Source organism: Pleurodeles waltl, chromosome 7, assembly GCF_031143425.1.
Source record: "Pleurodeles waltl isolate 20211129_DDA chromosome 7, aPleWal1.hap1.20221129, whole genome shotgun sequence".
Classification (NCBI taxonomy): domain Eukaryota; kingdom Metazoa; phylum Chordata; class Amphibia; order Caudata; family Salamandridae; genus Pleurodeles; species Pleurodeles waltl.
In genome coordinates this window covers 296,182,037-296,254,125 of record NC_090446.1, presented here as the reverse complement: position 1 = coordinate 296,254,125, position 72,089 = coordinate 296,182,037, and the positions used below count along the sequence as shown (strand labels likewise).

Sequence of the window (72,089 nt, the reverse complement as noted above, 5' to 3'; positions counted from 1 at the left end):
AGCAATGCGTGGTAAAGACGCATCTGATGTAATGACCACATAGTAAGTGCAGCGCGTGGTTCGACCCTCGTGATAATGGCTGTTTCCCCCTTTTTTCATTTTCCCTCTTGCTCCATGCCTTCCCATTACTTTACCTCTTTCCACTCCTCTCACCATCGATCTCCATCTTAATTTCTTTCCTTTTTCCATTCTAGCCGCTTTATTCCACATTATTATTCCTTTGAGAGTAGCTATTTTAACTAAAAACCACCCAAATATTTCCTTCCAGGAGGGGCAATAGATAAGGCCGGAAGGTGGGTAATTGGGAAATTGGTGCCGCATGACTGCATTTATTCTGGTGGGTTATTATGGGCCTAACAAGGATGACACTTCTCCTTTGCTTGAGTTATTCCAGCATCTGTTGCAATTCCCTGATATGGATGGGGGATTTTAATGCTGTACTAAACTATGAATTAGATATATCCTCAGGTGGTAAATTAAGAATTAATGGGAAAATGCGACTTCAAGTGTTGTCTCTGATGTCCCAGTTAGGGTTGCATGATATATTGAGAGAAAGGATGGGGCCCAAAAGGGGATATACTTATAACAACAAAAAATATAGACATCAGTCTAGGATTGATTGTGCTTTAATAGATGGGGGCTTGAGGGAGAGCGTGGAGGAGATAATGCATGTCAGAGCTCACTTATCAGACCACTCGGCAATTAGCTTGAATATTCAGTTAATGGGGAATGTAGGACAGAGTAGCTGGACTCTAGATCGAACTCTAGTACAGGATGAGGATGCAATAGCAGAATTACAAGTAGATGTAGACCAACTTTTTAATCTCAATGCAGGGTCAACTTCACCAGCCTTAGTGAGGGATGCCTCTAAGGCTTTTTTAAGAGGGCGACTGATGAGGGTGGCCTCTTTCAAGAGGAAGGCATATAAGGAAGAGATCAGTAGGTTAGAAGAACTTCTGGATCTTGATGATGGTGAAATTGATCAACTGCGGAAGGTAGATCAGGAATTACGATATGAGCTTGTAGCAGTGATAGAGGGAAGAATTAAGAAGAGATGTGAAGCGAGCAGGGTGCTGCGCCTTGAATATGGGGAGAACTGTGGTAAATTGCTCACCTGGAAAATAAAATCAGACTTGCTTAAAAATAGGGTGACTGAAATACGTAGTAAGAATTCCGGGGGTATTAGTAGAAGTAGTGAGGAGATTGGGGAATCCTTTCAGAATTATATTCAGAAAGCTTAGCAATGTCACCAGAGAGTTAAAATATGGTTAAAAGATTTAGGTCTAACTACTTTGAGTGAGGAGGACAATAGAGTTTTGAATGAATAGATAGGGCAGGTGAAGTGGAGCAGGGTATACAGTCTGGTAAACTAGGTAAAGCATCAGGCCCAGACGGTTTGCCTATTGAAATTTATAAAGTCCTAGGAAATAGTATAACAAAATATCTGTCGGGTTTGTGTAAAAATATCTGAGAATCCGGGGGTATGACCCCCACCATCCTGGAAGGAAGCTATCATTACATCCATTTTAAAACCAGGGAAAGACCCTAGATGCTGCAAACTTGTATAGGCCGATATCCCTGTTAAATAGCGATTATAACATTTTTGCAAAAGTCTTGGTGGACAGATTCAGTGGAGTCTTAGGTAGGTTTATACATGATGACTCGAAAGGGTTCTTAAAAGGTAGATACATGAACGAATTGACAGAGGGTTTGATAGGCTCAGTAGACATAGCTAATACATGACGCTACAAAAGGGTTTGATAGGGTCAACTAGATATACTTGAACACTCTCTGTGAGGTCTTTCATTTGGGTGGGAACTTTGTGAGGGTATTACAAAACATATATCAAAATCCTGACACAGGAGTTTTGGTCAATGGCTCCCTAACACTCGCCCCTTTAAAATAAAAAAAGCCAGGGGTGCCCATTATCCCCACTGTTGTTTAATTTGTACATAGAGCCCCTCGCCTGGAAAATTAGAGGAGAGCAGAGGATAGACCTGTTCAGGTGTTGGAACTGATGTAGGAAAGTCTCTTTATGCATACACGATTTAATAGTGTAAACAGCCAACTTAAGGCAAACTATACCAGCCCTGGAAGAACGAATGACGGAGTTTGGGAAGATTGCTGGATTTACCCCCAATAATGAAAAAACAGAAGTTATGGCCTGGAATTTGCATACAGAGAGGGTTCCAATCAAGAAGGAGTTGAAATATCTGGGGATTATAATAACTGAAGATAAAAATAAAATAGCCTAAACTAACTTTATGAAGGCTATAAGAGAATCCTGCCGGCTACTGAAGAGTTCAGTTAATCTTCCCCTTACTATTTTAGGGAGGGTTCACCTAATTAAGATGGCGATTCTACCCAAACTCTCATTTATTTTTAATGCGGTGTCTCTGATGTAAAACAAAGAGTGGTTGAGTAAGCTTCAGGGAACAATTGGCAGTTTTATATGGGATGCTAATGGGGTGTGTATTGCCTGGAAGAAGATGAGAAGAAAGAAAGAAAAAGGGGGATTGGCTTTGACTGATCTGCAATATTATGTGTGGAACTTTTTCTTGAAAAATGCAAGAGGACTACTGAATGAATCAGGGGATTCTGATTTGGAGCATGGAGCATGGAGGTGGGTTTCTTATATAAATTCGGAGACCCAAAATTCTTTAAAAAGGTGAAATTTAAGATGATGCAGGACCTGGCAAAACTTTGGTGCGCTGTACGGAGAGCTACCAACTTATCGTATTACAATAAGCATGCTTCCGTTTGGGACTCTCCAGGATCGCCGGAATGGACCAAAGATGCTCTGGCTGTGCCATTGAAAGAAGCAGGGTTTTTGGAATGGGGGCAACTTTGCTTTAATGGGGATTTGATGTCATATGAGGACCTCAATATGGAGATAGGGGGAAGCTCTCTAAATGGAAATATCTTCAAATAATTAGCTGGGTGAGGAGTGTGAAAGATGAGGTGGGGGCTCTAATGAGCTGGAAGAGCTACTATATCAGAAGGCCCCCTTGAAGAAGGAAGTGACAAGATGGTATTGGCTGATTATGGACGTCGCGGATGGAGAATTTACCCTGCCAGAAGAAGTGTTGGGAGAGCACTTGCCTGGAATACAGATAAGAGAGTTATGGCAAGTATCTATTACTCTTTTGTATGCTACAGTTGAACCCACCTGTTTAAGTAGAAACCATTTGTTTTCAATCCATAGAGCCTTCTGGACCCTACAGAAACTATCCATAATGGCACAAGGTAACTTGGTTAGCTGTAAGAAATGCTGTTTGGATTCTGCTGACTATCTACATATGTTTCGGATGTTTCTGAAGTCATCTCAGCCTGTTTTGGAAAGAGGTCAGTGAAGCTATATTCTTTCAATAAATTGTCAGGTAAGCTTCCACCTAGTTGTTTTTTGAATGCCTGCAGGACCTAGCAAAGTCAAATAGAGACAGTGCCAAACTACGATTTTTTATTTGATATTATTGGCCAGGAGAGAGATGTGTAAAAAAATGGATCAGTGCCTTCCCTCCATTTTTCTGGGAGTGGAAAGATTTGCTTATTTATAATCTAAAACTTGATAAGAAGGAGAAGAATAGAAAATACAAGTTTTGGTGTCCATTAAAAAAATGGCTAGAAATGCAGTAATTATAACCATTAATTTGGCACTGTCCTATGATTACATTAATCGTTGGTCTTGAGACATGCTCTGAAGGTGGGCTGTAAAGTCTGTACTTATCAGAGATTCTGACCAATCCAGACAGGTGCCTCCTCACAGAGATTGGTAATGAGCTAAAAGGGTCCCCCCAACCTCCCTCGGCTATAAGCTGAGGAGACTACTCTATTTTTGGCTTTCGAATGAGGACAACAACAAAATTAATTATTATTATTCCTTTGCTACTTTATTCCAGTCCTCCCTTTCTACCCATCTTATTCTTTACATTGTCCACTGCCATTCCTTTGTCTTCTCTAATTTCCACTTTCACTCTTTAAAGCACCTTTACCAGCACATTCTTGATTTCTACATCATTCACCTTCCTATCACATCATATATCTTTTCTTTTTGTCTCTGATTCACCTTTCTACTATCTGATATTCTGTCTTATCGTCCTCGCTCCTTCTTCTCCCATCCCTTTCTTCTTCTCCTTTTGTTCTTATTCAATGCTCTCCTCTCCCTTTCTCTTCCTTCCTCAGTATCCCCTCACATTTCCCCCGTCCTGTGCTTTCCAATATGCTCCATTCCCAATTTCCCCTTCAACTGTATTACAACCCAGCCGTTGGTTTTTCTCTCTCCCTTCCACCTCCTCCAAACTCACCTGACAACTTTCCATTCTACGACTTGCTTTCACCTACCGCCCAGGGACTTTTCCTTTTCCCTCCTCATGTTTCACCCATCCTGACCTACTCTACTATTATCTTTTCTTGTCCTCTGTTCCCTTAACTAACTTATCCTCAAGTCCCAAACCTTCCAATGCCTTGTCATTTCCCTCCCCTTTGTACCCTTCTCTCCCAAACTTCCTGTCGCCTCTCCTATTTCCTTACCTTTCTCCAACACTCTGCCTCCCTTCATTCTCCAGCCTTCCCTGTCAGATTCTCAGCCCCTCTCTTCCCTCACATTTCTCTACCTCCATTGATCTCACTTTAGAACCCTCCTCTGTTCTTCTCTTGTCCCTCACTTTCTTTCCGTCACTTTAACCTCCTCTTTAATTATTTTCTCCCTCACTTTCCTCCCCTCACTTCAATTGACTGCACTATTTATCTGCTCACTGTCACTTTTCTTCCCTTCTTTTTCTCACTCCATGTTCTTGTTCTTCTCATTAACCTCACCCACTTCACTTCACAAAGTTTCCACCCACCACTTGATCCTTCCATGCCCTTAATTCTCCTCTGAGTACTTACTCTTAATTCCCCTCAGAGTCTTTCATTAGCCAACTACTCTCGACATCCACTGCTAATGTCTTACTCTCGTCACTTTTTTTCTCCCCTTCCTACCTCTCCCCTTTCCATCCTTGCACCTACGACCTTCACATTCCATTCTGTCCTTCCATATCTTTTTTGAATTCCGTACTCTTTCACCTCCATTCCCTTTCCCTTCACTCCACCCATCTCACACCTATTCTATTCTAATCGTTACCCCTCCCTTCTGCACGTCTTTCACCCCTCCTTGTACTTCTTTTTCCTTTACCCACTATTCCCTCCTACTTTCTCTTCACCTCACACCCTTCCACTTCTCTCTCCCGTATTCTTTTTATATTCACTCATTCCATTCACTCTCAGTCACTACCTTCCTTCCCATACAGCATCATTGTTTTATCTTCACGCCAATTCCCTTTCTCTCTTTCTATATTCTCATTCTTCCCTTCTTTTCCTCCTTACAACTCTTCCCTACCATTTCTCTTGGCCCGTTTCTTCCCTTCTCTCACCCCTTCCCCGTCTCCTCACTTCCAATTCGTCTGCCCATCTGCCTCTTCTTTTCCATGCTTTTATGCTAGCTCCTGCTTTTTCCTCTCCAATTCCATACCATGTATCCTGTGTCCCTCCCCTCAACCCATACTCCTTTCTATCCCTTCTCTTCCCCTCCATTCCTTCCACCTCGAACCCTAATTCTGCTTTCGCCAATAACCCTGCCAAAATCCATTCATCCTTTGTTCTCTTTTTGTTACTGCCCTCTTAGCATCTCTCTCCTATAAAATGCATTCTTTCCCTCCTCACTTTCATCTCTTTTTAATTTTCCTTGTTCCTCCTTTCCCACTGCATTGAACCCGTCCCATGGCCTGTACTTACTCCTTCACCCTTCTTCTGGATCTCTTCCATGTCCCCCTTCCTCCTCCCATCCTCCCATCCTCCTTCTGCATTATTTTCATTCTATTTCACACCAAACATCCTCAGCTCCCTTCTACTTGTCACCTTCCTTCCCCTTTTCCAGCTTTTCACCCCCACCACCCTTCATCTCTAGTCGCCATTTTATTTCCCCTCTGTCCCGAGGCCACCCAATCTCATCTCCCCATCCTCATTCCGACACTCTCACCTTCACCACCTCCCTTCCCTTTCACACTTTCCCCCGCTTCACCTTCCTTCCCTTCATTTCCCTTTGTAATCCTTTCATCCTTCCCGATTCTTCCTTTTTTTACTAATTCCTTCCTCTCCTACCTTTCCTAGATAAACAATCTGTAACCCTTCCGCTTGCTTCCCCACCTATTTTACACCTTTCATCCCTCTGTCTCATCATTTTTCTTCATCTTTCTTTTACCATCGTCATCATGGGTAAATCCTTCCCTCACCCTCCCTCACTTCACTCTTTCCTTTTGTCATACCCCTCTCTCTTTCCCTTCTTTCTTTCCCTCCTATACCCCCTACACCAATGGTTAATTTGTAAATAGGAACGTGCCGCGGCCCAAAGCTCTCCTCTTAAACACGTGGCTGCTGCAAATGAATGTGCGAGCACTGAATACTGAGGCAGCGTGATCCTGAAGCCATCTCGGGCCTCTTCAGTCCTTTTAAAGCCACTCCATGCCCCTTCAGCTCACTCTTGCAGCTTTCTCTCATTGTAGCACTTCTTTGTTTTTCTCTTCCTCCACCTTTCCCATATGTCTTTTCCTCGCAGTAAATGCTTGAGGCAGAAAAATAAGTGAGGGCCCTTAAAAATAAGTGCCAGAGCTCCACATCAGAAACAACAAGCACAAATTAATCAAGCACTGCTCTACCCCCCAATTGTCTTTCACCATATCCTTGATACCTACACATTCTCTTAACACCTAGCATTCCCTTTCCATGCTTTGCTTTGTCTGTAAAGACGTTTATTGTTAGTTAATGCTTTTGGAACTCCACAGGCCAGGCCTGTACTACTCCTCAGGATTTCTTGAGTCAGATGGGTCCTTGGGAACACCAAAGAATAGGATGTGGTCCTTTGCAGCACTGGATGTGACGGAACAATTTCACAGAAGCTCCTACTATTCTCCAAACCCGTTCCACAGCACAGACAAAGGCCCAGTCTTGGATCATCCCATGTCAGGGCAGATTTGAGCTTTTTGCTTATGGAAAAGGAACTAAGGGCCAGATGTAGCAAGCATTTTGCATGGTGCAAACTGCGAAAATCGCAGTTTGCGCCATGCAAAATGCTTATCGCGATGCACATTCACAATTGTGAATGCGACTCGCAAATAGGAAGGGGTGTGCCCTTCCTATTTGCGACTCGCATCGCGATGCTAAATTGCTTTGTGACCACGAATGCGGTCGGAAAGCAATTTGCAGTTATCACCAGTGTCACACCGGTGGTGACCCATTTGCAAAAGGGAAGGGGCCCCCATGGGACCCCTTCCCCTTTGTGAATGTTGCCCAAAATATTTTTCTGAAAAAAAGAAACCAAATGGTTTTGTTATTTTTTTTATTTTGCAACTCGTTTTCCTTTAAGGAAAACGGGCTGCAAAATAAAAATAAAAAGCTGCTTTATTGAAAAAGCAGTCACAGACATGGAGGTCTGCTGTCTTCAGCAGGCCACCATCCCTGTGAGTGCAGGGACTCGCTATGGGGTCACAAAATACGACCCACCTCATTAATATTAATAAGGTGCGTCTCTGCGACCCCATAGCGTATCGCAGATGGTGTCTGAGACACCGTTCTGCATCCGATTTTGCGAATCGGAAATTGCGAGTCGTACCGACTTGCAATTTCCGATTCGCAAAATCGGAACTACCTACATCTGGCCCCAAGTTCTACTTGCTTCCTATTTTCAATTGACTAAACTGGCATTACAGTGATAATCCAGAGATGAGAGGTAAGCGTGGTTTCTTTAGAACTGGGCTGCAATTCAATCCCAGGGGTCTTCCTCACAGGAACATTTTCCTACTCCATTTCTGGCACCTATGCCTTGAAGCCTACAGTGTGCCTCTGGAGGATGGGACCCCCATGGAATAGAAGTGTGCTTCACTTCTACCTTGAAAGCCAGCAGGCTTCCTCTCCCTGCATCCATTTTACGTTCCCAATCCATGCTGCACTGGACATCCATCTTGTAAACTGCCGGAAGAAACTGGATGATCTTTCATTAGATCTAATTTTAGTCAGGGATCCTCAAGGCCATACATTCTTGGGGGACATCTCTCAGTAGTAGTTCACCCATAAAAAATACATTTTCCTGTGAACATAAAACTAAAATATAAATAAGCAGATGTGTAAAAACGTTACTGACACCAAAACAGCGGTGCTGCAGTGAGTCCTGGCTTTCTATAAGAAAATACTTTTAACAGCTTCTTTCATCATTTTATCAGCCATTTATTCCCCCTGTCTTGACCTACAGTCAAAAAGCTTTAGTACAGTTGTATAAATGCACTCTGACCCAGAAGTACTAAAAGGTTTTCAGCACAATCAGCCTCCCTCCTTTTGCTTGCTTTTTTTAGGTCTCACCTGAGGAAGCGCATGCACTGTCACTTGATAGAGAATTTCTTACATACAGGGAACTTGAAGCCCACTCATTGCTTTATTATTCGTTGGCTTCATTGCCACTCTTTTTGCTCTCTCTCCGTTTCTCTCTTCTATGGTGCATGGACTGCTCATTTTGGTTTATGTCTCACCTGATGCAGCGCAAATGTGCTGTCTCTTCAAGACGAACTGCATTTTAGATTAATCTAAACAAGGGTTTGGAGCCCACCCATTACTAACAAATGGTTGGCAAATTTGGCAGTCTCACTTTTTTCTGTCTTCATTGGTGAGCAGCAGCTGGACTGGTTTCATTGTAGTAGTAGGTTTTGCTATAGAGGGCTTTGGGTTTCACTTGTTTAGATTCAAGAGTGAGTGTCTCTCTCTCTCTCTCTCTCTCTCTCTCTTCCACACCACAGTACACAACTCCACTCTAGGTTTCTCTATAATACTCTACATCACCCATCTAAACTATCCAGCACACTATGACACTCTAGTCCACTCTATGCAACTCCACTCTATGCCACTATATTCCACTTTATGCCTCTCCACTCTACACCCCTCTTTGTCATTCTACACCACTCCACTCTATGACACTCTACTCTGGTCTACACCACTCCACTCTGCGACACTCCACTTCATGACACAACACTGTGCTCCACTCTATGACACTCCTTTCTAGGTCTCTAGGTCACCCTAAGCACCACCACTCTAACAGCTTACCTCCATCCTACCCCTCCCACCACCGCCCTGCCACTCCAACACCATCCCACTCCACCACTCTAACCACCATAACACCAGCACCTTTACCAACTCTAGCCCACACTAACCACCCCACCTTAACCAGCTTAACCACCACTCTACCCCAACCACCCCCACCCTAACCACCGCCAATGGCCCAACTACCACCACCCCTTTAGCTACCCTCACCACCCTAACAAGCACCACCTCCATACTAACCACCTTCTCCTTAACCACCATCACTTTAAGCACAGCCTTAATCACCACCACCCACACTATCCTATCACCACCATTACTCTAACACACCACAACACCACTTAACCAACACAACCCTAAACATAACCTCCCTACCAACATCACTCTATCCACCACCCTACACTAACCACCATCACCGTTCTCACCATCCTTAACATAACCACAAGCTCACTAACCTCCACCATTCTAGCTTAACCAGCAACATCATAGACCACCCAACTAAACCACTATAACAACCACCCCCCTCACCAACATCCTAATCACCACCTTGACCATCACCACCTAACGATAGCATCATAGAATTACCACCACCGTACCCAAACCACCATGCTACTAACCAGCACCCTACCCTAACAACCACCTCCCTAATCAAATCACCCTGACCCTAACCACCTCCTCATAATCTTTACCTCCCAAACCACTACCCTACCACTACAACCCTAGGCACCACCACCCTACCACCACCACCACCCAAACCAGCCTACCACCAACCGACCACACCTTTTCCCTACCACCACCATCACCTAGTGAGCACTATTGCCCTAACACCCTAACCACCACAACCACTCCGCACTACCCACTGCTAACTCAACCATACCACCCTACCCAACACCATACCCTAACAACCACCACCCTATCACCTTAACCACCTTCATCACTGTGACCACCACTACCCGCTCCTCTCTATCACCCTAATACTACTCTAAACACCACCACCATCCTAACCACCCTAACCACAACCCTACCACCACTACTGAAGCAGGAGTCTTAATTAGAAATGTATTAATGAATGCTTATGTATTTTGAATAATGAATTATGTAGAAAATGAATAACGTAGAGAAAAATAATGCACACGTTTGAAATTGTGACCTCGGAGAATGGCCACCAGTGTTCACAAAATGTACTAATTGATGATTAATACTTATGAAATATTGAAAATGTATTAGATTAATGTTGTAATATGTCATATTAAGGGTTATGAAATACTCTAGCTATTAATTGTAGGCCTTAACTCAGCGAGTGTCTTGACCTAGTTTTGCCAGGCCTCATGCAGAAGTTGAATTTCTTAGCGGGTAATAGAAAATGCTGACAGAGTAAACTAACTGTGAAATGTTCATTATTTCATTAAAAATGCTTAGCAGAAGCTTTCTATGGGAACCGATGGACATGAGATGATGTCACTAGCAAATGTATCAAAATGTGTGTAATATGTGTGAGATGTACTTTCCCAGGATGTGAACAATGAAGACACTGACTAGAGATGAAGATGCAACAAATTTGTTACCTGACGAGCCGGATGATGAGGACATCGTGAGGCAGACCAATCAACTTCGTATGAGGAGCAAAATATTCAAATTCATAGATTTGGTATAGAAATATTATTGGATAAAGTATAAACGTATGATTAATTGACCAATAGGGAATTAGGGGACAGTTTAGGTGACTTTGATATAACAACACGACAGAGAAGAATTATTCAGACTTATGCAGATTTTGAGTGAAAAAGAGACTTTAGAAGAGACTCGAGATTCTGTCATTCGGCTCATACTCTCTGACTGAGAGCCTGATGCTTTGCTGATCGATTGATGACCTGAGGACAAAGACTGATTCTGTTTGCTGACCCATACAGTGGATAGGTAGATATGACTATGTGACTGAATTGCATTTAATGCCTTTCCTTTCTAGGTACCAACTGCGCTGTCTTGATAGTTTCCTTAGCTAGATGTTTTTCCTACATTTGTGTTCTAAATTGTTTTGCATGAAGCCCCACATGCTAATGTTAATCTGGGTTAGTTGAGGCTATTCACATGACAACTAACAATTTGCAGGGACAAATGTTTGACAAGCTATCTTGCAGAATTTTATGTATCATATAGCGCTATTGCAGCTGACTTTGCTTTTGATCTGCACCGTTGCCTTAGAATGTGGTGTTATTCAAGCTTTGATTAGATTGCGTTTCTTCCGACGCTTTGGTCAACTTGTATTGCATTTGTATGTGTTTCATTTGATTTTGAGATTTATCTACATGACTTTAGAATTGTTAATATAAGGGAAATAAACTTACTAAACTTTACTAAAGGTGTGGTTATTCATGGCTGAAAGGTCATGGTGTGTGAGAATTACTGACTTTATTGATTATTGATTACTGACTAATGGTTATTGATTATTGCATATTGATTATTGTTTCTGTTCTGGAGCTATGGTAAGAACATCTTAAACAAGTCAAAAGGTTCATCGACCTGTACGCGTCCCCTTGTAAGTTTACTTATTAAGGACTGATGTGCTAACACCACCCACCTAGCAACAGCTTGTCAACCACCATCATCATAACCTGACCCACCACCACCCTAAGTACCATCAACACCCTAACCACCAAACACATCCTAAACATCACCTTAACACTCATATCACCACCCTACCACCACTGCTACTCCTAGCACCACCATACTGACCACAAGCAACATCCTCACCACCACCCCATCACCCTATGACCTCTCTAACCACTACCCTACCACCAACCTAACTACCACAACTCCATCTCCAACATCCTATCCATCACTACCACTTGACCGTAACCACCACCACCCCAAACACAGCCACGCTAAACATCACCCTATCTGTACCACTACCAGAATACAGTGGTCCCTACTGCCCTAACACCATAACCACCAAAACCAGCTTAACCACACCCACCACCCTACCCAACACCTTATCCGAACCACCACCACCCTAATCACTCTATAACCTTATCCATCATCACCACCATCCTGACCACCACCTTATCACTAACCTACCAATATCACCACCCTACCACCACCATCCATCTACCATCATCCTACCCAACACCACCATAGCCACTAACCACTACTATCCTAACCTAACTACCACCAACATCCTAACCACTATCACCTTAACCACTTCAAATCACCACCCTACCACCACCACCCTCACCACAACCACTCCCTTCACCACCCTCACTCCATTCTAACCACCAAGACCACGACCACCACCTTGCCACCCTACAACTGCCCTACAACGACCCTAACCAGTACCCTACCAAGCCCACCTCCCTACTACCACCCTCCCACCAATTTAACTAACATCACCCCATCACCACCATCCTAACCACTACCACCACTCAACCCTAACCACCACCGCAAACATAATCATCTTAAACACCACCCTAACAAACACCACCCTAACAATCACTACAATGACCACCACCCTAACCACCACCAATACCCTAATCCACACCCCCCACCCTACCATCACCATGATCACCACCACCTTAACCAAAACCACTGCTTTAACCACCACCCTGTCACCACCAACTTAACAGCCTACCCCTATCAGAACCCCACTACCACCTCATCCACCACCCTAACCACAGCCACCACCACCCCATCCACAACCACCACTGCCCTACCTTAACCACCACACTGCCCTACCCATAATCAAAACCCTAACATTTCTACCCTAACCACCACCACCCTCCAACCACATCCCTCACCACCACAATTCTAACCATCACCATAATTACCATTACCATCACCCTCCCCATCTACACCCTGACCACCCTCCTCACACCCCTCAATACCATCACACCCTAAGCACACCACCACCTTCACATTCACAAACCCACCATTCTAACCTCCCTGTCCGAATCACTACCTTAATCACCACTTTCATCACTACCACCCTAACCTTTCTACCATAACCACCACCACCCTTTCACTCAACATGGCTCTCAATTCCTGCAGATCTTCAACTCAATACTTAATTGTTGTTTTCACAAAAAGTTCTGGCCTACGTTTATGTTTGTTTACTGTAGTGTAACTTGTACTTACTTGAAACTATGCCATTAAGTATCTTGTACACTTAATTCATATCAAAGATTAAGAAACACAAACATGTCTATAGCTAACATTCAACATGCTTGTCTTATCTATAGAAATCAATATCTGACCAATAAGCAGGAAATCCATGGTAGGATCTTGCTGTGAACTCTAGGGTGAGTGCTCGCTGGGCAGATTCATATTTGCATAAACTTCATATTTGATTGCTATGTACATTTTCCTTGCTTTGCAGTAGGAATAAGAAAATATAGTGTTCATCTCATTACATGGCTTGCTTCTAATAAAGCAATCTACAAACGCAGTCAATCTTGCTCCCAGATTGGTTGTGTGGGTTTTCATTTCTCTTCCTGTGTTTGTTTCGCCCCTGGAGCATGGCCTAATTTTTTGTATCCTTCCACTGCTTACTTTTCAGACAGTTTTTTCTTTTTTTGTTAACCACTCCATGAGAGTGCATGTGTTTTCCAGCTGTCTCTCTTGTGTACGTCTTTTCACCCCTACACAAATGCTCTATGTTGCTCTCTCCCGTGTGCTTCTTCGCCGCTCCCCTCGGCGTTGTGGTTGCTCTTCTTCCCTTCTCCCCAGCACTGTTTTATTACCCGTGTGCTTCCCCCCATTTCACGCTGTGCTCTCACTTGTGTGCTTCTGTTTCTTTGTGTTCCACATTGCTCTCTCATGGTCATGTTGAGTAGTCCTATCACTGCCCTTCATGTTGCTTCTGACCCCACCAACCAGATCCTTGCCCGCTTCCACGCCCTCCATGTTGCTTCCACTCCCATTCTCCTTGTTGCATGCCTCCCGCTGACCTTTTAAAAAAAAATGCTTTGGCACTACCTTTCTGTTCTTTTAGTACCAATCTAACTTGGTTTAGTAAATTAAAATAAAAGAAAGCCCCATTAATTTTGTAGGTGCGTCCATGTGTGCTTCACTTGCCAACAATTTGACGCAGTCACTGATGCCGTGTCATAGCAGCTTTTTTTATGTCCTCTCTAGCTACAGAACATCGCTAAAAACCATTAGTAAACCCAATAGTTCCCAAAAGCTAGACCAAGTGGCTTTGCCAATGCTTGTTAAAGTAGGCTGCACCTCATCCACCTTGTCCTGTCAATGAATCATCTGGCAGTTATGTAGGTTTGTGGTACTTGCATAGAGGATGCTTCCAATGCGCTCTAGTCCATCTTGCAGTGTCTGGTGGATGGAAGTACAGCAACAGGCTGCACCCAAATAAGTAAAGCACATTCACTCCTCACTGGGCCTTGAGAAGAGGTTTGGGATTGACACTAACAATCCTGGCGAGGGGGGGGGAGCGCAGTTCTAGCTATGGTATGAAGTAGCTGGCCTGTTCTCTTGCTTCCAAACCCTCCTTGCCAACCTACTGACTATGACATCCATACTTATAGGGGAATCACAGTAGTTGGCGGTGATGCATTTGAAGCCTATTTATTCCATCCATATGGTCATTCCCCCGAACTTCAACTCCCTGAACAGTTGAAAACCATGGTATCTGACAGATTGACATGAATAAATCCTTTCTAGGCTCTGGTCTTTCAAAGATGAGGAGAGCATACCCGCTCCTCCTGCCTGTTTATTTAGAGGATGAAGATCCATGATACATCCTCACCCCCACACATCCTCTCAAGTTATAGTTCTATTTATGGCTAGATCCTTGTTAAGAGGAAGGCCACACACCAGCATCATGTTGTGTACCAGCGATTTTGGTCACACACGGCAGATACCTCGCAGCCCCCAGGCAGTAAAGGACTGCTATAAGCTATAGGGATCAGAGGAAACTGAGAAGTGTGCTCGATGACAACTCCTTTATATACTGCTTCAAGAAGAATCTATTTTAGGACGGACAATCAACTCTGCCAAGAGACTGGGTACGTTGTTGATTAATTCCCCCGTAGCTCCTCCAGGCTACCTCTCTGGTTAGCAAACACTTGGAAACATAAGGACTGGTATCCTAAAGACTTTTATTGTACGCGATCTAGTACAAAAAAATAAATACCACAATAGTAATAAGAATCAAATATATATATATAAAGGCAATACCGAACATAAGGAATATATTCAGGAAAAAGTGGTCATTTTATTAGTTTTTGTATAATTTTACTAGGTAGCCTTTCCCGAATGATTTAATTAGGAAAGATGAGCTCCATAATCAGAATACCAGGAGCAAATACTGAGAGCAAACCAGCACACAATTGCACTAGTGCACTAAGTGCGAATGTGTGTTTGGCTGGCTGTCTGAGGCCGCCCAAACACACATGTGCACTTAAGTTTCTCCAGCCTGGCTGTATGCACATCTGGACTGATGAAACAGCACGGACCCCAGGCTTGTGTTTGGGTGGCACTCCAAGCCGCTCAGACCAATCCTGACGCTGCTTACAAGCACTGTTTAGCATGTATGCAGCGCCAGGATTGCCTGTGCTGGGGTCCCGATGAATGCTGGGACACCACAAGAAGACCAGAGGGGTAACTGGGCAAGAGACGGTGGCGGGAAAAAAGTATGTTTTTTTTTTTAATTATTATATTTTTTTATTTGTCCCCCATTCATCCCTCCACCCCTTGAGATTTGTGGCACCGCTTGGAAGCCAAAGATGATGGCTGCAGCCAGGACTAGCCCAGAGGCTCTAACCTGACGTCCTCTTCCTTCTACTCCCCCGGCAACGGGAGATGAGGCTCCTGCACAGCTGATTCAAGTCTCCTGCTACCCTTGAGGCACTCTGGAGGACGGACGTCAATGAGAAAACGACTGTGGCTGGGCCCGACAAGTGGAGCCTCTCCCGATTCTGTGATTTTCTGACAAGAGCGCAGTGGTGCCTGATTGGTGTCCCGGGAACTGGGGTGTTCCCGGTCCACGCTTAGAGCAATGGGGGCACAGCCAGTCAGAGCAGCCTTGTCTTGCTGCATCCCGCTCCATGGAGACGAGTGGGGATTGGAGTAGGACCTGTTCTAAATTGTTTTGCATGAAGCCCCACATGCTAATGTTAATCTGGGTTAGTTGAGGCTATTCACATGACAACTGAAAATTTGCAGGGACAAATGTTTGACGAGCTATCTTGCTGAATTTTATGTAGCATATAGCGCTATTGCATCTGACTTTGCTATTGATCTGCACCGTTGCCTTAGAATGTGGTGTGATTCAAGCTTTGATTAGACTGGGGTTTCTTCCACCGCTTTGGTCAATTTGTATTGTTTTTGTATGTGTTTCATTTGATTTTGAGAATTTTTGAGCTTTGGGCCCTCTGGGGGTAACGTACGCCTACCTTGCACACATCTGGGTCACTGAGGGGGAATGGGATGTCCAAAGGTGGTGGTGAGAATGAGGATAGGGGGGAACCCCGGCCTTTGTTATCCAGTGAGGCTGGCCCACCTGCTTGTTCTAGCGTGGCGAAGATCCACACGCTGTGATCTCCAGAAATCACTATGATCTTGGGAGCAAACAATCAATCTTGAGATGCCCTGAGGGGTAGACGTCCAAAAGTCCACTGAGGTTAACACTTTTACCTGTGGCATACCACTTACAATCTGCAGACATAGCCTGCTTTGATAGGGATAGGCAGAGACCGGAGGCCGCCAGTACCAGTTGAGCGCACTGAGCCCAGTGGGGCCCTGATGATAGCTGGGAGAGGTGCTGGAGACCACAGATTGCTCACGCCACTCTGTGGTTTTCTGTGAGGGCCTGACAGGTCAACCAGGATGTCTATCACTTCTGGACCTGATTGGGGGCCACTCCAACAAAGACCAACATCCGTAAGCCGGCCCCAGTGGCCAATCCTGCTAATTGGCAGCCCTCGAGCCACTGATGGAGAGGCCTGGGAGCTTGAGACCGCTGGTCCCTGTTGGAAGCACTTCAACCTACAGATTCTCAGAGATCATCAAAGGGGCCCTTAGACTTCTCATGCCTCTCTACATGACAGGCAGGACGGCTTGGAGGAGAGGATAGCCCTGTGCAGAGGGGTTCACACACCCTCAACCAAAACGTGTTGAAAGATAAGGTGGCCTCCCAGAGTAAACAGGGTAAACTTGACATATCTACTCAGGGTGCGACAAAGTCAGCCGATGCTGCATTTGAAGGAGATGGTGACATTTTCACTGCTAACCCAGACACCAGTATGATCTTGGTGGCGATCAATCAATCTTAAGATGCAAAGATAGGTGCTGTGGGCTCTGATGTAATATTTTTGTGCCAAGACCTGCTCAAGGCGGTGAGCAGAATTACTAAGGTGGAGACTACGGTTGCCAACATGGAAGATAGTCTCAGAAATGCAGAGCAGGCTTTGCAGCTATCCTCCATCTCTAAGGACCTGGCAGCAGGGGTGGACGATGTGGAGGGAGGGGCTCGCTAGAATAATCGTCGCTTTGAAAGATTCCCTCAGGGTTGTGAAGGCTTATCCCCTGAAGCATTTCTAGATTAATGACTATGCTCTATAACGCTGCCCACATCACTCTCCTCCTGCTTCGTAGCTGAGAGGGCACACAGAACCCTACATCAGAAGCTGCCCCCGCTTGACCTGTGATTGCATAAATACTCAGCTATCTAGACACGGATGCCATGCTCCGTCATTCTCGATCTCAGGACTTCCTTCAGTTCCAGTCCCACAACATAATTTTTCCAGACTAAACCAAACTGGTCCAAGAATGGTGCAGCTCATTTAGTGAAGCCAAGAAAAAGTTTCTTAGCCTTCACATCCGCTACATGCTATTGTTCTCCGCTAAACTCAAAATTATCTTATATTCCAAGACCTTCTTCGATAACCCAGAGGCCACATTACAGTGGGCTGGTTGGTTCCAGCTGCAGCCACATACCTGGCATCCCTTCAGGTGGCTGCCTTGGAGGGGATGACAGGCTGGTCCACTCTACAATGTACAAGGAACAGGGGGAGCAAAAGGAAGTACTTGCTCTCTATCTGGCTAAGGAGACCCAATGAACCAGCCACTACACATACTCCTCTGAGTAAGGTGACCGGGAGCAGACTCGATCCCCCCAACAGTGGAGTTGATACGAACTGCCTCACCTGATCTTCTATCGATGTAACTTTTTTGTGACAGACCTGCACCTGAAGCCTCTGCAAGTGGTAACATGCATGTCCATCTCCCTGCACTGACAGCAGCTGGGGCTGAGTGACTGTAGGTCCAATTTTTACTTGCCTGGGGGCTATGGGCTCTCTGCGGGAGTGGGGGCACCTTGGTGTACAGCCCCTCTCGCTGGACAGGGCCTGACCCCTGGAGCTGATTGATCAAAACTGATGATAGTTTGATATGGGTGGGATTCATTGGGACAGAATGGGTCTACCACCCTACCTGGTGTTGGAGGCTGTTCCTTAACAGGTATTTCATGTTCTCAGAGTATACAACTATAGTTACTGTTTTGGCTTTTGTTATGATACCCAGTTTTTCTCTCAATTATTGGTTTATTTGCAACACCCAAAAGAAACTGCCCCACAGACTGCCAAATGCGAAACAGTCCATGATTTAGAGTTGCACATTCAAACAGTGGAAGGCTGCTATTCCCTTCAACTCCAACCCAGGGCTGTTTATTGATAAACAATGCTGAATCGCAGTTGCAACACCTACTCCTTGATAAGGCCAAGACAGTCTGGCTTGCATCACAGTCCCCGATATATCAAAAGGGAGAGAAGGCTAGCAAACAATTGAACTCAATTTGCTCTAATATCAGGCATCATACGCTGATCCTATATTTGATAGACTCCACTGACTCATTAATTTCTGGGGATGACGCTATGGGGCAACAGTTTGCTCGCTCTATTTTGAGTTATACTCTGATCACAATCACTTACCGGACATTCATATTGTTCAATTTGGGTCAGACCTGCCACTGTAAACTGTATCAGAAGCTGACACAGTGATGCTGGATGAAGCCTTCACCTCAAGGAACTAAAGATAGTCCCGGGTGACTTACAGTCTGGGAAGATAATGGGCCCCAACGGGGCTCCATGTGAGTTCTTTAAACTATGTATGGACTAACTCTGAGACTCCTTAGAGGTGGTCCTGAGCGAAGTGGTTAAAGGGATGCAGCTTCTGTCTGATTTCCGAAAGGGAGGGATAGTAGTCCTCCCTAAACAGTGTAAACCCCCAGATCAATGCTCCTCCTACTGCTCGATCTCCCTTATAAATAAGGAGGTTAATATCTTGGCCAAAGCCATGGTGAATTGCCTACTTAAGGTTATACCCTCCCTAATCCACCCCACCCATGTGGGCTTTATGCCTTATTGCACCAGCAGATATAACAGCAGGTTGAAAAATGCACTTGCTCTAGCTAACTGCTTAGCTGGCCCAGAAGCAGTTTTGCTAGCGGACATACAAAAGAATTTGACTCAGTGGACTGGAGTTATTTATTCTCATTGCTCCACAAACTCCATGATGATCCAGAGTATATGAAATATGTCCAACTACTTTCAACACGTTTAACTGTTTTTGTTCCAATGAGAGCTGTGGTCGATAGGCCGTTCCCAATCCAGAAGGGCACATGTCAGGGATTGGTCTGTCCCCACTACTCTTCGTGCTAGCAATAGAGCCCCGGGCCGAGTGGCTTTGTATTGATGCACAGGTACAATGTTATGAGGGGTCCCTTGAATAGAATCTTGTTTTATGGGGATGATCCACTGATTTTCCTCACCGAACTAGATACCTTTGCTCCCCGACTACTTCAAGTTCTACACTTTTTTCAGGGAGACATCGGGCCTTTGGATCAACACACCGAAATCCACTCTCTTCCCAATTCCCCCTACCTTCAAATTCTGGAATGGGCCGCTGGCCTTGAGATAGTTACCTACACCTTTAAATACTTGGGAGTGCAGATTGCTTTAGACCCTTCTGTGGTTTGGGAACTGAATATTCAACCCCTCCTGGATGCACTTGCTGCGGATGTTAAGGCTAATCCGCCCTCTCCCTGTGCCTCATTGGGCACTCAGCCTTCTTCAAAATGATCTCCCTCCTACGATTCTTTATATCAGCTGCACAATTACCCATATCTTCTATGTTGTTCTTGTTTTTTTTAAACAAAGCATTCTATGCTTTGTGGCTTTTCGTCGACGCAAAGATCCCCCTGCATAGCCCTCTCTAATTGCTTCAAGTTCACATATGACAGAGGACATGCAGCAGCTTCCCATTCATTCATTATTAACAAATGGTGGTACCATACCCAATAAGACACTGCACATGCCTCAGAGAAATGGTCACTACATAGCACCCGGGATACCCAACGTTAGCTCTACAGGGGGTGTGCAGTCTCCTCTTCCAGAAACAAGGGCGGTGCTGTGGAGTTGGGAGGATACATTGGCAATGACTGGTTGGAAGCGAAAGATCATAGTGCATACCCCACTGTGAGGGGGAACTAGACTGGACCAGGTGGCGGCACTGAAAGATTTTTCTAAGTGGGATGCCATAGGTATCTCAGCCTTAAGAGACGTAATGGAGGGCTAAATGCCAAAATCATACTCCACCCTCCAGGAAGAATTTCACTTGCACTGCAGCCAATTTTATCAATACCTTCAATTATGCCACACCTTGACAGCACACACACAGGTACTAGAACTTCCAGAGTATAATCCTGTCAAGGATAAACTCTTCATGGTGGAATTATAAACACATTGGATCGCCCAGGTCTACCGGCCCATAACACACCATATGCCCAACTCCTTTGAAATACTGGGAGCGAGATGTGGGGACACTGACAGATAAGGACTGGATGGAGGGCAGAGCATCCAAGATACTCAGCAATTGCATCCCAACTGCGGCCCATACAACTGAAATATCTTCACAGAGTATACCTCACATGGCATAAGCTCTGGACCAAGAGAAACTTTAGCTCTCCTCCTGCCTTCGGTGTAGGGCATCACAGGGGTACCTTCCTACACACTGTATGGGATTGTTCTGTAATACAAACATACCAGAGACGGATCCTAACATGTCTGGGGCCCATACAGCAGGTTCCTAAATTGATCCTTTCACATATCTCAGCAGAGTTTGAGGGAGACAAATATGCAACCACTTTCCTACGGCTTGGTTGACAGTGGCTAAGAGAGACATTGCACGCCACTGGAAAGCTACCACCTCGCCCTCACTTGCAGAGTGCAAGACGGGCCTAGACTGGTGCCTAAATAGAGAAAAGTCAATATATGAGGCAAGAGGATGCCCCCCAAAACACACAAACCTGCCAAAACTGGGTAGACTACCGATGGATCACCATCACTCACCTGGACGGTCATAAGAATGCAATGAGGACCATCTTTCTTGAATGTATGCAGGCACTGAGGTGTGGGCAGGGAAGTTAGGGAAGCTTGGCGCCTTGCTTGTATGGTTATCGCATTGCAATACAATGTGCAGTTTCTTTATTGTCAAAACTATATAAAATGTGTTTTTTTTTTTTTTAAAGATAATGTTGGGCATCTTTTATATATAAATGCAGTTGAAAGCTAGATCACATTTTACCTATTGAAATTGTTGAAAGTAAAACATAAGCATAACTTGTGGCAATATACAAAACAAATGTCATTCAAAAATCGGGGTCAGAGGTGATATATGTCTTACACTACTTGTCCTAGCACGACCAGCCACATTCCATGCAGCAGAAATGTTCCACCTGTGCAGTAAGAAAGTACTTAAGAATTCTATTACAGCAGGTGCACCAGCATTATAGTAGGCATATTGTATTCTTAAATATTAGCCACACATAACTTGTTGTCTCCACAGCACAATTCACGGGTGCCCTAATTATGTTAGCAGCAGATTTCTGAAGTACCAAAAGAGTTTAATCGGATATGTGCTTGACAGAGCTTGTGCCTACGGCAGCTTAAGTGCGGAGCCACATGTTTAAAGGCGCTCATGAGAACTCACACTTCAGCTCATACGTGACATTTGACTGTTATGACACCATTGCATTTCCAGTGCTACTTTACCTGAAATCAGATATGCCATTTGGGGTTATCCAATTGCTCTCCGTCTGTACGGGTCAGAGCACAAGCACTGGGATAGGCTTAGTAGCCTCTGAGAAATAAACAAGCATATCCAGTCAAGAGAATGTTGGGGGGGGGGGAGGGGAGAGGGGCGCACAAACACGTTCGGAGACTACATGAGAGAGGATAACTAAACTCGCCCAGTTTACACAGAAATCTGCCCTTTAAGGTTGGACAACATATATCCTAATGCCTTTCAACATTCTTATTTTCCAGGGCTCTTGTTATTCTCTCCTCCTCCCTACTTTCTCCTTCATCTTCTTTCCATCCTCCTTTCTCCTAATACCGCATACCCTTCTCATAAACCTGGTGTAAAAATATGTGACTTCACCTATCTCACTCTTCAAAAGATAACTCACATCTAAGAGGGCCGCTCCTTCCAACCCAAAGTACTATACATTTATCAAAAAACAAGAAGAGGAAGAAAGACAAAGGTGTGCTATGTCAAAGAGGGGGAACAGGAATTAGGACGAGAGAAAAGGGGGAACAGAACTATATGAGGGAATGTGGAAGTGAGAGACTTCAACACGGATCCTGGATATCACAACACAGTTACACCATAGCCTGGTAACATCATCAATGGCAATGATTTAAAAATAAAACAAAAACAGTCCCATCTGTATTCAACTAACGATAGGTCATTGAAACTTCAGGTTTAGCAACCTGTGGATATGGGATTAACAATATTTAACCTTGGTGGGTAGAATAATGAAAACAATAATAATGAATTCTTCTGGCATTTCCTGCTGAAATTAAAAAACAATTATTTTAAATATTCAATCTGTAGCAATATCATTTGTTTGGAAATAGACCCCGGGAATGTCAGAGGCACATGCAAAAACCAATGTTGAAGGCGTGGTAGATGTGAAACCTGGTAACAGAAGATGGCTGAATGGATTATTCACAAGCTGCACACAACAGTGACACTACATCATAGCCATAAAAAAAGAAAGTTACATTTTCTTGTTAATAGAATGTATACTCTTGTTACAGATGATCCCATACTTGGAGGAACTATCTTACCCAAGAAGAGGCAGAGAAGGGTATCAGGACACGGCCTTTAAACTTCGCCTAGTGTGGCGTAATTCTTTAGTACAAGGTCATAGGCATAAAAATGTGAATGCGCTGCCCATTTTATCTTCACCACCAATGCAATGACATGAGTGGCCAAAAGAGAGAAGTCTGTATCACTCACTTAACCACATTTAATATAGAAAATATTTCAGAAAGTCTATCTAAAATTAGAAAGTAGGAATCTGTTGAAATAGATTATATTACATCCAATTAAGAGACGATTAGTATTTGCATACTTTTCCTGGGAGGAAGGCGGTAGAAAAGGCTTACCCGGTGATAAGGAGGATTCTACATTTGCAATTGTTTCGTTCTTTGTGGGACATTTCACATGCAATATTTCAAGATTTTTGGAGATCTAATTTACTTCAGTTGTAAGTTAATTTAAAAAAACCTTCACTTGAAGCGAAGAATAACTTACACATTCTGGTCTATTCTTTGTGGAAAACAGAAATCAGAGAGTAGAAGCATTTGAGGGTTGAATCAATAGAGTGCCACCTATCCAAATCGTACTATATAGAGTTACGGATTAGTTAGCAAAGATTCAAAGGCCATGTTTAGTTACTGAAAAGTTAAAGCCCTAAAAGTGGTATGGCATATTTACTTCACATATAAGGTCACTTAGATTTCTAGTTCCATGGGCAATTTGAAAGAAAAACTGGAATGAAAGAGGAGGATTGCCATCCTGTGCAAAACGTCCATTCTGTTATGTAAAGGATATAATTCTTCAGTTACTAAAACAAACTGTGGTTCCTCCATTTCTCCCTGAAGAAAATCTTCCCCTTCATATTACCAGATCAATACAGAGCACAAAAATCCAGTCCTTTTTAGCATTATGTATTGCATCGATTATACAGGATGGTTGAAACTTGACTTCTTAATTTTATGCCGAGCACATAGGAAAAAGGGTCAACAACTGCACTAATGGTATGTTGCTTGGTAACCACCTGTACAATCCAGTGTGGTGCGGGCATCCTATTTCTCAGTTTGAATTACATAAAACACCCCTCAAAGATTGTGGCCCCAAAATACATAATAGAAATGTTGAAAACGTAAAACAAGATGTTTTTACTAAAGCAATCAACAAATAAAATGTTTATTATTCATTATAGTAACATATTTAAGAGGGACATAGTGGGAGACCAATGGCGCTGAAAGCGCAGCAGAGCAGGTGTACGGATGCAGTCAATAATCTTTTAAGAACAAGACCATTCTTAGTATAGCTGTTGTAAGAATTTTGAGCATTAGTTGAGGAGGCTGAGAATTGACTTCAAATAATTATCATATCAACAGTGGCTCCTGTGTAATGGCCCAGGAGCGTTGCCTCACTGCTCAGCGCTAACAAATGAAAAATAAAATGATAATAAAACAAGCTTATTATAATTTTATTTTTTATTCCCTGACTGAGCCTTGCAAGTGTAGGGAAGGGCCAGGCCATGGCAGGCAGAAGGAGTGGTCGGCACTGTAAGTGCGCATGTTGATTTGGCCGTCCGTCTTAGGACAGCCAAACAGACATGCACATTTACACTCCAACCCAGCTGTGTTGTACAGCCGGATGGAGAAAAGGCACAGGCTTCCTGTCACTGAGCGACCATTAAAACAGCCCACTTAGAGCACTCCCGGTGCTGCTCTCATGCTAGGCAACAGCATGAGAGCAGCGTCCGCTTTGGGTGTGGAGTCTGGGAACCTGTGCTGTGTGGCCATCTGGAGCGCAGGAGCACCAGGGTGGCCAGCACAGGACCGGGAGCGGCAGGTAAGTGTTTTGGTTTTTTAAAAATTATTGTTCTCCCCCGTGCTGCCCCACCACTTTCTGTTACCAGCAGCCGCCACCGATCATAATATAGGTCAGTGTTAACTACTACAGTCACTAAATAAGCCTGTGCTTAGCCCTGGTGTACCTAGCAACAAAGCAGTCAGGGTTAAATTAGCGGAAATGTTCAAAATATATGCAGCACTCAAACAATAATAAAGTGAAAACACAACACAAGAAAAAATCCAAACAAATTAAAGAAAAATGGAGAATAATTTACTAAATAAAATGACAGTAAAGCAACAAAAATCCAATCAGATATTGAGACACGATTTTTTAAAGTTTATCTGTTGTTGCTAGACCGGTCAAAGGCAAAAATTAAGGCCGACCACACTGAACTGCCAGTCACATACAAGGACCAGGTTTGTGCCAGTGGAAATTTTACCTTCTGACTTACAAACATTTCTGGAGAAAAAATGGTCACCAACTATTCGAAGGGCAAGCTGGATCTGAACCGAGGCTCAATGACTGTGGCCTGCAGATGAGCGGGGTCCCAGTGAAGTCATCAACTAAGGCAGAAATGGTCAGAACTGGCGAAGTACATGACCAGGAAGGCTGCTATCAATTGTATGCCGTCTGTGTCTTTTCAGGAGGTCCGATCTCCTTCAGCGGGGCAAACTGACAAGTTAAGGTAGACCAGCGATTAGACATTGACGGTTGTGGTTTCAACAGCTGCGACTTAAAAAATTACCCCAGTCCCAGTCGGTTCTCAAGAAAGAAAGTTGTCCAAAGGTTTCAGAGACCCACTTGCAGTTTGAAAACTGTAGGAGTACACCCTTACACTACCCAATGGCTAAGGACCTGGGGGCACGACTTGGAGGTTAGGACTCACTCCAACAGAGGACAGAAGCACAGTCCTGTCAGGTCTGGTTGGAAATGGTCAGCTGAGGAGTTACAAGGAGAGAGGCCTTTAGAAGCTTGTTTTGTCCCTGTAGCTCAAACAGGAGGTTTGTACCCTGACACTTGGCGTATCTTCTGGGGTCCTGGGTTCAAGACAAGCAGGTCCAGTCTTCTTTAAGGTTCTTCAGACAGCAGTGCAGTCCTTCTTCTGGTTCTCTACTGGTCCAGGAGCATCCTGACAAGAGGTCTGTGCGGTCTACATTTATGTCCAGTGCCAGTGAGTGGAGGGGCAATCCTTTGTCCTCTCCCTTAAACCGGTTATGGTCAGTTCCTCTGGGTTTAGAGCCAGTCTGACTAGAGAGACCAAAGAGGCCGAAGTGTAAGCATTATGTGCCAGTGAGTGGGTAAGCATCCTTTGAAGCTCAAGAAAGGGTCGGGTACATACCTCAGGCCACCCCTCTAGGAGCAATACACATCTCACCACAGGAAAGCGTCAGGGGTCACTGGCAGAAAAGTCTATTAGTTCCAGGAGGAAAATGACAGTCTTCTAAAACTGTCCTTTCCAAATTAGTAATCAATTCTGACATGACCATTATTTTTTATTTTAAATTACTATAAAAATGAGTCCTTGGAATATTTTCTAGCTAATCACAAACTGAATGTGGCACTTATTAAATGTGATTGATTATGCTTAAAGTCTCTACCAGGGATCCTTTCTATCAACTATGAAAAGATTACAACAGTCTCAGAACTCTGCGGCCAGACTACTCCTACATGTAAAGCTACAAGCCCATCTCCCCTGCCTTGAACCATTATGGATTGAGTATCTAGATTTATTAAATACAACCGGTTCTGATGAAGCATAAACAGGCACATTATCTGTAACGAGGGCTGAGGATGTATTTGACCTGATATGTAACCATAAAAGAATGAGGTTTGTTAAATAATGACAGAAAGAAAGACTTCTACAAGAGGCATTGCAATACTGGAGGACCACCTGACTAATAAGGCATCCTGATAGGTAATGGAAAATTGAGACAAATTGCCTCTATCATATCACATGCCAAGAAGAACAAAGGCAGCAGGAGAACCAGGAAGGAGCATGAGTTTTGCTCGGCAGGACTTGACATGTAATATATGTAATGAAGCTTGAATCAGATTATTTATAGACTATAAATAAAATGCAGAGATTGTGGGAGGTCCATGTAATTAATGTGCATGTTATAACAATAATTAGTTCATTGTAAAGGGATTGTTCATTCCAATGCACACTAAACATTTTGCTTTTTCCTAAATAGATTCTGTAGTATAATCATGATTTGGAATATAATTAATTACTGAAACTCATTCCTGTGGATTCTTCAATCTTTATTCTGAAGTATGACACGACGTATCACATGATGGGTGCCACATTGTTCCGCATCCTCACCCCACAGGTTCATAAAGCAAACATTCTTCTGTGGAATTGGTGTTCTCTGCTCTATAGGTTATACCTGGTAACCTGGACAACAATTTAAGGTTGTGTGATCGTTGGTCCACAGGGAGTATGGACTGAATCTACAATAACAAAAACTCTTTCCAGCATCTGCCACCTCTCAACTCCACTTGGAGTAGGCCACATAGCAAACTTTTGGACAGTCCTAGACAAGGGTTGCACACCTGCCTGTCCAGCTAACTCCACTTTGGTGCAAACATCTATTTGCACAATTGAAAGGGATTTCAAGCAGTATTAATCCATGTACTAATCGGGCTCGTGCTATTTACCCATGTGCAAACTACATATCCTAGGCCATTTGATGAAATCTAGAGAGAATCTTCTTAGCAAATAGCACAAAATCTAAAGGGTATCATCTTTGAAAAATCCTTTGATGAATCTCTGCTCTTTGGGTTGATTGTTGACACCAGTCAAGTGGGACTTGAGCTATTCTTAGCCAGGATGTGAAGGATAGGGATCGTGTCATCACCTTTATGTCTCACAAGTTCAGGGCTTAATTTGTAAATAAAAACGTGTCGGTGCCTGTGGTGTATCCACATGGAACGGCAGCAATAAACAAGACGCATTCCAAAAAGGTTAGTTGCTCCACACCCCGGGGAAAACCTCCCTAGGATATTTATTACGTAACCAATTAAGACTAATTACACACTCATTACCCCAGTCACGGACTCAACCATCGGGAGGGGGAATTAACAACATTCCCCTTCCTTTCTTCCTCGGTGGCAGAGCCCTCTAAACATAACAGTGCCCAAAGCCCTTCTTTGAAACTAACAGCTGCTGCAATTAAATATGCGAGCACAGAATACTGAGGCAGCATAAACCTCAAGCCATCTCGCATTCATTTACAGCCACCCCCTGTCCCTTCAGCTCACTCCTGTAGCTTTCTGTTTTCTCCCTTTGCACTCTTTTTTAGTTTTTCTCTTCCTCCGTCTTTCCCATAGGTCTTTTGCTCTCAAGGAATGCTTGAGGCAGAGGAATAAGTGCCGGCCTTCACAAATGCGTGCCCAGCACCAGAAACCACTGGCACAAAATAAGCACTGCACAAGTTGAAGGGTTCCAAAACGAAGCACTCTGTCACATAATATGAGCTAATGGCATGTGTATGGGCTATGGCTAAATTTAAAAACTTCTTACGGGGTAGACTATTTCTCATGAGAACTGTTCAAAAACCACAAGTAAGTATATTAAGGAAGGGTGTTTCCAACAAGATGTCTGGTTGCGTTACCAAACTAGCATACAAGATGCAAAAGTGTGTGTTTGATATACAACATATTTAAGGCATATCCAAAGGGACTACTGACTATTTCTCTTAACACATCAGGTAGGGTCTTCTGATAAAGAACATGAAAGCGGAATGATGTGGATGTTGCATACTTGTGGGGAGAGCTCTCTTACAAGCATTCTTTGAGTAGAACGGAGTAGATGGCTGTGGTTACTGAGTATTCAAAAGCGTCTGCACTCATTGACAATGGATGGCCCAGGGATGTAAACCTTGAACCATATAAGGAAGTGAGGGATAAGTTAATGATTGAAGACTAAGTCACTGTCAAGAACCTCTAGAGACAGTAAAGGACAACAGCACCCAGTTCCTTACTGCTGAAATGTCTGAATTCCTTAGCTCATTCAATGTCACTCACCGGAAAGCATTCTTATACCAACTCGCCAACCAGCTCACAAAAAGACCATACAACTGGCTTTGAAAGGTAGCATACTGTCAACATCAGGGCAGTGTGCACTCTACGGGCGACTAGAATGCAAAAACCCTGAACTCTCAAGATAACGTAATTTATGCATTGTGCTGATATGCTGTTGTTTAACCTTTTTCATTGTAGAGTTTAATCCTGAAGACTTATGTTCAAGGTGCATATAAATACTGTTCATTTGCAATGTACTGCTGCATGCTTTCAGAGTGTGTTGGGGTGTGGTCCCTTTCCAGGGCCTTCTAGAAGCTTTCCCTGCAACATGCCTTGGTGTGGTTTGTGGGCTGGGCCCAGAGTCTATATAAGGGAGCCTGCCCAGCTCCACATGCTCACTATTCAGAGGTCCCGGTGCAGAGCAGCAGCAACTTCCTGAGCTCCTGTTCCGGAGGCCTACTTTTATCTTCCAGGCCTTGCCGTTTCACTTTGTTGGTGATTCTTGATCAGGGCGGTAACACGGAGGTCGGGTTGGGCCCCCAATCCCGTTCTCAAAGGCTTTCGAGTTCTTCGGCCTAATTTGCATGATGAAATATTTTGGTCCTTGTGCGTGTGAATGTGCGCTTGGTGTTTTAATGGCATTTACATGCTGAACGCTCAAATCGGCAACACGCGCGATTCATTTCTTGTGCCTCATTCATGTTATTCATTGTGCGCTACCATTTTCCTGACATTTGCATGGTGGCATTCGAATCGGCAAGACGCGCGATTTATTTCTTGTGCTTAATCATGTTATTCATTGTGCGCTACCATTTCCTGGCATTCACATGGTAGCATTCGAATCGGCAAGACGCGCAATTCATATCTTGTGCTTAATTCATGTTATTCATTGTGCGCTACCATTTCCTGGCATTCACATGGTAGTATTCGAATCGGCAAGACGCGCGATTCATATCTTGTGCTTAATTCATGTTATTCATTGAGCGCTACCATTTCATGCATTCACATGGTGGCATTCAAATCGGCAAAACGTGCAATTTATTTCTTGTGCGTAATCCAGGTTATTCATTGTACGCTACCATCTCATGGCATTCACACGGTGGCCTTTGAATCGGCAAGACGCGCAATTAATATCTTGTGTTTAATTCATGTTATTCATTGTGCGTAACCATTTCATGGCATTTACAAACTCTTGTGGAAATCTACAGTGTGCGTAATTCATGTTCCTGCATTCTAAGAAACTAAAGTGCTAGAATTCTACATGTTATATTGTGTGTGCATAATAAGTCCCCTAAATACATTTCCTATGGTGTTACAGGATTCATTCAGATTATTTTCTTGTCCTCATGCAAAACACTATGCTTGAATTTGAAAACGTAATTCTAGAAGGTTCTGATGTTTTCTAATCCATGTGTAACATTTCATTTGAGAGGTTCATTGAACAGTTGCATTAATCCTTCTTGATTCCTTCACAGGTAACCAGACATCTTGAGGCCTAGCTATTTAGTCCATGCTTAAGTTATCCATATTTCTAGTATGACAATGCTTAGAATCATAGTCTAGTAATGATTAATGTGATATAATCTTGATATTGTGTGTTTTAACCTTTTTGCTTCCTACAGGTGCTTCCCCGCTGTTCCCTACTTAATCCCCTTTTCCCCACTTGGACTCTCTTAGACTCTGTGACATTCTAATCAGAGTATTGAAGCTGTCTTGTGGTGGACGTGTTGGGAACGTGCGCAGACCCCGAGAATTTGGTGACTGACACCTACCTGTAGGGGGGTGATTTGAGAACTCGCCTCCAAACCATATCACACTACCCCTTTTGGCCTGAAAGGTAGAACCCTATATGAATTGCTGTGAAGCAAGCTTGCTTTCACCAAACTTCACCTCCTTCAGATATCTGTTGGGGATATAATCGAAATCAAACACCCAAAAAAAACAGATTAAGTGATGACAAATTTAGGACTCTCACAAGAGTAATTAAAACTTCTGGGTCTGGTATAATTTTCCATAAATGAGGATGGTGGAATATGTCACGTTGTGAGAGTATTTCCCGGTCATGAATATCTTCCACTTGCATCTGGGTACCCACAAGAAGCATATCTAGGTGAACTTTCTCACTGTCTAGTCCTATTACAAAAAGTCTATCACCACTTGGTATGACATTGTGGAACGACTGCTTGAGCAATCCACCCAGTACCATAGTGAAGGGCTCAAAGAGAGCAAGTTAACTATCTTCATGCAACGTGGGAATGCCTTTCATGTTCACGGCTTATTTATTAGACTGTTTTATTACAAAGGAGGGAGAAAATGTAATATTGGCAAATGAGCGTGTAGATATGTTATGTGGTTATATTATACTTTATTATAATATGTAGGTCTTTGCTTATGTTTGACTTCTGGTTGTGGTCTGTCTTTTTCCCCTAACCTTCTCCTCCTTTGTCCGTGCAAACAAACCCCACACACATTGCTTTAGAATGTTGGTAAGCTTTGGCGGTTGACGGGGGTCCGCGCGGGCATTCTACATGGAGAAGCAACATGAGCAATAACAAAACATGTTGTGTTCTTTACTTTTGGCCTAATGTCCTCATTACAGATATATTGGTTTCTTATGGCTTCTCTTCTAATGGTTCCCATTACAAGAACACATTCTGGCATCTTCAGTTACCACATTCAACCACAGGCCTCTCTTATAAATGAAAATGAAAGCCAAAGCTACTGCCCTTGCCCATCCTTGTAATCTGGTTTAGTCGGACCCCAGCTACACTTTTCCTGTATGCGCAGTACCTTAAGGATTGTGCTGGTGTATTTAAAAAATATGGAAAAGGACATCATTTGTCCACCATAAAGAAACAAGAATGCCTGCATGGAATGGTTTACTTGACCGAACAAGACTAATCCCAATAACTAAAAGCAATAAATAACACTGGGCTAAGCACTAACATTAGGATCCACAGTGGCGTGATGCCCAGTGTAAGCACCTTTGATGCCTCGTCAGAGGCAGTAAGCACTATATAATTGCAACTACAATTACAATAATGAACAAATTATAGAGAAGTAAGGAGTAGTCCTCTGAAGGAATTCTTAGAGATACTAGTCGCAGGGCATTAGGACAAATTAGTAAAATATGAATGAATTCCAAGAACACTTAAAAGGGGCATAAGCGGTTCTTCTACACAGAATCCCTGAGACACAAAGAGCTCAATGGTGCATTTTTAAGCACAATGTTCTAAGAACACTAGCAAAATCCGGGAAAATGAAATAAAAACACATTAAAAAAAGGTGTTGAAGTTCATTAGCAAGAACTTATTGGAAACCATATTGCCAACTGATGATCTTAAAACATTTCCAACTGCTAACAGAACAAGACTGGGTGAGATTACAAAATGAACGTTTACACTGATGATTCAATGGAATGATTACTCCTACTTCTAGATAGCTTTACTAAGCAGTATCATTTAAGCGTCTTTAGTAATGTAGCAGCCAACTGTTTTTGCCTTGTCACTGCTCTGCTCCTATTGAGACATCTCAAGTAAACAGCTGCAGACCAACAGATTCTTCACATCCCCTGAAGTGCTGTCTTCTTCAAAACTCCAGAAGTCTGTTTTTTATTTTACTGGATAGATTTGAATGGCAGAATGTGTGAATAGCTAGATCTCTCTCTTCAGCACTTTGTAGTCTTTTTAATTCCCTTCCTAGCTACAGGCGACTTCGTCTACTGATATGGGATTAGCAATTTGGGGAGAGAGTATTTTTGTGCTCTGCATACATTAGATACACTGTTCTGTCAGAAGAGTGGGAGAGAAACGAGATAAGGTCTACTGCGGTGGGGCATTCACCTTTGGACCTACCTTGTCACCAGTAAATGTCCGTGAACTTCGTGTTAATGGCGTCTGTGGCATATTGCTTGGCATCTACAAAAGTTTAGTCTAACGGGAGTACATCTGTATTCTGCGGAGGCTCTTGGCTTTTCTCGACCCCGCTTCTGAACTGCTGTGATCGTCTTCTGACGTCAAAATGAATGTCTGCTATACAACTCAAAAAAAGGAAATATATGATCTGAAGAGGCACAAACAGGACTCAATTTTTAATGGAGCAGGTCGCTCTACATGGGACCGCTGCATTTTTAATTCCTTTCTACCAGACGCATTGCTGCTGTTGTATTTTTTCTTGCCTTTTTGTATTTTTAACAGTAACTTCAGCCATTGATCATCAACAAAGCTGTTCACGTGGAACAGGCATTTCCTTTCTGCACAGATATGGTAATTTAGACCTTTAATGCCTACTAAATCTAAAAGAGATCCGTTTCCTAAAAACCTAAAATGCATGCTGCTATTTCACATAACAATTTTTGACTTTTAATGTACTGTGCGAGGACGGTGGTCATCTCTGTTAAAATAACATAATACATATCTCATTACCAAATACGTTATGTACAATTTAAATGGTGGATACAGGATCCAAAAACAGGATTTGGAGAGGGTATTTTTTAGCACCAGGTGAAAGTTTTGCTGAAACCGGTTTAAGCTCTGTAATTTGAAACATTTCACGCAGGCAAAATGACACCATTATGCCACAACGTGTAACTGAGATATCATTTGTGTAGAAATCACATCACGAGTGCACAGGAATGAAATTGAACAGAAAGTGAGTGCCTTATTCCCTTCGTGCACAATTTTGCACTTTTTTGTAAGTGAAATGGGTACTGATACCCAATATGGAATGGAGGATGCATTTCACACTAAAAAGTAGCGCAAAATGCTCGACCTTTGCGGAAATTACACATTCTCCCAGGCCTAGTAATTTCATACATTGAATACAGCTGCAAATTCGCACGGCTAATTATGCCTGTTATACACGTTCTACTATTCAAGTTAAAGGTTGTGTATGTGGCCAAAGATTGACAGTTATGATACAACATTTCAGTACACTAAAACTACACGCGAACTAAATTAAACACTTCACAGATCACTGGCCATGAAAATGTATTCAAACAAAGCCACAAGAGCCATAGTGGTGCCTTAAAGTCCCCCAAGCTCCAGAAGCGCTTGTGAGACCATGAACTGTTCTCACTGTGCAACCATTACACTTCCAGAACCTTAACATTTCCTGTGAACTCTTAGTGTGACAGGACGACAACACAAGCATGCACTGGAAGGAAACTAACGCAGCAACTTTAGAAACCGCACTGGTGCAAATTCACGGATTTTAAGACATGGATTGGGGATAACCACTCGATTGCTCACTTACATGTTGTAAAGTTTCAGTCTGGGCTTGTTCCACTGTGCCAAATGATCACAGCTTTGGTGCACTATATTAACTATATTAACTTGTTGCAATAATGGCCTCTTTGTCACCTCTACATTGCCGACAAATATTTAATTTCATAAAACCAGATTATCCTGCGCAGGATGTCATGCGACTCCCGATTATTCTGAATCTCACAGCACAGTGCATAAAGCGCTCTTCTTGGTTTCATGTTCAGAATAAACGTTATACATATAGCAGGTGCGATTCAACTACTCAGTAATCACAAGTACTGCTTAAGAAAAGAGGACTGGTGCCTTCCCCTCTGGTAACACCGAGCAACAGGCTTGAGGGGGGACAACAAAGAGCGCTACAAGAGCACAGTATTGCTTCTTTTTCCATTTGTTAAAACACGTTTTGCGAATGGTGTGCAACTGCCTGGGTCAAAAGTTATGGCAGCAAAAGCCGTGAAGAAAACAGAAAATTATGCTGCAAGATCGTAGTTTTCTTTGTGTGATGGTGGTGGCAACCAGCAAAGCTTTACATAAAAAACGAACGCATGCAATGCTGTCGTGCATAATAAAGTTTGTTGGATCAAGAAGTGCATAATTCTACACCAAGTAATGTTTGCAGGAAGTATCCATTTTCTTTGGTCTGCAAAGGTTTCACAATACCAATTTGAAGAAGTCAAAAACTCACTGACACAGCAGCTGATAGGTTTTAACTCTTTAATCGCATCTTCCCCTGAAAATATTGTTTGCTGAATCAAGCAGAGGTTGTCAAGTGACCCCAAAAGGCTGGATGGAGCATTGGTTCCAGGGTGGGTCTGTATTTGCTGAAGCTTTCTTTTACTTTTGGTGAAAAACGTATCGCAACACATTTTGGAAAAGCCTTACTCAATGGCAAAGTTTGCATCTTTCCCTGGAATGCACGTACAAAGTCTCTGACATAAGGACAAGAATGCGAGTTGCCAGAGCCCGAGTTCTTAAGAAAGGGGTTGTTTGTAAAGGATCGTAACCAAATAAGTGATCCAAAAAGGACGTGTTCTGCGGTTCTTCCACTCCTTTCAGCCAAGGGCCACTCCTTCTGGTATCTCCACCACCACTGGAGCACAGTCTTCCGGATCCACCTCAAAGTCCCATTTAAATTTCTTGGTGAGATGCATTTTAAACTTCTCTGCTTTCTTTCTCAGAGTGCGCTCGGTGGATGAGCTGCAGGTGTAGGAGAAGAACGTCTGCAAGGCAATAAATACATAAAAAACTGATTGGTTACAGAAGGCACATTATACAATGGTAATGGTCACGTGACTCGATAGTGCTCAAGAGGTCTTGAAAGGGGTGGTAGTGTTAAGATAGCATTTACCTAGGGACGGACAATGACTAATGAAATGACACTGAAGAATGTTACAATGGCCGCTATGTGTGTTACCACCTCTTTATAAGAGCACACGCAAGTCTTGATAGAAAAAACAGTTGCTGTAGTCAATGACAAATAGCTGTGACAGTTTCCAATTACTAGTGCGTGTGTCAGGGATACTTATGTGAATTAGGTTAAATACTTGCAAAGGAAGAACAGCAAAGTTAATGACAACGTAATCAGAGAAATAAATAGCTATCTACAGAGGTAGGGCACGTAACCTCTGGCTAAAGGATGGCAAAAGCTTTTCTGCACTAATGGATACATAATTAGGCCTTTTTCCTCAGTCATCCATCTTTTCAGTAGCTCACGCCTCTGTCAAAATAATCATACTGTTTATGGAGTTTCACATAAAGACCATATCGATCTTTTAATATGTGTTGTGAAAGTCCACTGCACCCAGCTTCAGCAGGTGAACACCTTTCAAGGATTAGGGAACTATGGTTGCCAACGATCTTTGCACACTTACCAATTATCAGGTAAAACTCACAATTGCATTTTTTTTGCAGTTATAATCACGTTTCACATGCCACGGTCTGCAGCATTTTATGAGAAAGAAATATCCATATTCAATTGTCTGCAACACCTTTTGTTACCAATCCTTTAAAATATGCATGGGATGGGCTTTCGTTCTAGTAAAACAAGCATCTCTCTCACATGAGCTGCTTGAGGCAAGTAGAAGGGGTGGGGCAGAGTGGCGCGCAGGAGGGGGAATTAAAATAAAAACATTAAAAAAAAAAACACTTACCTCAACACCATGTGCCGCTCCACTCCTGCCTCTCCGCGCTGAAGGCACAGGCTCCCAGCCTGCCCTGTCGCCAATCCTGGCACTGCAGGATTGGCTTGGAGCACCCATCCGGGGCGCTCCCAGGCAGACTGGGAGGCTGTGCAGGCTCTCCATAGCCCAGCAACCGTGTTATTGAGCTGGAGAGAGCATACAGCGCATAAGCGTTTGGCCGGCCTCAGAGGGCCGGCCAAACACACATATGCTCTGTGGGGGAGCGCTGTGCACTCCCCCTCATTGCTCGTCACCCTTGTGGCCCCGCCCTTTTACAAAACAACTATAATAGACTGTGTTAATTATCGTTGTTTGGTATAATTTTTGCAGCTGTCGCTGCTGGCGGGGGGCAATGCTCCTCCGCCCTCATGGAGGAGCCGCCCCCATTTTCTTACCTCATGCGGGGGGGGTTGCTGGTATATCGATCCACCTCCTACAGAGAACTCGCTTCTTAATGCACAAAGGACTATTTTACATCTCAAAAGTACAATGAGTCATCACAGCTTACAATCCTTATCTCACAGAAAAGACACTTTTATGTTTTGTTTTTCACTGCATCAGGCTTTTTTCAATGTTTTAGTTGGGAGTGAAAATATGAGTCAGTGGTATTGGTTCTGCTAAAACCTGTTGCCCTTATTTAAACAATGTCACCCAGATACACTCTTTTTCTTGTCTTATGGTTTTATTCATGTGTGAACAAAACATAATCATACATCCTGAAGTTTTCAACAAACTTTCATTGTTCCCTATTAATTCAATGTGCAACAGTCTTTGAAAAACTGTGATGTGTTCTATCAGATGGAAACACTTAGTAAAATTCCCGACGCAAGCATTTTATTTTTTCCGGATCACAACGAAAATTAAGGCAACTCTCCGGAACGAAAAGGTTGCCCTACTTGGGGCATGGATGTGCAAGTAGAACAATTAAAACCACATTATGCAAGGGATTACAAAGATCTATCTGCCTTGTGGTGGTCAAACTCTATCTGGGCTCATGAACACCCCCAGTGTAGGATGAAGAAAGTCTAAATATGTCAGGAACCAAAAGGACGACCTGCGCGTACACACACACGGGTGTAATCTCGCATTAACATACATACACAAAGACATTCACATGCTCCAGCTTTTCAGCACACATGAAACAAGGGCACACACACATAAAACCTACGGCCTCATTTCACGTCCTCCTCATGAACATACATTTCTGTGTTCAGTGCTATCATTTTTACATTCATCCTTAATCCCGCCCATGGCAGATGCCACTGTTAGTGAGTGACCGAGCATAGTGCCAACCTAGTATTCTACTTGTATAAATCTCTCCACTGTGCTGTTCTAAAGACATCCATTAAAAACTCTAGAACATTTTAATAAGACAGAAGTGGTGTGGTACTTGGAGTTCTCTCTCAACGTGGCATGCATATACCATTTTTAACTACTTTAATTCTCTGTCTCTAGTTCTGAAATTGCATTGCTCCTTTAAACATTGCACGTTCTACACTACTAATTACCTGAGGCACCAAAGCGTTTGACTTACATGACTAAGTATACATTAGAGCACATCAATAGTGTTCAGATAGTGTGAAGGTTCACAAACCCTCATTGCCAGTATTTATTGGCTTTGCTGCAATACAGTGAAGAGCTACTTAGCAGCTCCCTCCACCCACCTGGATTCTGGATAAGTGAAAGAAGGCAGGACAGCAAGATTTCATACAATTACCAAGTGTATTCCCCCATTTATTTGTACTGTGGCCAAACACGTGCACATAAGGGTGAGTTAACAGCAAAACCAAAGCCCACTGCAGTACAGAGAAAACTACAATAATTTACACAGGCAGCGTTCCTTTTGTTAAAAGTAGGTACCTTCTACAAGTGGAAAGGCTTGTTTGATTTCAAGAGCAACTCAAGTATTACCAGCTGGGGTGAAGGAAGCTAAGTAGCAATATACAGAAAGGAGAAATTCAAGTTCCAGCCCAGCAGATCATGCAATTTTCATATCTAGCATTCTTCACTGATTGGGTATGACCAATTGTTATTGGTGTTTCTAATGGGTGATAAAGTTTCAAAAATGAAGGTCATACGGCCTGGCAAAATAACAATAATTTTGCACTATGTAGCCCTTTCAGTTAGAAGCCAGGAATACTTGGATTGAGCAATGCATTATGCGAAGAGACTTGCTGCATTTTTATTGTACAACTCACAATCATCCAGTTTGGCCTTTCAGAAATACGTTTTAACATATTTCCGTTTGTGGGCTTCCTTTGTCCATGAAACTGCAGCGTATATTCAGGATCAGTCATCAAAAAACAGGCCCCGCACACTCTAGCACGCAGAATGAAACACACATGCTCGAATTTGACACTTAGACATGCATGTACAAATCGAAAAACACACGTACCCAGAGCATCAAACACCCTCAGCCCCCATCAACCCCCTGTCACCACTAACCTTGCCAACCATGTCATTCACAAGGGCCTCCTGTGACTCCATGCTCCTCTCTTCAGAGGCAAACTACTGGCCTCAATAATTCAGTGACTCACCCTAGCTGAGCCTGAGCCTGCCAACTTGAAAGCCAGGGCATGGCTGGAGAAGACCTTCCTTTTCTATATATTTTACCTGCTCTATCTTGGTTTCTGATAAGGAACATCGGGATCTGAAGATGGGCAAATCTCATACAGATGTATTTAGACCATATACTGCACTAAACAGGCAGGTAGAGCACAATTGCTCTCCATTGTGCCTGGGTGACATGACTGTTAGAAACAAGACCAAACCAACAAAACCAACATACACAAGGAAAGATACAAATTTTCAAAAATTAAATCTTAGTATAGCGCTTGGAAACACAATAGCTCCACCTCGGGCTATCAAGGCATCTTGATGGCGTTTCTCCCAAGAGTACAACACCACTTGTGAGGGAGTGAGGCCCGGTCATGGGGTCACACGGACCCCAGGTACAGTACATAAAAAAACGATAAGGAAACAAAGAGGAGGTGAGGCATCGCTAGAGCCGGTGCAAGATCGGTTCCTTACTGCCACCGGGGAAATAAGGCGTTCGTTCCCTACTGCTTGGCAGGGGAGGTGAGGCATCAGTTCCTTACTGCTGCAGGGGATGTGAGGAAGTGTCGGTTGCAGGGTATTGGTTCCTTACGACCCAGCAGGGATTGATGAATCCAGCAGGTCAAGAAGTGGGGCGTCGACTTCGTGGTGTCGAGATCACACCACAGGGCCACAGGTGCTGTGTCAGAGTTGGGTATCACTGATGTCAGTGACACAGCACTCAGGACTCAAGCTGTGAAGGGATTTTGGAAGTGCAGGGCCTGCACCAGGCATGTGTTGTAGCCCACGGTCCTTGAGCTCAGCAGGGACCACGGCTCCAATGCATGCAGCAGTGCGGAGTCGGACAGCAGCACCGGTTCCAGAAGTCGCTCTGAGTCGATGATGGTAGTTTATTCTTGGTTGCACCAGGGCTCACTTCCATGAGCCCAATAACTGGATTTGGCACAACTTGGCATGTCATGACTCAACAAGAGACCCCAGGCACTGCAGGTGAAGTCTGTGGTGGCCATGAGACTTCTTAACAGGAGGCAAACTCAATTCAAGCCCTTGGAGAAACTTGAAAAGCAGGATGTAGAAATCAAAGTCCAGTCCTTTCCCTCCCAGGAAAGAAGCAGCAGGCCAGTACAACAAAGCAACAGGCAGAGTGCCTTCCCTCCTACAGCATCCAGCTCCACTTCCTAGCAGAATGTCCTCAGTCCAGAAGTGTTTTAACTATGTGGGGTCAGAGGTCCAGTACTCATACCCATTTCTGCCTTTGAAGCAGGCAAACTTCAATGAGACCCTGCCTTTCACTGCCCTGACCACAGACACTCCAAGGGGTTGGAGACTGCTTTGTGTGACAACAGGCACTACAATATTCAGGTGCAGGTGTCCGCTCCTCCCACCACTCTAGATCAGCAAGACCCATCAGCCTGGTGATGAGACATCAGGATATGCACGGCACATCTCAGCTCCCTTTGTGTGACTATCTAGAGAGAACACACAAACAGCACAACTGTCACCCTTACCCAGACATGTATTCAGCAGGCAGGCAGAGGCACAGAAGGGTTAAGCAAGAAAATACCCACTTTCTAAAAGTGTCATTTTCAAACTCACAATTCAAAAGCCAACTTCACTGAAAATATATTTTTAAATTCTGAGTTAAGAGACCCCAAACGCCATTTCAACATCTGCTCCCAATTGGGAATTACACTTAAAAGACTTTCCAAGGCAGTCCCCATGTTATCCCATGGAAGAGATAGGCCTTGCAATATTGGAAAACAAATGTACCAATATTTCACTATCAGGACATGTATAACAAACTGGTACATGTCCTTCTTTTTAAATACACTGCACCTTGCTGATGGAGCTGACTTGGGCCTATATTAAGGGTGCCTTACATGTAGTAAAAGAGAAGGTTTGGGCCTGGCAAGTGAGTGCACTTTTAAGACCCACATGGCAGTTTAAAACTGCAAACACAGCCACTACAGTGGCAGGTCCGAGACATGTTTACAGGGCTACTCATGTGGGTGGCACAACCTGGGCAGCAGGCCCACAAGTAGCACTTGATTTATAGGCCTTGGTCACACATATTGACCTTTAATAGGGACTTACTAGTAAATCAAATATGCCAATCATGGATAAACCAATCACCAGTACATTTTAGCCACAGAGCATATGCACTTTAGCACTGGTTAGCAGTGGTTAAGTTCCCAGAGTCCTAATGCCAATAACAGGTCAGAAAACATAGGAGGAAGAAGGCAATACATTTGGGTATAACCCTGCAAAAAAGGCCAGGTCTAACTCAACCTCTTTCTACCCTAATCTAAGCCTAACCAATCAATACCTTGATGGATTTCCCTGCTTAGGGCGATAGAACATGAATCATGGCCCACAAAAGCAGGGGTGCATTCCAGTCCTACACCTTTCTGAACCCAGATGGATTCCTCTGTCCATAATTTCACGGCCCACTCACCTACAGACCCCATCTTTGCAGTACTAACCTTATGTTGCTCCCAGATGTATCCTAGTAGGCAGACAGTACTACCATGGCCTACGTAGCGGTATGGCCCATTCCACCCTTGGGGTGTGACTCCTGTCCCCAAGGACACCTCTGTTGACAAGGCCAACAACCCACAGTGGCCATTGACAGCTATCAGTGATGAGAGACGGTCCTCAGCCCTTTCACGCCTCTCTAACCTCTGGGACCCCAAGAAACTGGAACTGTCAGAGCACTTGTGACAGCCATCCTGCACAATTGGCCCACCAGTTAATGAGTGCTATCCTGGTCCCCCAAACCAGGGTCTGTACCCTTAGGCTGAGCATGTGACTGACAAGCCAGGACTCCAGGGGAGTACAAACCAACCCCCCAAGGGAAACCCTTTTTCCATGTGTTGTGTGAGAGTCTGTCTGGTTCTGGTGCAGGCCCCCCCCACCCCTGTCCATCTTACAGAGTATCAAGCCCTCCCAAGCTGAAAGTGCCATCATCAGGGTTATTCCTGGACCAATCACTCCATCATCCACTTCAGCATCTGCAGACACCGCACCTCCACCTCAAATATGACCAGCACCTCCAACTGGTGGTGGAACAAAATCTCAGAGACCAGCTGGGCAGCCGCTCTCAGCACCTCCAACCCCACTACCGCCACCAACCTTGAGCTGGGAGTAAAAAACTACAATGCCAGGATCATCAACTGCACCAACAGCATCGTCCCATCAAGATCAACAACCAGAGAAAATCCTCCAAAAAGGCCAGCTGGTACACCAGAGAACTCAGAATAGCTAAACAAAACTACAAACAGCTCGAGAGGAGATGGCGTGCCAGCAAGGATGCCTCTGACAGAGCAACCTTCAAAATCTTCCTCAACCTCTACCACCGTCTGCTGAGAACAACAAAAAGGACAGCCAGTGCTGCACGCATCGAAACCTGCACCAACACCACCATGGAACTTTTCAACATTGTTAAGGAACTCTCCAACATGGCTGCCAGGGTAAAATAACAGCACAATTTCACAGGAGCTGTGTGACAACCTTGCCCACTTCTTCCATGACAAGATCGCAACCATACACAGAAACTTCGAACCCCAACGCACATCTACGGACTTCCTCGATAGATAAGTCACCACCAATACGAACCACACACACACTGACAACCTGGAACATCCTCTCTACCCAGGATATCACCTCCACCATGAAATCCATCCACTCAGGAGACCCATGTCTGCACCACATCTTCAGCCTTGGAAATCTAAGGATCAGCCAGGAACTCAACACCCTGGCTCAACACCTATCACCACTGCAACATTTCCTGACACCTGTCAACACACCAAAGTCAGACCCCTACTCAAAAAATTCTCCGCTGACCCCAGCAAACCCAAAAACTACTAGCCAATCTTCCTGTTCCCATTCCCAGCGAAAGTACTGCAAAAGATCATCAACATGGCACTCATGACATACCTGGAGCAGAATCAAAGGGAAGAGGGACCGGGAGTATTCGGGTCAGTGTACAACCTCCCAACAGTAGTAACAAAAAAAACAAAAAAAAGAGTACACTGTTCCAAGCTAAGCAATAACGTCAGGAGACCTGTGATCTCAGGAGCTAGAACCCTCAAGCATCACATTGGATGGCTAGCATCATCATTGGGAATTGCTCTTCACCAGGCTGGCACTGCAATGCCTAGTCGGCACCCCAGTGCGTGGGGGCTCTCAGCCAAAATAACGTGATGCTCAAAGTCACCATCAAAAAAGTGCAAGAAAAGGTTAAAATTGGTTACTCATCCATAAAACACCATCATTTAATCAGACTAAGATAACATGGATGAAGACCAAGATTAAAAAATTAAAAAAATCGAAAGAAAAATTAGGATAATGCTCAAAGTCTTTCTAAGGTGAATGATCTAATCAAGGATCCTTGAAACCAAAAGGACCTCAATTTCACTGGTCGACATATTTCGCGTCTATTGGTCCAGCCGGATCCATTGACGCTTCATCAGGACCTATACAGTTCATTAGTGGAAGTGAGTATCACAAACAAGGATACGCAAATATCCGTTAACTTCAATTAAAGTTAACTGGTTGACACAGGTAACCGATCCCTAGTCGAGATCAGGCTCCAATGGGCGGTGCATTTCAAAGACTCAAAGTGACGATAATCGTCCCTGGTTCAGCTTGTTGAACCTAGCTTTGAAAACGTGCGACCCGGAATACCTGGAGCAGAACCAGCTACTCGACACCTCTCAATCCAGCTTCTGCACCAATCACAGCACCGAAAATGCCCCGATTGTAGCCGACAATATCCAAATCCTCTGAAACGGGGAAACAACAGCACTGATCCTACTTGACCTCTCAGCCCCATGCTGATCAAAAGACCCCACCACATCAGCATCCAAGGAGGTGCACGCTTAGATGGATCACTTCCTTCCTCAATGGAAGAACCCAGAGAATCTATCTCCAACCTTTTACCTCTGAACCCAAAGAGATCACCTACGGAGATCAGGGCAAAACCCTCAGCTTCACGCTCAACGCATATTTGACCCCGCTAGCCAGGATTGTCAGATCCCATGGTCTCAACAAAATTTCTTATGCAGGCGACACCCAAATCATTCTCTCACTAATCGACGATCCCTCCACTACCAGAAGCAACTTTCGCAGATGCTTGACAAGCATTGCTGACTGGATGAAGAACAACTGCCTGCAGCTGAACACAGACAAGACGAAGTACTGATCTTTGGCAATGGCAGCAACACATGAAACAACTCCTGGTGGCCATCAGACCTAGGACCTGCACCCACTCCCTCCCACCAGGCCAGAAACCTCGGAATCATCAATGACAACAAGCTCACCATGAAATCACAGATCAACACCATCTCCTCAGCCTGCTTCCTCATTTTGAGAAAGCTACGTAAGATCTTCAAGTGGCTAACTCTACATACGAGACGCACAGTGACACAGGCCTTCATCACCAGCTGACTGGACTACGACAACGCACTCTACATAGGAGTCGCCACATACCTCCTACAGAGACTTCTGACCATACAGAATGCAGCAGTCAGACTCATTCTCGGCCTTCCCGACGAACTCACACCACACCCCACCTCTGACAACTCCACTGGCTCCCCGTATAGAACAGATGCCAATTCGAACTGCTGACCCACGCACACAAGAATCTACATAACCAAGGACCCCCATATATTAACCACTACATGATTGGCCACCAACTGTCGGGAAGACTACGCTCTGCCTCCATTTCACTTGCCCATACTACCCAGAGGCAGATGTAGAGGACACTTCTCTCACGCTGCAATAAAAACCCAGAATAGCATCCCCATGCACCTCCGGACCATCACCTCACTTCCGGAATTCTGAATGCCCGTCATGACTTGCTGGTTCGAATAAAAACCAGGACCTGCTAGAGGCCTGGATACACTATCAGGAAATTAGCTGTGCTTGATAAATCCTGAGTGATTGATTGGGCCTCTGCCCACTCCCATCCCTTCACTACTCCTGGAGAGGACTGGGACCCTACTCTCCTCTACTACACTGGGACCTGTCTGGGTCACTGCAACATTCCCCCTCACTCGGATGGGAAAACCTGGGCCATCCTCCTTGGGATCACTCGCTAATGCCTCTTTAGACCCCCTGGCACTCACCCAGAAGTCTGCCTCCGGTGCAAGTTCCCTGGGGTCAGAGAACTCACACTCTACCAGGTGTTGGAGTAGCTCTGGAAAACTGTGACTGAACATGTGCTCTCCAGCAATCAAATTGTACAGCCCCTCACATAGGTTACCCATACTACCCATCACCCAACCATCCAGGCCCTTGAAAAAGTAATCCACATCATCCCCCATCTGGTAAGACAGTATGTGACTGCCCTTCACACTCAACCTACCCTCCTCTAGGGTGACTCCATACTCCCATACCAGGGCTTCTGCAATGTGGGGTACACCTCTCCCTGTCACTCCCTTCTAGATCCAGTAGTGTCCCTTCCACCACCAGGAACATGACTCCTTGTTCCAGTTCCCCAGTCCAACTCAGGGATCCTGCACACCTTTGGAGCTACCTCATATGCCAAAGTCCACCTGTGTATGTCAAACCCCCCCCCTGGAAACTAAGGGCCTGATTACAACTTTGGCGGAGGGTATTACTCCATCCCAGATGTGACGGATATCCCGCCTGCCGTATTACGAGTCCCATAGGATATATTAGACTCGTAATTCGGCGGGCAGGATATCCGAGGCATTTGGCACAGAGTAATCCCCTCCGCCGAAGTCGTAATCAGGCCCCAAGTATCTGGGTATGTGACCTTTTTTTCAGTACTGGACATGGTACTTTAGATGCCACCATCTGAGTTATACTCAGCCCTCCTGGCTTTCAGATCCAGCTCTCTCAATTTCAGCTCATGAGCTAACATCATGTAGTTTTTCTACATCAGGTTTTTTTCTTTTTCGGCCTCGGCTTTGAGCTTGGCAAGTTCAAACTGGATCTTCCTAACTCTCTACCTATGCTCCAGCTCCTCTGGAAACAACATGGAGAGAAAACACTGCTACCAGCTTTGGAGGGAGCCCTTCAACCATTCTGGCTGCTCCCACAGTCCCACTGGTGATGCTGGTTCCTCCAGCCATCCCAGGTGCAGCCTTTGTTCCTCTCGTCCACAACACAACTCCCCTTCTGTGTGTGATCATCCGCTTCCTGGCTGCCAACCAGGCCCTCAGCGCCTTTTTCAGCTCCTCTTTCCTAGTGAGGCCTTTAAAAGGACATTTGAACTTCCTGCAGAACTTTGTGAGCTGAGGCACTGAATAGGTTTCCAACCTATCCTGCTCAAACACCAAATCTGCAGCTACCGTTGATGGCTCACCATACGGAGACATGACTGTGCCAAAACTCAAGGTTGCAAAAACAGAAAAAAAACAACAACAAAAAAAAAAAAGAAGAATCAGACCATTACGTTAGATTATAATGGTCTGCAAAATGGAAGTAGTGTACACAAATCACTGTATGTCAGGTACAAATACAATTCCTCTCCCACCGATCACCAATGTTAGAAATGGGGTCTCTTGCTGGCAGTAGTTTACACCATGTCCAAGTAGGGACCCTCACTCTAGTCAGGGTTAGGGAGTCACACAGCTGAGATAACCCCTGCTCACCCCTTAGTAGCTGGGCACAAGCAGTGAGGCTTATCTCAGAGGCAATGTGTAAAGTATTTGTACATGCACAGAGTAACAGTGAAAACACCACAAAATAACTCCACACCAGTTTAGAAATGTAGCCAATATTTATCTTAATAAAACAAGAACAAAATGGTAAAAATCCAACATACACATATAAAGATACAAATTTTCAAGGGTTAAATCTTAGTATAGTGCTTAGAAACACAATAGCTCTACCTTGGGCATTCACAGTGTCTTGACAGGGTCGTTCCCAACAGTCCAAAAACACTCGCAAGGGAGTGCGAGCCAGTTACAGATTCGCACAGACTGCAGGTACAGTATCTTGGAAAACAATGAGGAAACAAAGACGTGTCATGGAGGTGGGTAGGTGAGGCGTCGCTAGAGTCGGTGTAGAGTCAATTCCTTACTGCCACTGGGGAGGTGAAATGTCAATTTCTTAACGCTTGGCAGGGGACATGAGGCGGCGGTTCCTAGTGGTTGCAGTGGCCAAGAGGCGGCGCCAGTTGCAAGGTGTCTGTTTCTTACGACCTGCCGGGGTCAATTAATCCAGCAGGTGAAGATGAGAGGCGTTTACTTTGCGGTGTCGCAGTCACACCACAGGTTGTCACAGATGTCTGTGACATGGCACTCAGGACTCATGCTGTGGCGGGACTTTGGAGGCGCTGCAGCAGCATCGGGTCTATGTTGCAGGCCACGGTCGTTGCACTCAGCAGGGACATGGCTCCAGTGCTCTGAGTCCATGCGCTTAGTTTCTTTTTGGTTGCACGAGATCTGACTTCCAAGGGCCTAGCAGCTGGATTTGGCACCACTTGGGAAGTCAGGTCACTCAGAAAGAGAGCCTAGGCGCTGGCAGGTGAAATCTTTGATAGCCCTGAGACTTCTTAAATGGACGCAAGACCAATTCAAGCCCTTGAAGAACCTTGGAAAGCAGTATGTAGAAATCAAAGTCCAGTCCTTTCATTCCCATGACAGAAGCAGCAGCCCAGCACAAAAAAACAACAGGCAGAGTGGCAGACTACCTACGGCATCCAGCTCTTCTTCCTGGCAGAAGGTCCTCAGTCCAGGAGTGTTCTAACTATGTGGTGTCAGAGGTCCAGTACTTATATCCATTTCTGTCTTTGAAGGAGGGAAACTTCAATTAGAAGTTCTTGTAGTGTACAAGACCCTCCCTTTCCCTGCCCTGGCCCTAGGCACACTCCAGGGGGTTGGAGACTGGTTTGGGTGAGGACAGGCACAGCCCCGTTCAGGTGCAAGTGTCAGCTCATCCCAACACTCTAGTTCAGGAAGACCCATCAGCCTGGTGAATGGCCATCAGGATATGAAGGGCACACATCAGCGCCCTTTGTGTGACTGCCTAGAGAATAGACAAAGAGCCAAACTGTCATCCTGACCCCGATGTGTATTCAGCAGACAGGCAGAGGCATAGAATGGTTAAGAAAGAAAATGCCCACTTTCTAAAAGTGGTATTTTCTAACTCACAATTCAAAAACCAACTTCACCAAAAGATGTATTTTTTAAATTGTGAGTTCAGAAACCCCAAACTCGACATCGCAATCTGTTCCCAATGGGAACATACACTTAAGAGGTATTTCAAGGCAATCCCCATGTTACCCTGATAGGCCTTACAATAGTGAAAAACAAATTTAGCAGTATTTCACTATCAGGACATGTAAAACACACCAGTACATGTCCTGTATTTTAAAACACACCACACCCTATCAATGGGGCGGCCTTGGGCCTATCATAGGGGTGCCTAAAACTGCCCACACAGACGCTTAACTGGCCGGTCTGAGACATGTTTACGAGGGTACTCATGAGGGAAGCACAATCAGTGCTACGGACCCACTAGTAGCATTTGATTTAAAGGCCCTGGGCACACATAGTGCCTTTGCTAGGGATTTACTAGTAAATCAAATATGCCAATCATGAATAAACCAATCATCAATACATTTTAGACAGAGAGCATATGCACTTTAGCACTGGTTAGCAACAGTAAAGTGCCCAGATTCCTAATTACAAAAACAGGTCAGAAAAAAATAGGAGTAAGAAGGCAAACAGTTTGGGGATAACCTGGGAAAAAGGGTCAGGTCCAATAATGACCAACACTAAAGTGCACCCACCACATGTGCACAGTGCAGCCATCCAGGTCTGCAGACAGCGGGCTCTCAGTCAAACCCTTTAAGTTTGAGAGAGCGTAGCTTTATAATATATATAATAACATGAAATGTTTATGAATCAATGTGTGATAATGCTGCATAGAAACTATAATGATAGTAATTTTGCTTAGACGTGCACTTGAATTGTGACCACGGGGAGTGGCCACCAATGTATACGTAGACTAATAATAATGACCAAAATGTTTATATTATGTTTAAATAAGTTCATACTAATTATTGCGTTATTGAATCTCTACTGAAATCCTCAAAGGCCTTAGGTTAGCATGAGCTGAAGCTTAGCTGCCTGGGCTCTCATATTAAATGCATTTTTCTATTTTTCAGTATGCTGACTCACAAAGGGACATGACCCTGCGTGTTCTTTTTCTTCAAATTAGAAGACGAATGTAACCATGTTAGATCCGTTCTCACAGTTTTTCTCGTTTGCAGAATAAATGTTAAAAGTAAATTGAAACAGCGTAGATTAATGTTATGCACAAGGTCATTCAAACCGGTGAAGACAATGGAACTGCTGACCAAAAGATGTGCAAAGAATTACAGAAAAAGTCAATCATACCGGACGTGCCACCTCTGAAGACGTCAATTACAAAGACCAATCAAAGACTTGTAAAATAATATGGGGTGAAGAGTTGGGTTACCTAATGTACTTTCTGATAGGTTAAAGATAGTGGGGTATAACTAGTGTCCAATAGAATTTTGGGGGAATGTACAATGGAAAAGGGATAAAAACCCATGTCACGGGGAGTCATTTAGGTGGGTTAGGGAATGCTATTGATTTTATCCAGAAACTCTGTTTGATGACTTGATACTTTACTAAAACCATCCTTGCCCTTAGATTGTCCATTTTTACACTTTACCTCTTTATGAGGGAAGTGCCCTTTTTGCCCCGGAGCTGAATCCTGACTGATGTCCTGAGGACGAAGACTGAACATGTGCGTTGACCTAAACTCTGGAGGGTAATTAGGACAATGAAATTGTGATTTGTCTGTTTGCTTTTCCTTTCTAGGTACCAACTGCTTACTTTTGACAGAGACCTAAGTTAGATGTGTTCCAAATTGGTGTTCCAAATTGTTTTGCATGAAGCCCAACATGCTAATGCTAATCAGTGGTTAGGACAGGTGTTTACCAAAACTGACGCAAATAGACAAACAACCGAAAACTATGCTTTGTTGAACTGATGCGATATTCACACTCTGCTAAACTTGATCTATGTTCACGCCGTGTTATGTTTTCATGTTTGTGATTCTCGCTTTAATGAAATCTTATCAAAGTTGCCATATCGTGACTATGCTATTATGTTTCTTGGTTTTGAGATTGACGTATCTGATATTAGAATTGTAAGCAATAGGGAATAAAACTCATAAAATTCTACTAAACTGGTGTGGTTATTCATGGCTGCAAGGTCATGGTAGAGTTTTGAATTGATTAATGACTCTGACTAAAGTGAAATGCATTATCGTGATAAATATTGATGACATTATTGATGTATTGATTAGCTATCTCGTCCTAAGGTGTCTTTCAACTGGGTAAAAAGATTAATTGGCCTAAAACGAGTCCTGATGTATAATAATATATCATAAAGGGACGCGTTATCGAGTTGATACTGCAGTGTACTTTCAAGTAAACAACCAAGCTGTCATTCAGTCAGATCACGTGCTTTCACTTGGCAGCTGCCAAGCATCCTTTTGGGCAGGTTGGTGGCCTTTATTTCCCCCCTTAGACTAGCCACCAGCGGTCAAACAGGTGGAGGTATTTGAGAGAGACGTGGGATAGAATTTGACTGTAGTTGTTCTGGTGAAAGTTGAAATCACAAAGGAACATTTGGTATGTTGAAGAGGTGTGGCAAAGTGGTTTGATGAATCCTGAATGTGGGGCTTCCGAATGTATGTAGGACTGGAAAAAAGCAGACCTACTTCAACTGAGGCACAGACCACAATAAACATGTCATACTGTAATTCTGCAGCAGGTGGCCGAAGCAGAGGTTCAAATATGCCTACCAAGAGATGAAAAGATTTATACACCGCTTACTTTGGAGAGACCCCATCAAGGTCCCTTGAGTTTCACAAGCATTACAGGAGCATACCTCATCCACAGTAAAATAACGTGCACTTGTAAAGCGTACTTTCACACCATGCAGTATCTTGGAACTGAATCTAAGGAACAATTCACAAAGGCATTTTCTGTCATAAAAACTAAATGAATGTCAGAAAACACCTGCAGTTACGGCTTGCTGGAGTATACCAAAGGAATCCTGGCAGGCATAAATGGGTTTTATAACACACAGTTCACTACTGCCGAGAACTACACTTATAGGCTTACAAACTCCGGTCCAGTAGTTTCCCACCCCGGAAATGGTGAGACACTTATTGCAATAAAGGGCTAGAGTAACTTCCCTTCCATAGTGTGATAGGGAACACTTCATCTCCAAACTCGGAATTACACATTAAGGAAACTGGATTATATCACCTCGTGCAGGTTTCCATTCATATATGACAATGTTTGGGAATTACAAAAGGTGTTAATTCCTTTCCCCTACATGCGAGTACTTTTACAAATGTACTATTTTTGGCGACTTGTCACCACCCAACCTAAGATGTTTATTGTTATCCGGCTCAGTGGTACTCAATTAACGATCTCATGAGGAAGAAAGGCTAAGTGAAACTGCTGGGATAGCAGCGGTGGATGAATGAGTCCAGTGAGCCACCAGACTCGGATGAGGTGATGCAAAATCAATCCATGTACAGATTTGGTTTCACTGAAATCTCATTTTCATTTCATTACTGAATGAGAAATAGGGCTTTGTAGTGCTGCATAAAATACTGCAAATTCATCACCACAACTAAATCTATCCTAGGAGCTCCAAACAGTGCTGATGTACACCTCCCCTTCCCTCTAAGTCACAATCAACCCCACTTCTTACCTGTAAAGTGCTTGTTAAAAAGTTATCGTGGGAGACTATATCTACGAAGAAATCAGGAGGAATTTCACCCAGCTGGTGGTACAAAACTGAGATGAGGCTGTTGTACATGCTCTCGTGTGTTCTGACAGCATCTTCTGAACGGCACAAAAGGTTCAACAGTTTCTTCCAGTGCTCGAAGGACTCATATACATTCCCAATCAGGAAGCAGACGAAAGCAAACTGCAACTCACCTTCAGGAGGACAAGGAATGAAACCGAGATTAAATTACTTCAAAGGAACTGACTAAAAAGTATTTACATTTGCAGCAGGTGTCTCAAACTGGATGCGAGCATCAGTTCTCAAATTAAGTGCAGGGACAATTAACCTATTGACATAAATCTCAACCTAATGTTGGGTAACAGAATTCTAAGCATATAGCAGTACTACAAGTCACGTGACTACACACCTCATGCAGCTGCAATTGCGTGGGACTGACGGCACACGTGAACTGCCACTTACTGGAGCGAAGAAGACTCATGTTCCCGATCTGCACCCTCGATCCACACACTGTAAAATGTTGGGTGCCTGCATGTTTGTATTAGGCAATAGAAATATTGTTTAAGTTTAGGGCTAAATATTGGTCTGATGATCATAAATGTCTTCACTATGCCAGTTTTGTGAGGGCCTGCCACACTCTTCAGCAATCACCTTTAAAGAAGGCGCACTGCGTCTGGAACCACGTGTCCATACTTACTGCAACAAAGAGGCTTCTGCGCATGCTCTTTTTGTCATGTGACATAAGGACATTTCTCAAGTTGCCCCTGAAACTGATAACTGAGCAAATGACAGCAGCACACACTCCCTTCAGATTTGTCATTATAGGGCTATGGGGAGTGCTGGGCTCGGCCGGGGAATATATACAGTGTGTATTTACTATGCTTCTCTGTGTTGTTAGTTTTTTTATTTGAGTTTAGTGCTTTACGTTCTGCTGCGTTTAAAATAACATTCTTGCATTCAATACATCAGATGTATTTATGCCGCTCAATAAATCTTATAATTGCTGACCCTTGGCTTTTCTATCAAACACTTTCTGAAAGCTGCTTAATTATGACTGGAATCATGCATAATTTCCACTTGTGTACAAGGTATCAGACCGTGGTGGAATGTTGGTTCTATGGCTGTTGGTATTAATTTTATTCATATCATATTCCTTCTACACCTTCTCTAACTTTAAGTTGTGCTTCTTTCTAACTGAATAATGGTTTCTTTCTCCACGACCCACGCTACCCCGATATTCACTGTCTAGTCTTTTTCTACCATAATAAAACAATACTACTCCTTTTCAACCAGTAGTTCACGAAGGCATCATGCTTTTCATTAGTTTATGATATTCTACAATTCTCTAGCCTACAATTTAGCTACCTGACAGCTAACCAGAACTTTGTCTCGTGAGCTTCACTTTGTTTCTTCATCCACACATAGTAACAACAATCCTTTGTAACCTTTTCGTTTACTTTCTTGAAATTCAGCTCTCATTTACATTCCGGTGACATTAAAAAGGGTGAGCGGCTGTTCAACTTCTTAGTCTAATATTCTGTATTAGATGTCATTTGACAAGTCTCCACAGTAGTGCGACAAGAAAATACATAAGGATGACGTATGTATTTAAGACATTTATATGTGGGGAATGTGGCATATATCACAAATATTTCTATTTTGTGTCACAAAAATGGGAAGAGAGGACTAGGGGGTTTAAGTTCATCAAAAACAGAAGTTTCAACCAGTATCTAGATACAACACTAGCAATGACAGTTGCTTTTGATTTGGAGTAAAGAATGGTCGATGAATGAAATGAAATTAACCCAATTACGTTTTGGAATCGAATTATCTAGTAATGTGAAACTATTTTAATTACCAAGAGGTCTGGAAGCAGATGTGTACGGATTTGAAACAACTAGATTTACCTAAATTTGACCGCCAAGGCGAAAACATAGTTGCAATTATAGTAACTACTTAAAATCTTAATCATATGTAATTCCAGAATAACACAGGAGGTTTACTTCAAATAACTTTATACAGGAAAAGACCTTTATTTGTGCATGGGGTGTCCCACATTCATTCTTGAAGAATCTGGGTTGACCTAGAAATGAGAGTGCAGAAGCACTGCAAATATATTATTATGATATCATGGGGCATTACTTTCAAGAATCCTTGGTTGTTGATTTAGCCATCCAATGTGGAAACTCCAACTAAGCTGCAATTGCGTGAAGGTGTGGCTCCCAACACTGTCAGTTTTTTTAATAAATATTTTTTTGAATTCATTGTAAGGGAGTGGCACTTTGTTACATTTAGAAAACTGAGATTAAGATTAACAGTGTGTTATCAGGGAATTTACCAAAATTAAACAAGAATATTTGCCATGGAGTGTCAAAGTTGGAAAAACTATTAACCTCCACTTCTCTCCTGAAGAAACAGCTATCAGACCCACAAGCCTCGATTTACTAGCAACCACTTTTCAACATACCAAACCCGGTAAATTGCAAAGAAGCAGATATAACAATGCTGCAAAATAATCAGGCAGTGTGCATGACTGCAAGGAACGTTGAACTTGTCCTGGCAGAGTTACAGCAACCAAACCTCTGGACAAAGGTATAAAATCATCCCTAACTGTAATGAACCCCTCAGTTGCACATGGTCCCATAGTCCAAGACATAATGAGGAAAGCTAATGGTCCCCTAGTCAAAGAGATCATGAGGAAAGCTAAGAGCAAGTGTAAGTGTTCAGCTCCACAGCAAAATGTCCAGAGAAACAGCTTCTAGAGCAACACCAAGAAAAGTGTCAAATGTATGCTAATGCCATGCAAACCTAACAGTGAGTGTTCATAAAGGTGCGAGTTTGAGACTGACTATGTTTTAAAAATACATGATTTTTCCACAGTAGTTCTTTAGTTTTGTGAAATGATAGTTCTGTAAATAATGTGTTGCAATTACTCAGTTCAATGATGCTCCTGTATTTGATCTCAGGATGAATCATGGGTTGTACAGTGACTGCTCCAACAGATTAAATAACTCAGCATATTTATGCAATCCAGCATCCACAGTATGCCAAAATATTGTACACACAGATGCCGGGTAATGTCAAACAAGCTATGATTGATATAAATTAAGTAAATTTACACCACTTGGCTACAACATAGAGTTAAGCATGATTCTACATTCAACTCTGTCCTCAAACAATTTAGATGTCCTCCAAATAAAAGGTATGGTTTTAAATTTAAAATGTGAAAGGCACATTTTTAATAAAACATTAACAATATTATTTGTCCTAAAAAAAAAAAAAGAAAAAAACATTTTTTAACAAGTGCTATGCTGCACCTTGTGCTAAATGTACTCATGGTGCCTGGTTCAAGTTCCTTTTCCCTTTTTTTAACAGTTGTTCTGTATTTATCCATACTTATTTTTTCGCCTTTTATCTATATTAATCTGTATTTATCTTTAATGGCTAAAACTGAAGCTGCAACTAGCACCTACCCACAAATAGCTAACTGTTAGAAATATACGTACATTTTGCAAGCTGTAGGAATCTGGTGTATTAAGAAGCCAATGCAAAAACACTACAACAATCGAAACAATTTAGCGTTTTATTATTAGCAAAGTTGCATGTCTTCAGATGCTGAATTATAATTATGAACAGCCATCCTTTTTTTTTTCACGGTCTTTGAAGGCAATATGCATGTTAGAAATTGGGTCTATAGTTGGTGCACGGTTACACCGTGTCCAAATAGGGACCCTCACGCTAGTCAGGATAAGGGAAATACCCAGCTCAGATAACCCCTGCTCACCCCTTTGGTAGCTTGGCACGGGCAGTCAGACTTATCCCAGAAGCAATGTGTAAAGCATTTGCACATAACACACAGTAACACAGAGGAAACACTACAAAAGGACACCACACTAATTTTAGAAAAACAGCCAATATTTATCTGTGTAAAACAAGGTCAAAATGAGAAAAAAAATCAACATTCAATAATAAAGTTATGAATTTTGCAAGAATTACTTAAAAATACAGTTCCTTGAAGTTGGTAGCTCTGTCTGGGGCTTACATGGCGCTGTGAACAACAAATTTAACAGGTCAGGTAGGTTTTGGGACCACTACATATACACTTTTTCTGCCTTAGAAGTAGGCAAACTTAAAAAGAAAGTCTCTGTTGTTGACAAGATCCTGCCTTGCACAGGCCTGGCTCCAGACACACACCAGGGGGTTGGAGACTGCACTGTGTAAGGACAGGCACAGCCCTTTCAGGTGTGTCAGCTCCTCCTTCCCCACTCCATCCCAGCAGACTCATCGGGATATGCAGGCTACACCCCAGCTCCCTTTGTGTCACTGTCTAAAGGGAATCACAACAGCCCAACTGTCTGTCTGACCCAGACAAGGAATATACAAACCGGCGGCAGAGGCACCGAATGGTTAAGCAAGAAAATGCCCACTTTTAGAAAGTGGCATTTTCAAACTGACAATCTAAAAAACAACTTTACCAAAAGATGTATTTTTAAATTGGGAGTTCAGAGACCCCCAACTCCACATCTCTATCTGCTCCCAATTGGGAACTGCACTTAAAAGATATTTAAAGGCAGTGTCAATGTTAACCTATGTGAGAGATAGGCCTTGCAGTAGTGAAAAACGAATTTGGCAGTATTTCACCATCAGGGCATGTAAAACACACCAGTACATGTCCTACCTTTAAAATACTCTGTACCCTGCCCATGGGGCTACCTAGGGCCTACCGTACGGGTGCCTTACATGGAGTACAAGGGAAGGTTTGGGCCTGGCAAGTGAGTACACTTGCCAGGTCGAATTGGCAGTGCAAGAATGCACCCACAAACACTGCAGTGCAAGGTCTGAGACATGTTTATAGGGCTACTCATGTGGGTGGAACAATCAGTGCTGCAGGTCCACTAGTAGCATTTGATTTACAGACCCTGGGCAGCTCTAATGCACTTTACTAGGGACTTACTTGTAAATCAAATATGCCAATCATGGATAAACCAATCACCAATTTACACAGGGAGCACTTGCACGTTTGCACTGATCAGCTGTGGTAAAGTGCAGAGAGACAATAAACCAGCAAAAACAGAGTCCAGCATACTATAAAAACAGGAGGTCAAAAGGCAAAAAGACAGGGGAATGTCTGGTCTAACAGCACACAATACAAGGCAGACATAACTGATGGCACGGAGAGACTGTCAAATGAAAACCTGGTATCTGCATTTCTCGGTTTTAAACAATACAGACGGATAACAAATTATTTTCTATCTAGATGCAAAAACTTAGATCTGGGAACTTTAATGATGATTGCCTTCCATTTGTGTGCACTGGAACAAAATCTTTGAACACTATTGATAGTATCTACTCTTCAAATTGTACATTCGCATAAACCATAGATATCAGTGTTTTGTGCTGCAGTCAAGTAAGTGGAAAAAACCATCATACTCACCCAAAATCCCTTGGGGCTGGCTTGCATAATTCTCGTTGATCAAGGACACCAGGGCATAGCTGAGGTCCATGCTGTGTCGAGTCACTTCTGCAGGAGTTGCTCCTTCAGGGTACATCTTTTTAGGTATCTCAGTGTATCGAATCTCTGTTCCAGCCTTCTGCTTCATCACAGGCAGACGTGCAAGACCCTCCTGGTAGCTCTTGCATTCTGTGTCGTACCGGGGTAAGTTCTGTTCTTCTCGATCTTTAGTATGTGTCATGGCTTCCACTGGCAACACCTCTGCAAAAGCACAGATGTGCCTGTTTTCTGGTTGTAGCTTCACCATCACTGACTCACTGATCATGTTGGTGAGAGAAATCCACTTTTTCAGGGTCTCGTATGGATAAGGGCCTAAGAACTTGTCTAAGTTCTGGAGGTCTGCCCGCATACGTTCAGTTTCCTCCTCTGGTGCTGGGGTAAGGTCCACCTCCTCAATCTCAGGGTTCCATTTCATAACCAGAAGGTCTCTTTGCTTTATATTTAGGAAAAAACCAGAACGAGGCCCACTACTCCCAGCACTGTTGTGGCTGGCCGAGCTGTAATGAATAAAGTGGATACCAGGAGGGATCATCTTAACGCCTCTGAACATCGGGCCTATCTGCCAGCTGTTGTAGTCAATGCCAAACTCTGTTCCCTCTGGCATGTTTAAAATCATTAAAGTGGCTCTCTCAAAAAACAGGCGTTTTGCGAGCTCAGGGTCCATGTCCACTGTTGTCATGATTTGTATTAAACAACCTATTTGTTTAGGGAAAGCTGTAAAGAGCAGAAGGAAGACAAAATAGAGATGTTATATTAGACTTCTGCATTTCTAAGTCAGTTCCATATCAAAGTTCACTCACATTCAAGAACTCTACATCTGATGCTATATCTGACTTTGCTTTTAACAGGCACAGCACACTGAAGAGAACACTTTAAAAAAAGCAGGCTGCGAAACAAAAAGTAGGAAAATTACGTAAGGCAAGCAAATAAATGTCAAACCACAACTGCAATGCAGTGAAGCACAATCTTTTTCATCCGACCATTGAACTGACGCCAATTATACCTCCATATGTGGCTTTTTTCCAAATAAATTGGCCAGTAAACACTCATATGGAGTTCACTAACTCAATGCTAGGAAAGACAAGTCAAATTCCGCGAACGAGAGAAGCTGAATTGGAAGTACAATTTACAGCAGGCACGATAAAAGCAGGATTTGTGTGAGGAAGACAGACACGAGAAAAGCCAAAAGATGAAAGCGAGGAGGAAGAAGGCATATATTCAGAAATTTAGTAAGGGTTCAGAATACACGGCCATTCCGCTTGAGAGAAAATCTAAAACTGCTGAAACTGTAACACTGCGCTTTAAACTCTGAAACCGTGTGATTTTAGGAGTCGTGCTCGGGACCCAACACTCTCGGTTCCAGGCACTTACCACCCTACCTGCAGCAGCTCTAGAACACAGAGTTCGGGCACATTACCGATTAGCAGCCGAATTACAACGCTGAACTCTTGGAGAACAAGCTGATCTGCAGTAAAAACAAAAAGAGGACTGTAATCGTCCCACAATCCTCACGGCGAGGATACGAAAAAATCGGCCATGTTGTAACTGGAAATGTTTTATTTGAATTTCACAATAAAAATAAGTCTGGGCACATTAAAACCTTTCTTTTGTATACACGCATGTATTAGCATCACTTTTCCTATTAACACATTTCCATCTGTATACGTAATTTAAATGCGGTTACCGTAAATATATACAGTAGTCCGTGTTAATTGATATGTTTATTACTACTCAGTATTTCTTTTACGTCTATGCTACTACATTTTAATATAATGAATTAGCTTGAAATACTGAACTTGAAAACGAGCGGGTTTATTTGTATCCGTGAGCCATATTTTCAGATGTGTTAGTATCTAGGTGCATATATTAATATCCTTCCTTTTTAGTTACTCTTGCCATTAATTGAAAACTTTAAAACAAAAGGCACATATGGTAGAAATGAAATGACAAATGTAAAAGGTATTTATTTCATGTTAGAACAAAAAGACTGCGTTTCACTGTATTGCACAGGCTGGTTTGCAGTGGCTATTCACAGGCGCGATCCCACTACTGATCAGCACGGGGGTTTTGACCTGCTCCGTTTCCGACCTGGGCCGATTCACCCCTCCTTAGTCAACCTGGTTATTCTACGCTTCCGTAGAATCACCATATCGATACCGAACTTAGTGTGGACACCCGATCGACATAGCACACAGCAGCCCAGAACTCCTGGACTCAAGGGATCCGACAGCCTCAGCCTCCCAGGTAGCTGGGATTACAGGCGCACGCCACTGCGCCCGGCGAGTTTATCTATCTAACATTTAATACTCGAGTTGAAGATGTAAGGACTTCAGTGTGGCTGTAGTGCCATCTAGTGGTTTTTGTGAAGCAAGCCACTTTTCAAAGCTGCCATCGATGATGTTACTTCGCCGGCGATACAGGCATCTGCTTGCTATTTTAGGTCTAAGTTCACAGGGCAAGGTTATTCAGTCCTTGAGCTGTGGGTGTGATGTCATTTGGATCATTTCACCATTAACTTGGACGTCAAGATTCTAACTTCCCACATATTTTTCTAATTGCAAATAGCAAAATACACCGTGCTGAAAAAAGTCTCCCCCATCATCTGCATCAACACTAGCTACTTATTACAGCTCAGCGAAGGATGTAGAACTATCGGGGCTTGGCGCCCTACCCGGCAGGCCCACTACCAATTCGACCTCTCATTATCTGCTATCAGCCAACGAGGGACGTTATGATAGTCTGTAGTTATTTTATCAAAAAATACATTTACTGGCATCAGTGTTGGGGTGGGGGGGCAGGAAGGTCGGTCTGATGCCCTGTGCTCCATTCCTAACTTGATGTTAGAGTCCAAGACCAGACTGTGTTACTTGTCTTTGGTTGTATCAGCACCATGGAAACTCCACTTGCTGCATCACAGAAATAGTGATGCCAGGGTAGGATCGGCTAGTCTCTTCTCTGGGGCCACAAGGGCAAGCCTGTTAACCCATAAATGCATACATGATACTTCACAATTGGAGGACAGCATCTAAAATAGCCAGCCACCCCAACCGCCACACTCTCCCAAAACATACCAGAAGTATGTGGGAAAAAAGTCACAGTTCCTTCACCACTGTTAACAGTTCTTGATCTAGATCCCTGGTGATCAACATAAGAGGATCGAAATCTTGGATGGCATTCAGATGCAGAAGACTTGATCCTACTCAAAGATCTTGTTTGAGTTGCAGGTTGTGGAGGAGACTTGCTTGCAGAACTAACTTACTTTGGTTACTCTGGTTACTGCGGTTGCTCTGATTACTGCAGTGGCGTTGCTAGCGCAGGTGTCTTTAATAACATTTATTAATGAGTGTTTATGTATTTTGAATAATGGGTTTAAGTAAAAAATGAAATAATGTAGAAAAATAATGCACACATTTGAAAATGTGACCTTGAAGAATGGCCACCAATGTTCATGAAATGTACTAATTAATGAATAATACATATGAACTGTTGAAAAGGTATTAGATTAATGCAGTAATATGACATATTAAGGGCTATGCAGTAGGCTTTAACTTTATTAATTGTAGGCCTTAACTTAGCAAGTGTCTTGGCCTATTTTGTCAGGCGTCATGCAGAAGCTGTATTTCTTAGCGTTTAATAAAAATGCTGACCGAGTGAATTAAACTGTGAAATGTCCATTGTCTTGTTAAATGTGCTTAACAGAAGCTCTTTATGAGAACCGACTGCTAGGAGATGATGTTCCTGCTAATGTAACATTTTATGTACAATGTGTATGAGACTTACTTTCCCAGGACAAGAACAATGAAGATACTGACTGGAGTGGAAACTGCAACAATATTGTTAACTGACAAGCTGGATGATGAGAACATCGTAAAGTGGACCAATAAACCGTATGTGAGCATAGAAATATTAGAATTCATAGATTTGGTATAGAAATATTATTGGATAAAGCGTGAATGTACGACTAACTGACCAATAGGGATTTAGGGGATAGTTTAGGTGACTTTGATACAACTACACGGCAGAGGGAAGAGACTGTAGACACTTTAGTAGAGTGAGAGGCTTATTCAGATTTTGAGAGACTCCAGAGATAAAGGAGAGAGACATTCATTCTGACATTGGTCTCATATTCCCTGACTGGGAGCCTGATGCCTTGCTGATCGACTGATGACCTGACGACGAAGACTGATTCTGCTTTGCTGACTCTGCTTTGTGATTATTGTGCATATTTTGCTTTTTCTTTCTAGGTACTGTAGGAAAGTGCCATCTTGCCTGGCATGTTACCCCCATATTTCACTATATATATGTTTTAGTGTATGTGTCACTGGGACCCTGCCAGCCAGGGCCCCAGTGCTCATAAGTGTGCCCTGTATGTGTTCCCTGTGTGATGACTAACTGTCTCACTGAGGCTCTGCTAACCAGAACCTCAGTGGTTATGCTCTCTCTTTGCTTTCCAAATTGTCACTAACAGGCTAGTGACCAATTTCACCAATTCACATTGGCATACTGGAATACCATTATAATTCCCTAGTATATGGTACTGAGGTACCCTGGGTATTGGGGTTCCAGGAGATCCCTATGGGCTGCAGCATTTCTTTTGCCACCCATAGGGAGCTCTGACAATTCTTACACAGGCCTGCTGCTGCAGCCTGACTGAAATAACGTCCACGTTATTTCACAGCCATTTACCACTGCACTTAAGTAACTTATAAGTCACCTATATGTCTAACCTTTACCTGGTAAAGGTTGGGTGCTAAGTTACTTAGTGTGTGGGCACCCTGGCACTAGCCAAGGTGCCCCCACATCGTTCAGGGCAAATTCCCCGGACTTTGTGAGTGCGGGGACACCATTACACGCGTGCACTATACATAGGTCAGTACCTATGTATAGCGTCACAATGCTAACTCCGAACATGGCCATGTAATTGTCTGTAGACAATTCCATGATCCTCCGAGTCCCTAGCACAGACCCGGGTACTGCCAAACTACCTTTCCCGGGGTTTCACTGCAGCTGCTGCTGCTGCCAACCCCTCAGACAGGTTTCTGCCCTCCTGGGGTCCAGCCAGGCTTGGCTCAGGAAGGCAGAACAAAGGACTTCCTCAGAGAGAGGGTGTTACACCCTCTCCCTTTGGAAAAAGGTGTCAGGGCTGGGGAGGAGTAGCCTCCCCCAGCCTCTGGAAATGCTTTGATGGGCACAGATGAACATTCTACACCGGTTCAGGGATCCCCCAGCCCTGCTCTGGCGCGAAACTGGACAAAGGAAAGGGGAGTGACCACTCCCCTGACCTGCACCTCCCAGGGGAGGTGCCCAGAGCTCCTCCAGTATGCTCCAGACCTCTGCCATCTTGGAAACAGAGGTGCTGCTGGCACACTGGACTGCTCTGAATGGCCAGTGCCAGCAGGTGATGTCAGAGACTCCTCCTGATAGGCTCTTACCTGTGTTGCTAGCCTATCCTCCTTCCTAGGTAGCCAAACCTCCTTTTCTGGCTATTTAGGGTCTCTGCTTTGGGGAATTCTTTAGATAACGAATGCAAGAGCTCATCAGAGTTCCTCTGCATCTCTCTCTTCACCTTCTGCCAAAGGATCGACCGCTGACTGCTCAGGAAGCCTGCAAAACCGCAACAAAGTAGCAAAGACGACTACTGCAACCTTGTATCTCTGATCCTGCCGCCTTCTTGACTGTTTTCCTGGTGGTGCATGCTGTGGGGGTAGCCTGCCTCCTCTCTGCATTAGAAGCTCCGAAGAAATCTCCTGTGGGACGACGTAATCCTCAGGTACAAAAAAAACGGCATCACTGGTCCTCTGGGTCCCCTCTCAGCAGGATGAGCGTGGTCCCTGGAACTCAGCAACTCTGTCCAAGTGACTCCCACAGTCCAGTGACTCTTCAGTCCAAGTTTGGTGGAGGTAAGTCCTTGCCTCCCCACGCTAGACTGCATTGCTGGGTACCGCGTGATTTGCAGCTGCTCCGGCTCCTGTGCACTCTTCCAGGATTTCCTTTGTGCACAGCCAAGTCTGGGTCCCCGACACTCTAACCTGCAGTGCACAACCTCCTGAGTTGTCCTCCGGCGTCGTGGGATCTCCTTTTGTGACTTTGGGTGAGCTCCGGTTCACTCCTCTTTGTAGTGCCTGTTCCGGCACTTCTGCGGGTGCTGCCTGCTTTTGTGAGGGCTCCCTGTCTTGCTGGGCGCCCCCTCTGTCTCCTCACACAAGTGGTGACATTCTGGTCCCTCCTGGGCCACAGCAGCACCCAAAAACCCTAACCGTGACCCTTGCATCTAGCAAGGCTTGTTTGCGGTCTTTCTGTGTGGGAATACCTCTGCAAGCTTCTTCACGCATGGGACATCCATCCTCCAAAGGGGAAGTTTCTAGCCCTCTACGTTCTTGCAGAATCCACAGCTTCTACCATCCGGTGGCAGCTCCTTAGCACCCTCAGCTGGCATTTCCTGGGCATATGCCCAATCTCGACTTTGTTGCGACTCTTGGCCTTGGTCCCGTTGTTCCACAGGTACTCTCATCCAGAAATCCACTTGTGTTGGTCTTTCTTGCAGAAGTCCCCTATCATGACTTCTGTGCTCTCTGGGGAATATAGGTGCACTTTGCACCTACTTTTCAGGGTCTTGGGGTGGGCTATTTTTCTAACCCTCACTGTTTTCTTACAGTCCCAGCGACCCACTACAAGCTGACATAGGTTTGGGGTCCATACGTTATTCGCATTCCACTTTTGGAGTATATGGTTTGTGTTGCCCCTATACCTATGTGCTCCTATTGCAATCTACTGTAACTTTACATTGCTTGCATTACTTCCTTTTGCTATTACTGCATATTTTTGGTATTGTGTACATATATCTTGTGTATATTTGGCATCCTCATACTGAGGGTACTCACTGAGATACTTTTGGCATATTGTCATAAAAATAAAGTACCTTTATTTTTAGTATATCTGTGTATTGTGTTTTCTTATGATATTGTGCATATGACACCAGTGGTATAGTAGGAGCTTTACATGTCTCCTAGTTCAGCCTAAGCTGCTTTGCCATAGCTACCTTCTATCAGCCTAAGCTGCTAGAAACACCTCTTCTACACTAATAAGGGATAACTGGACCTGGTACAGAGTGTAAGTACCCCTTGGTACCCACTACAAGCCAGACCAGCCTCCTAGAGGTACCAACTGTGCTGTTTTGATAGAACCATAGCTAGATGTTATACTAAATTTGTAATACTAAATTATTTTGCATGAAGCCCATCATGCCGATCTGATATCAGTTGAGGGTTCTGACTTATGACGGAAAAGACCAATGCTTGATGGATTTCTCTGCTTAACTACATGTATTACATTTCATTAACGCAGCTGACTCTGCTGTTGATTTGTACTGTAACCCTAGAATGTGTTGTGATTCAAGTCTTGATTAGATAACGTTTCTTCCGCCGCTTTGGACAACCAGTGCTGTTTTGGTATGTGTTTCATTTGATTTTGAGATTAATCATCATGACTTTAGCATTGTTAATATAGGGAAATACACTTACCAAACATTTACTAAAGGTGTGGTTATTCATGGCTGAAAGGCCATGGTGCGTGACAATTACTGACTCCATTGATTATTGATTTTATTGATTACTAATGATTTATGATTATTGTGTATTGATTATTGATCAAGTACTGGAGCTATGGTAAGAACTTCTTAATTGCGAGTCAAAAGGTTCATCGACCTATTTGCATCCACTTGTAAGTTTACTTATTTAGGCCTGACGCGCTAACAGTTATGGTAGCAGACTGACGGTTAGTCTCCTTAAGAGTTTGCCATAGATGTCCGGTACAGAGTGATGACAGTTATGGTAGCAGTTTGATGAGCTGATCTTTTCGAGAGTCATTATTATTGAGATTTGGATGGATTTTGTTTTTCAATTATGATAATTGGAGAGAAAATTATGTTCCCTTAAGCCCATAAATGACTTTCCAGATCCTGCTAATGGTTGTTTGGGGATGTTCTCAGCGTTCTAGTAATAGAGTGAGTGAAATTGGTTGCTTTTGCACATCTTATGCAAATTGCAGGTGAATTGTGTGGTTTGAGAGGGTTTAGGGAGCTTGAGAACTCCAAATGAAGTTGTAGTAGGAGTGTGCCTACTCTGCAGTGTGAGAGTAGGGAAGTCACCGAACTTCATATGTGTGTGGTGCTTTGTGCTAAGAAATTGTCCACGTGGTTGTTGATGTACGAACCCTGCGTGGTCTAATACTCCAGAGTATCTTGGAAAAGTGTATGAGACACTTGGTTATATGTGGTAATCTGTCTGGTTTAGTAGGTTGATCTGGCGTGGTCAACAAGTCACTGTGTGAGTTAAAGTGGGCAAGAGGAAATTTCAACTGAGATTTGGTGAGTCCTATGTGCTCCAGGTAAGACCCATTGATCAGTTGAGAGTAAAATTTACAGGTCGAATTTTGCTTGCAAATCTGGGAGACCGAGAAAGAGGAATAGCTGTAAGTGCGGAAAGAGCCATCAGTGAAAATCCATAAGGTTTCTGAAGCGAATGTGTTACCTGTCCTGTAGTAAGCCAGCAGATTTTTTTTCATTTTTTGTTTTTTGATTAGTGCCCGCAATATTTTGCATTAGTTTTGTGTGGATTGAAGTTTAGGAGGACGAGCCACAAGATTTTGTCAGCCGCAGTACATGTGAGTGTGATTTCTTTGAGCCGCGCTGGGATAGGTCGGCTAGTGAGAAGGGTCGCGCCCAGATTGCCAGCCATCTGTGAGAGGATATTGGTTGAGTACGTGGGTGAAAGGAATCTTGGGATTAAATGTCATTTCCTGATTTGATTTTGAGTAAACAAAAGTAGAAAAGGTGAAGTTTTTCAAAGCTTTGAGATGTGTCTTAAGGGGGAGATACGTATTTTACAGTGTAGGTGCTAGACATTCAATTTGAGGGTTTTGGAGCATTTACAGATGGTGCTATATGAATCGAAGCCCCTACAGAGACCAGCACAGTTTGAGGCATTTGCGATCTGGGGGCTAGTAGCCAGACAGCAACGGCAATTGAAATTCAAGAGAAGAATGAGAAAGGCAGAAAAGACTCTAGCGGAGGCTAAATGGGATTGGGATCAGAAGGTATGGAAAACAGAGACTTTGCAAGGGATTAAGGGCCAGATGTAGCAAAGGTTTGCGACTCGCAAACGGGCAGAATCGCAATTTGCGACAGTGCAAAATCGGAAATGGGATGCAAAAAGCCAATTTCCGACTCGCAGAAAGCGATGTGCCCCGTTTGCGAGTCGCACCCGTTGCGACCCCCTTTTGCGACCCGCAATGTGCGTGTCGCAATTTGCGACTCGCAAAGCTTATGCAATTGCAACTCGCAAATTGCGACTAGTCGCAAAAAACCCAGTTTGCAAGTCGCATTTACCACTAACTCAGAGCAGGTGGTAACCATTACCAAAGTATAAAAGGAGACCCAGAAGGCATCTGGGTCACTCAAGATGGTGGACATATACCTGATAGCAGTGAGGAGGAGAGTCTACGCAGCCCAGCAGAGGAGGAGGAGGGGCCACAGACAGGAGAAGATATATAGAACAAGGCAGACCCTTTTCCAGCAAACTGAAGAGGAGATCTATGCTAAATACCGCCTTAGCAGCGCTGCCATTCTAGAATTAATAGATTTACTAAAACCACAGCTAGAACACAAGACCCTGCGTGGCTGCGCCATCCCTACGCATGTGCAAGTACTATGCGCACTGCACCTCTTGGCATCAGGGAGCTATCAGTGGGTCATTGCCGTGGCAGGTGGGGTATCCCAAAGTGCAGTGTCAAGGTTCCTCATGGCATTCCTAGATGCCTTAGTAGCGCACAGGTCTCAGTTCATATACTTACCAAGGAATGAGGCAGAAATTAACAGCAAGAAGCTGGACTTTTACCGCATTGCCCACTTCCCCCAGGTCATTGGATGTGTAGATGGGACACACATTCAAATATGCCCCCCCGCTAATCTGGAACATATTTTTCGCAACAGAAAGTGTACCCACTCACTCAACATACAGGTTGTTTGTGATGCCCATTACGTCATCACGGACATCGTAGCTAAGTTTCCAGGCAGTACCCATGACTCCTACATTTTTAGACATAGTGGGATCCATCAACGCCTGGAACGTGGGGAGTTTGGAGACGGATACCTCCTAGGTAGAGCTGCATACACCTTGCAGACACACACAGGTCACTGTGCACGACTATCTGGACTTACTAACAGTGTACTTTTGTGCCCAACAGGTGACAGTGCATATGCTCTAAGGCCATGGATCATGACTCCATTTTTAACACCCAGCAATGAATCAGAGAGGCAATACAACAGTGCGCATAAGAGGACCAGGAACCTGATCGAGCGCACCTTTGGACTCCTGAAGGCAAGATTCCGATGCCTCCACCGCAGCGGAGGCGCCCTCCAATACACCCCCATTACCGCCTTAAAAATTGTGGTTGCATGCGCCATCCTCCACAACATAGCCACCAGACGTGGGCTACCTCTCACCCCTGCAGACCCAGATCCTGATGAGGAAGAGCAAGAACAACCACACCGCCATCATGGGGATAGGAGTCTAGCTAATCAAGGCAGACTGAGACGGGAACACATCGCAACGCAATATTTTGGACGGTACGTGTAAACTCCCACCATACTCACCCATTAACCAGACACTCCTTTTGTTAAGTGGAAGAGAAATAACAGTTTTAATAATGTAATGGATGAACTATATACATGATTCAATTGTCCATGGGCAGGGAAATGCCAACCACTCATGTGGCACATTAAAGCCATGTGCCACATTTGTTTGTCCGGGCTGTTGGCTAACTTCTCCTGCCCCTCCTGCCAGCCTGGCTGGTCCCAGCCACATCTATGGTGCTCTGCCTCCCACTCCTTAGCACCCTACTGTCAGTGGCAGATACACTGCTCACTGTGGAGCCCTCTTCACTATCTTGGGGTGTTTCCCCGGTGGCCCTCGACATCTCACGTGTCTCCATTAGTTCAATGATATGTGTGAGACGTCCCAGGCCCCTGGCAACATCCCCAGCAAAATGGCCCATCTCAATTTGCAGGCCAACTGTCCTCCTCGACAGGCCTGTTGTGTTGATGGCTAGCCTGCCGATTGATGTGGCCATCCTGTCCAGTCTTAACATAATCTGCCTATCCCTGCGCCGCCCAGCCTCTGCCTGACCCAACAGTCCGGCCGCCAGTTCCCTGATGGCAGAGGCAATGTCCCCAGTGTTCTGGCACATCAGGTCCATCCGCCTGTTGAGGTGCCGCATGCTTGCCTGGTTTTGTCTTTCAATGCGGTGCAGCACCCCACTGATCCTGCCCAATGTTGTGTTTTGCAGGCGCTGACCCCGCAGCAGATGTGCCTCACTGCTGGTTGGAGGATGATTCCGGATATCAGACGCTCTTGCCCTGCGACGCCTGCGCAGTGGTGGCTGCCCTGTCCTCGCACCTGTATCCTCCCTGGCTGTTGCTGGGGCAGCTCCTGGCGTTGCTGTTGCAGCAGGCGTTACAACTGCAGGAATGCTGCTGACTGTGCATGTGGGGGTGCTGGAGGGTCCTGGGGTGTCCTCCTGGGCCTGGGTGCTTGGGGTGTAGGGGGTGTCTTGCTGGAGACCTGTGGGACATGGGGAACACACTGTCAGTGTCTAGTATCTGTTGCACAATTCCTAATAAACATTTGCCTATGCACTGCCTATTGGACTACATTTCCCATAATGCATCATTCTGGCTTTTTCTACCCTGAAATGGAGCTAATTTGGTTGTGCATGCACCTGTGTACATGGTGGGTGGGGTATGACATTGATAGGGGTACAGGCTTATCACATGGTACTCACCGGTTGATGTGCTGGGCTCTGAAGTGTCCAGGTCCCCAAATCCACACACTGCCTCCGGCTCAAAGGTTTGCTCAATCCTGTCTTCAAGGGGTGTGGGTGGTGGCACAGATGATGGTCCCCCTCCAGTGCCTCTCATCTCCCGGAGCCTTTCTGCCACCCTCTCCTTGGTCCGGGAGCGGAGGTCATACCACCTCTTCCTTATGTCCTCAATTGTCCTGTGGCTCACCCCCAGGGCATTGATTTTCTCCTGCATTTCCTGCCAGATTTTTCTTTTGGTGGCCTCTGGAACAGTGAGGGCAGCTCTCCCAAAGAGCTCATCATGGTGCTGACAACATTCTTCGGTCAGCACCTCAAGCTCCCTCTCTGAGAATTTAATTTTCCTTTTTCGGGGGGTTCCCTCCATGGCTGCTGCAGCTAGCTCAGTGTGCAGACTGGCAGTTGTAAAAGGGTGTGGTCCAGCCTCCTCCCAGGTGTATTTGTTAACTTCCTGGCTGTGATGTCATCATCATGTGCCAGGAAGTGTTTCCAGAGTGTTTTGGTGTGCTTTCTGGAGTGTTCTGCTGCACCTGCAAGCAATTTTGAGGGAACTCGCAATTTGCGACACCAACTCGCTAATTGCGAGTTCGTTTTTTGCACACTCGCAAACAGCGACCTCGCAATCTGCGGACTCGCACACAGCGTTGCGAGTCCGGATGCGAGTCGCTAAATCGGACCGGTTTCTTTCCTGGCATACCAATTTGCGAGTCGCATTTTGCGAGTCGCATTGACTCGCAAAATGCGACTCGCAATTTTTTTGTTTCGTACATCTGGCCCTAGGTTGTTTCCGGCAATTACACAGGAAAAAGAGAAGTAAGGAAAGAAAGCGACTAGGAAGTCTAATAGAAGTCTGTCCGAAAGTAAGGGAGCTAAAAAGACTTCAAGAGTAGAGGAGTAATTGGACAATGATGAGTTCCTTACACAACCATTGAGAGACTGACCACCACCATATATAATACGCAAGAGTGATCCGAGTACAAGTGCTGATCCGACAGCCCTGACACAGGTGAATGGGACAGCGAGTCCAGTGCAGGTTAATGCTAGCCTGACACCAAATGCGGTGCAAAGTGGTCCTAATGTGCCAACTACTCCTGTAGTGCAGACACAGATGCAGCCACCACAGATACAGATAATTTATCCTGATGGGCCCATTTTAGTAACAACTTCGAACTTAGTGGTGCCCACGGAGCAGGTGGTTCCAAGACCAATACTGGTCCAGACTGAGCTGACTCCGATATTGTTGCCCCAAGTGCAGCTGCAGGTAATGCCGAGATTTACGCCAGCAACAGGAACACAATCAGACTTGACTCCGATGATGAATCAGAATATGGGAGTTACTCTCCCACAGAGTGTAATTGGGAGTGCAGCCCCAGATGCTCTATCACTGCCAGTTACTGTTGGTCCAGCAGTACCATTATTTGCACAGAAGAAACCGACTGTAGGTGAACAGGGGGCAATTACCCAGAGCCTAATGAGGGGAGGACCTAATGAACATGTTCAGGTAGTATCTCCCGTGGGTCAGACTTTTCACGGATCCAGATCATTGTTAGACTTTAGTTCACTTGCTGCTCTTCCAGATGCTGTGACAGGACCAAATGTTATCCAGAGCTTGAAAGTATTGACACTGCAGACTCTGAATGCAGTAGCACAGCAGGTTCCCCCGATTCAAGCGAGTAACATTTTGTTACAGGGACTGACAGCTCAGCAATTAACTGAATGGTTAGACAAGCTGAATACCCCGCAGATTGCCCCTAAAGGAGAGGAGCATTTGAATTATGCTAGACTAAGCATGGAAGCGGGTGAACTCATTGTGGGAACGATGTGGGTTAATAGGTTAGAATCGTACACAGAGACAGAGTTTAGCTATTTGTACCCAAAGACTACGATCGAGGTGAGCAGAGTGCATCAGAGATCAGCAGACTTGACAGAGAAGTACGGCATAGAAATTGAGAAAACGAAGCATTTGAAGAGGAGATACAGATTAGATTTCGAGGCAAAAGATTTTGAACACATGAGGTCCGCCGGAATGAAGGCACACCTTAAGGAATTACTGCAGAGTGCTCAGACCTGGGGAGCATTAGACAAATGGGAAGGGAGATGGGTAAAGAAAAGAGACAAGAGAAAAGGGATTCTTTGGAGCTGACTGAGAATGCGCAATCAGATAAAGATCCAGTAAAGATTTTACTATTGAGGGAGATTCCAGGGGTAAATTTTGTTCATGTCCCTTGGAGCCGAAGTGACATTTTATTATTCACAAATGATTATCCAAACTTGAGAGAAAAGCCAGTAGAGTGGTATCTAGACAGACAGGTTTGTGAAACTTGCGAAATGTTTGTGGGAGGACTTGAATACATTATTAGAGATAGTGGTTCCAGCTGACTTATGGGTCGAGTGTAAGAAGAGTGTAGACTGGCCAACAAGTGAACCGGCGAGAGATGCGAATACAGGTGCACTGTCTCCTTAGGTAGTGAAATATTACTATAAGGTGATTGAGTTTCTGAAATCGATAGTTTCACCCAAAAATATTGCTTGGCAAAGAATTGACAGGACAGCTCAGGAAGCAAAGGAGTTGATACATGCATACTATGAGAGATTGTTGTAGGCATTCAAACATTACAGTGTTACAGAAACAATTGAGGCGAAAGACATGCTACATTTTGTGTTCAGATTTGTGGAAGGATTGCAACCCAAAATTAGACAGATGATTAGGAATCATTTGATTTGCTGGCAATCGAAGCCGATTGATGAAGTGTTTCAGTATGCGAAATACTGTAGTGATGAGATTGAGCTGAAGCAGAAAAAGTTGAAAGAAAAAGCAATGGTGATGCAGATTAAAGCAGCTCAA

General features: G+C 44.0%; 1 protein-coding gene across 3 annotated transcripts; it reads right to left on the bottom strand.

Annotated features, from left to right (window-relative positions):
• Positions 1–33,165: 33,165 nt before the first annotated feature.
• On the bottom strand, positions 33,166–58,888 carry AAR2 (AAR2 splicing factor). Of its 3 annotated transcripts, none has more exons than XM_069243702.1 (4): positions 58,788–58,888; positions 57,293–58,084; positions 51,823–52,052; positions 33,166–35,566 (listed from the first exon to the last, which is right to left on the bottom strand). In XM_069243702.1, the coding sequence occupies exons 2-4, from the start codon at positions 58,047–58,049 to the stop codon at positions 35,399–35,401; spliced, it is 1,155 nt and encodes a 384-aa protein (XP_069099803.1). In that variant the 5' UTR covers positions 58,050–58,084; positions 58,788–58,888; the 3' UTR covers positions 33,166–35,398. The 3 variants fall into 3 exon arrangements, with proteins under 3 accessions (XP_069099803.1, XP_069099801.1, XP_069099802.1); XM_069243700.1 differs by having other exon boundaries at positions 58,750–58,839; XM_069243701.1 differs by having other exon boundaries at positions 58,742–58,822.
• Between the last annotated feature and the right edge of the window lie 13,201 nt (positions 58,889–72,089).

Coding starts and splice junctions, on each gene's coding strand:
- AAR2 (XM_069243702.1), bottom strand. CDS start 58,049: ATGACAACAGTGGACATGGACCCTGAGCTCGCAAAACGCCTGTTTTTT. Junction 52,053..57,292: donor CCAGCCCCAAGGGATTTTGG/GTGAGTATGATG, acceptor GTCCTCCTGAAG/GTGAGTTGCAGTTTGCTTTC. Junction 35,567..51,822: donor TTTTAACAAGCACTTTACAG/GTAAGAAGTGGG, acceptor ATTGCCTTGCAG/ACGTTCTTCTCCTACACCTG.